Source organism: Eulemur rufifrons, chromosome 15 (assembly GCF_041146395.1).
Source record: "Eulemur rufifrons isolate Redbay chromosome 15, OSU_ERuf_1, whole genome shotgun sequence".
Classification (NCBI taxonomy): Eukaryota; Metazoa; Chordata; class Mammalia; order Primates; family Lemuridae; genus Eulemur; species Eulemur rufifrons.
In genome coordinates, this window is record NC_090997.1 from 16,209,148 (window position 1) to 16,281,236 (window position 72,089).

Here is a 72,089-nt window from a genome sequence, read left to right on the forward strand (position 1 = left end):
AGATTTTTGAACTACTCAGCCTCTATAAACACATGAACCAATTCCCTGTAGTAAATATTTATCTCTCTCGCTCCATATATATAATATATTATATTGTGTATACATATATAATATATATACACACCTGCATACATACACACACATATATAGAATTCAGGGTTCTGTGGAGAATCCTGACTAATATAAACCATTAATTCCTTGTTCCTTCTTTCTTCTTTTATTTTTATGATACCTTCTTATTGCCTTTGTGGCTTATTAACTACAACTCTTTGTTTTGTTAATTTAGTGGTTGCTTTAGGGATTACTATATATATCTTTGACTGAATACAGTCTACCTTCAGGTGATAGACTCTTCACATATGACATGAGGACCTTACAATATTGCACTTCCATTTCTTCACTACAGACCTTTGTGCTCTTTTTTCATTTTACATATATTATATACATCAAATGCATATGCATATGTAAATATATGTATGCTATTCATTCCATACTCTATGTTTATTATTTTTGCTTGAACAATTACATTTCTAAGAGATTTAAATAATAAAAAAAATTTACCTATGTAGTTACATTTCTGTTTCTCTTTTTTCCTTTGTGATTTATGTTTTCATATGTCATCATTTTCTCTCTGCCCTGGAGATTTCCTTTAACATTCTTGCTGTGCAGGTGTGCTGCTAATAAATTCTTTCAGCTATTTTTATATCCTAAAATGTTTTAATTTGCCTTTGCTTTTGAAATACATTTTCTCTGATCATAGAATTCTAGGTAAATGTTTCCCTCTACTCCATTTAGTACTTTAAACATACTGTTTCACTGTTTTTTCCCTTGCATTGTTTCCAATGAAAAATTTCCTGTCATCCTACCTTTGTTCCTCTGTATGTGATGTATCTTTTTTCTCTGTCTAGTTTTAAGATTTTCTCAATCACTGGCTTTAAGCTAATCCATCATAATATACCTTATACTAGGAGTTTATTGAGCTTCTTGGATCTGTGAGTTTAGAGTTTTAACCAGATTTGGAAAATAACTACTTATTATACCTTTGAATATTTTTCTTCCCCTTTAAAGAATTCAGTTACACACAAATTAGACCATTTGAAGTTGCTCCACAGGCCACTGATGCACTTTTCAGTTTTAAAAATTCTGTTTTCTCCATAGGTTTCATGTTTGACAGGGTATATTGCATTTTCTTCACGTTCAGTAGTCCCTTCTAATCTAGTTTGTCTAATCTGCTGTTACTACCACCAAGTGTATTTTTGTAAAATCTTAAACATTGTAGTTTTTATTTTTAGAAGTTTGATTTGGGTCATTTTTATATTTTCCATGTCTCTAGTTAACTTTTGAACATATAAAATTCAGTTATAATAATTGTTTTAATGTCTTAGTATGCTAACTCTGACATCTGTGTCAGATCTGGGTCAGTTTCAATCAGTAGATTTATCTCCTCTAATGCGATGGAAGTTTCCTGCTTCTTGTCTGTTTTGGCCCGTGCTCAGTCAGTGTCTTTAAACTTGATATTTCATATATTTTTCTTATTTTGGGTGGGAGTATAAGTCTGGTTATTTTTATTCCATCTTGGCCAGAAGTAGAATGAGGGACTTTTAGTAATAGAAGGTGACTAGATATTTACAGAATCTGACAAGGTTATTATAAAGGGACAGTAAGAAGGATTTGCTAGAATATGGTTTAAATGCATTGTTTGGAAGGAAAAAAAAGTGTTTTATGGTAATATCCTTGATTAGTTGAGAATTTTCCATAAGCTAGTTGCTAGTTACATCTACTGCATACGTGGTGATGTTAATACAAAGAATTTAATAAATATTCATTGAATAACTAAATGAATAAATAGATATTCATGCTTCTGAATCTCTCAGTCTTTTTCTAATGCTGTTTTGTTCATTACTACCTGAAAAAAACATTGTAGAGTAAAACTTTATTTGGCTATCATAACACTTTTCACTGTCTGACACTATTTTATTGGTTTTTACCTATATATTGTCTATCTCCTCCTCTATCCAATTGAATATTATCCCTGTGAGAGCAGGGTTTTATATATTTTTCTCACTTCCCTATCTCTAGCTACCAGAAAGTGAGTGACATTTAGCAAGTGTTCAAATACTTGTCAAATGGAATAGATGTTACTAATTGTCAATTCAAAGTAATATGGTCCTCTTTCAACAAAGCTTTTTGAGCCCTCAGATTGAAAAGGACATTATTTTAAGTGCTGAGAATTTTTTCTTCCAGATCATATACAATTTATATGAACAAAGGTAACTAACAGTCAGGGATGCAAACTCTGGTATTCTGTAGAGGGAGACTCTATCAATTTGGAAGATGTTAATATCTTCTATGCAATTTAGTAGTGTCCATATTACTATAAGGATAATATTATCTACTTCAATGAAAATAAAATTAATGTGTCCACTATGAGCCAAGAAATCTAGTAGGTGCTGAGGATACAACAGTAAAAAGACTGACAAAATTTGTTCCTGCTCTCATGCAGTTGATGTTCTAATGAAGATGTAAGGTTATTACACAAAATTCATTTAATTACAACCGGAGTAAGAATCTACCCAATAATCACTAGTAGGAAATAAAAATGTCTATAAAATATAATGGCAGAAAATCCCCGTTTTAGAGATGGGTAAACAGGCCAAGGGAAGTGAGAAAATGTGCTTGACAATATCATTGAGGGAGTTAAGAGCATCAACCCAGAAATAGAGTCCTTTTATCAGACCCAGAACCTCATCTCTGCTGGGACCCAACACAAGAACCTGTAAAGTGCACATCTTACACATCCCAGGGTCTCAGCCAAAAGGATCTCAATGCCATCACCATGACAATAATAGTTCTTAGTGTCTGGTTCACCAAATACTGTTCTCTTTATTTTAAATTTTTTAAAAATTAATTAACTTATTTAAGAAATTTAAATTGATAAAAATCATATATATTTATCACGTACATGTTGTTTTGAAATATGTATACATTGTGGAATGGCTAAATCTAGCTAATTGATAGATGTACTACTTCACCATTTTTTAATGGTGAGAACGCTTTAAATCTATTCTGTTAGCAATTTTCGATAACACAATACATTCTTATTAAATATAGTCCCCATGTTGTACAATAGATCTCTTGAACTTATTCCTCCTGTCTAACTGAAATTTTATATTTTTTGACTAACATTTTCCCAATTTCCCTCCCTCTACCCCTATTCCCTGGTAACCAGCATTCTACTCTCTATTTCCATGAGATCAACTTGTTTACATTCCACATGTAAGTGAGATCGTATGTTATTTTGCTTTCCATTTCTGGCATATTTCACTTAACATAATGTCCTCCAGGTTCATCCATGTTATCATAAATGTCAGAATTTCCTTGCTTTTTAAAGCTGGATGGATTCCATTGTGTATATAGACCACATTTTCTGTATTCAATCCTTCATTGATGTATATGTTTCCACATAATCTTGAACTTCTCCTTGCAAAATTTGCAACTGCTGTTTTTTTTTTTTTTTTTTTTTTTTTGTAATGTGTGTCTCTTCTGCCTGACAGAGGATGGTCCCTGACGATGGGACAAAGTCTCCTGTTCACTTCAGGGTCAAGTACTATATCAGAAGCATACTCAGCAGGCCCTCAGTAAGTATTTGTTGAATGAATGAACCAGCATAAAAGCGGAAGGAAGTGAGTTCCATGTTAGCATTAGAACCAACAAAGCAGGGGCTTAAGACTGACATTGTACACAGGTCCTAGACAGTCAAAATTGATGGTGTTGACTCATTAGCTTGTGGAAAAAAAACGTAGAAATTTGTTACTTTTCTTTCTTCTTTCTTGCTTCTAAATTCTTCTGATTGTTAGTCATAGTGCTATTTTTCTGATCTTTCAATACAACTTTTTAGTTATAAGCTCTTTGTTAAGCCTTGGGCTCCAAGTTTTGATAAAGGAGGATTTTCTTGTCTGCTCATTTTTCCTTAATATCCGTTGTCTGTCATTTTGCCTTACCACCAGTGACACTCCAGGAGTTGATTGTAAGTCAATGCTGCTTCCCTGGGCTTTAGCATATAAACTTGGGCATCAGAAAAGATAAAGATGTAAAAATCCATCTAAATGAATTTCCTTCCACACAGGAAGCAAAAATACTATGCATCAACTAAACTGAAATAATCAAACTTGTCACTTGAGCTGCAACTAATAATATATCTATTTTCCCCTGTAATATTAGCTTGTATCTATCACCTTGAGTCCTCATTTTCAAAGGACTGCTTCTATTTTGGCTGAGAACGAAACTGAACTCATCTAAACCGTTTTAAGGTCTGTACAATAATTATTTTGCCAATTATTATGGCTGCCCCAGAACAAATTATTTGATAAATAAATTAGTATAATCTTTAAGTTTTAGCATAGCTAACTATTTTTTTTTAATTTCCTCTATTTTTGTTCCTGTCTCTGCCTGGAAGTTTCATACCCCAAATATCTTAAGGCTTTTCTTCTCACTTCCTTCATACTCTGCTCCAACATCACTTTTATACTGAGTCTTTCCTTGGTCACTTTTTATAAAACAATGACTCTATACCATCATCTAGGCCCCTAGCATTTTCTGTTCTCATTCTGGTGCTCTATTTTTCTCTATCACACTATCACCATTTTGACTTTTCATATATTTATCTGTCCACTTGTTCATTCTCTGAGAAGCATGTTGGGTACCTCGTAAGTGCTACCGTGATTTGAATGTTGACCTCCAGACTCATGTTGAAATTTGGTGGCCATTTTGATGGTATTAAGAGGTGGGGCCTTAAAGAGGTGATTAGTCCATGAGGACTGCACCCTCATGAGTGAATAATGCCATCATCGTGGAAGTGAGTTAGCTATCTTGGAAATTCAGCTCCCTGAATTTTTATTCCCTGTCTTGTGCATTCCTGCCCTCTTTTGCCCTTCCTTGCCATGTGATGCCTTCCACCATGTTATGACACAGCAAGAAGGCCATCTCCAGATGCTACCCCTTGCTCTTGGGCTTCCTAGCTTCCGTAACTGTGAGGCCAAAAAGACTTCTATTGTTCATAAATTACATAGTCTGTGATATTCTTTTGTAGCAGCAGAAAGCCGACTAAGAAAGGTGCTCAATAGATGTTGAATGCATGAATGCATTAATGACTGGTTAACTTGACATACAGTTAATGACATGATTCAGTAATCACTAACATATTGCATAGTATTTAGACATAAATGTTAAGCAGTTGAAGAAAAAGATGAAAATTAGTATTACTTCTAAGTAGATGAACAAAATATCATGGGAGAGAGGTTAATGCGTTGGGGGAGAGGGAAACTGAATTTAGTGAAGCAGCAGTTGGCTTCAAAGACTTTATAAAGACACTTATATCCTTAACAAAGAGGTTTCCTCAATCCCTGTATTTGGGCAGGCAGGGAAAGCACCCAGGACTAGAGTCCTGGGCCTGGGATGACTCAATGTAGGCAGTTTTGCCCAACTGGGTGAGATTTCTTTCCTCTTTAGTATGGGTTGAAAAATGGAGTACCTAGAAGTTAAGGCTCTGCAGAGGAAGCTGATGAGCAAGAGAAATTATGAGAATGACAGATCCCTCCCTCTTAGAAGAGAGATGACTGAAGGCCTTGGTCTGTTTGCCCATCTTTAAGATAGAAGTTTGCTGCCATTACATTTAGAGGACATTTTTATATTCTGTTAGTTGTTATTGGGTAGATACTTATCCTCATTGTAATTAAATGATTTGTCTATAATGACCTTACATCTGCATTAGAGTGTAAACTCTATGAGGACAGGAACACAATTCTTTGTCTTTTTCCTGTTGTAACCTCAGCACCCACTAGATTACCTGGCTCATAGTGGAGACACTGATTTTCTTTTCTTTTAACTAGATAATATCATCCTTATAGTAATATGGACATTTCCAAATTGCATAAAAAATGTCAACATCTTCCAAACCATTAGAGGCTCCCTCCTCAGATTCTATTGTTTTGGCCTCTCCTTGGACACTTAACTCTTGAGTTTGTGTGCTCATTAGTTGTCTTTTCATATAGATTGCAACTGCCCTAAAAGTAAGAATTCCCAGCACGTAGGATGATGTCTTTTTCAAGCTGAGGGCTGAAAAAGGTTTGTTGAGAGAAGGTCATATAACTTGGAACTGACAAATTGGTAACATCCATAAACTCTCTTTTCCCTTCCAACACCCATGCTACCTCAGATCTGCTGAAAACATCCATTTTCAGAACCAGAGATTTTAGAAAAACGTGTTTGGGATGGCCAGAGAGTGATGTTGTCTGGGCTTATGATAGTTTCCTGTTTTGTAGAGAGACTCTGCTCCATGGGGTATGCTCTGGAATGTTGGAGGAGAGAAGTGGAATGGCTGAGTTTTGTAGGGTAGGTCAAGCAGGAAATTGAGGATGTTAGAAATTCTTGGAACTTGTCGAGTGACTGACTAAAGCAATAGACTTTGAGGTTCCAAGACACATAAAAAGGGAAAACAAATTAAAGACAAAAGGAGCTGAATAATTAAGATAAAACAAAGAGATTCAGACATGAGAGTACTTGAGTGTCATGGGAGAAAAGGGCATCGTGGCCAGTGCGTGTGATAATTGGAATGTATTGTTTCACAGGTAGAGCAATTCAAGGTTGTGTGCGAGCCTAGGGCATGGTCGCCATGGTGAGTTGTTGAAATAAAGTTCACTGGAGTTGAACAAGTTAATGACCTTGGGATAAAATTATTCGCTTAGTAAATAGTATAATTAATCCTGGCACTCTGGTCTGTTAAATCCACAGTTAGAGATTTCATTTTGAGGTAAGCATGAATCTATACACAGGTATGGTTTGTTTTGATATTAATAGAGAATCCACATGCAAGTTAAGGAAGGCAATGCTTTTTGTACTATTTCCTCCTGAATCCTAGCCCCTTATTTAAGCATCTATTCATTACTTTTCTCATGCAAGCATCTTTTTTTGGAGAGACAATAATTTTTTTTTTTAAAGAAATCACACATTTGGCCGGGCGCGGTGGCTCACGCCTGTAATCCTAGCACTCTGGGAGGCTGAGGTGGGTGGATCATTTGAGCTCAGGAGTTCGAGACCAGCCTGAGCAAGAGTGAGACCCCATCTCTACTAAAAATAGAAAGAAATTATATGGACAGCTAAAAATATATATAGAAAAAATTAGCCGGGCATGGTGGTGCATGCCTGTAGTCCCAGCTACTCGGGAGGCTGAGACAGGAGGATCCCTTGAGCTCAGGAGTTTGAGGCTGCTGTGAGCTAGGCTGACACCACGGCACTCACTCTAGCCTGGGCAACAGAGAAACTCTGTCTCAAAAAAAAAAAAAAAAAAAGAAATCACACACTTGAAGCTCTGACTTGGGTGGGGTAAAGGCAATATATATAACATTTGTACCCCTGTAATATGCTGAAATAAAAAAAAGAGATCACAAAACCCTCAAGAAAGATAAATCTGTCTTCCAGATTGAGGCTTTTGAAAATAAAAGTATTAAATATCTTATTTCCAGGTGGAGGGTAAGTGTGTGACTGGGAGATGAGTTGAGATGTGATTTATGGTGAGAATCTTTTAAAAAATGTGAGATCATATAACCTGAAAAGCAAAATTCTAGCGTTGGTGCGGTAAGATAGTCAAAATAGAGATTATATTGGAAAATCTGGAAACATTTTTTGGGAGAGATGTTCTGAAATAATATTTTTTAGGAGGCTTTCCTTAAAATGATTGTGTTTATTGACAGATTATATTTTTTTCCTTTAACATAAATATAATCTCTCCCCTGTTCTCCATGGAAAGCATTATTTGAAGCAGTGTTATTTGTTGATTAAAGTTTTGTTCATTGACTTAGTCAACAAACATATAATGAGATACTACTAGGAGTTAGTGTGACCTTGTGCAAGCTACTTAACCTCTCTAAATTTAACAAAAGTGTATGTGCCTTTCTGTTTGACCGTCAACCTCAGCTGATCACTAGTTTTCTTGTTGGCTGTGAACATTCTTATCAACAAAACAATAATAATAACAATAACCAACTTCACAGCATTGGCCGGGCGCGGTGGCTCACGCCTGTAATCCTAGCACTCTGGGAGGCCGAGGCGGGTGGATCGCTCGAGGTCAGGAGTTCGAGACCAGCCTGAGCAAGAGTGAGACCCCGTCTCTACTAAAAATAGAAAGAAATTATATGGACAACTAAAATATATATATATACAAAAAATTAGCCGGGCATGGTGGCGCATGCCTGTAGTCCCAGCTACTCGGGAGGCTGAGGCAGTAGGATCGCTTAAGTCCAGGAGTTTGAGGTTGCTGTGAGCTAGGCTGACGCCACGGCACTCACTCTAGCCCGGGCAACAAAGCGAGACTCTGTCTCAAAAAAAAAAAAAAAAAAAAAAAAAAAACAACTTCACAGCATTATTGTTGTGGAGCTGAAACAAAAGAATGCGTTAAAACACTGAGCACAGTGACAGCCACAGGGAGTGCACCCATTCAAGGCTGGGCATTACAGCTTGTGGTTTTGGCTTAATGTCAAAGAACAAAAACGTCAATTTCAATCCTGACAAATCTTTAGGGTTGTAAAGCAGGCCAGGACAAGCATTAACTTTTATGTTTTAAAAATTACGTGTGAGCTTTCCTTTTTCTATTTTAGTGGTCTTTCTCAAGCAGTTATATTAGGTAATTGAAGACAGTGTGTCTTGATTCAAAAAATAGCCTAAGGAGACAAATAACTACTGAAGGCTTTAGGATTTAATTCTTGACTATTTAAAGATTAATCTGAGACTTTGAAAAGAAAAAATCGAGTATATGGTGTCTTAAAGTACAGTTGGCAGACAGCATTATTCTTGTTTCTGATCAATATAAGGGCCAAATCGCTGCTGTTGGTTTTTTAATGACCAACAAGTTAAGCTTCCAAAAATTGCACCTCTCCTCATAATTCAATAAGATGAGATTGTTTTTTCTGAAGACACGATTGGTCCTTTTAGCAAAGGGGTGGAGAGAGCAGGAAAGTCTAGAAAATGAATACCTTTTACTTGGTAATGTTTAAAATCTGCCGAAGTGCAAAGTAACTAGAGTGTTGGTTTGGAAAGAACCAATAGGAAGACGTGCCAAGACCTGATCAACCCAGCCAGAAGCCCCTGCCCGGGGAAAGAAACTTCTTTTTTGGCAGGCTCTTAAATCGGTGAGTTTTAACAAAGGGATAAAACAACTAAAATACAAGAAATTCTAAGATTTACTGTCTAGAAAATAGGACTTTGAATTGAATGGTCAATTAGCAGGAATTATGGGGAGAGTGTACATGTGATTCATGGGGCAAAGAGACAAGGGTTCTGAATTCACTTTCAGGGGACATTTTTCCTTCTTTTTCTTTGTGGTTGTGAGAACCAGGAGCAAGTGAGAGCCATTCTGTCTGAGCCTTTGTTCTAAACATCACTGTGTAATTGATGAAGTTAATTGGATTTCTTTTTTCCCCTGTTGAGGTTAGGTCTGCATCTATCAACTAACACTTATAAAAGGCATCTCAGAAACAGAATTTCAGATCAGCAATAAAACATGCAAGGCACCCAGAAGTAAAATAATGGGAGACTGGAAAATTGCAGTTTCTGATCTTTTCTGCAGTACTCCGAGTTTCTTGTTAAAATGTTTAGCTTATTTGCTCCTCTTAGTTTTTTTTTTTTTAACTTTGTGTATTTCTTTTTGAGAAGGAATGAACAGATTCTATTGCTGAAAATTCTACCTGTGTTTCGTGTTGACCATTATTATTAATAAGGGCAACTTCATAACCATAAATCATAATTAACATGATCTGTATGAATATTTGAGTTCAGAGCTGGGGTATTGGAATTTAGAAGAAAGGAGATTTCTGGCTCTTTCTTCAAAGTTATTATTATTATTTTTTTGGCTGAGGTTTCTTTTTATATGATTTGAGGGCTGAGGAATAGACAAAATGTCCACAGTGAAAGTGGTATCAAAAGATGTTCCCACCTTGAGAAGGCTTTTCAGGACCAGTGCTCTTTAATGATGCTGATGGGAATTCTGTGGTTCCAGCTTCATCTCTGGGGTTTATAGTTCTGCTTGCTCTCAAGCCACCTTTAGATCAAGCACGGCCTTTATTATTTGCACAGGGTGGGGTGATTTGATAGCTTTTCTGGGAAGGGCTCTTGGATGTATGCAGCGTCTCCTGGGAAAGAAATAGAAGAATGGACACCAGGCCAGAGGTGGGCAACACTGTCTCTTACTTGAATTGTAAGTGCCTCTTGTTCTGTGAATGAAAAGTAGTGAGGGCTGGCAATTAAAATAATAATTTTTAAGTGAAATTTATACCTCATCCTTTTGGCTTGGGAAAACTGGGTTGGAGAGAATGTGAGCGTAAATTAATTTGAAATTTATTATTCAGCAACTTGAGGAGGAGGTGGATGAAATGGTAGTTGTTACACGACAGTTGCTGCTTTTAAAAAATAAATATTAACAATCTGAGAAAATACTAAGACAGATCTTTCTATTGCTTACAATTCTCTCCTTATCTTAGAATTTTCAATTTACTTCAAGCTGAACTGGTTAGGAATAAATTGACATAGAGGTTTTTATTCTCAACCAACAACTTTGCCCCTTTTTTTTTACATGGCTTAGAAAATATTGGATCGAATTGATTGCTCTCTTGCTGGCTTGGTTTTATAGAGCAAAATAGTCTTTCCTTTCTTCTTCCTTCCCTTTCTCCCTTTCTCCCTTCTTTCCCATGTTTCCCGTCACATTTCTTAGTTGTGTAGGTTGAAAAAAATACTACTCTTTTATTTATTTCCTTCTCTAGCATCATATTGAACCACGGAAGAGAAAAACAGAAGAGCATACGTGCATGTCTGTTTCACTGCCAACCTCAGCTAATCACTAGTTTTCTTTGTGGCTGTGAACATTTCTCCTGCAGAGAGGGCAAGGATCTCATTAGCACGAGCTAATATGTAAAGGGTACCCTCTGGAGACCTGGACTGGGCTATTTGAGCCCCCAAACTATTTATTTTGTTTCTTGATTGCTACTTTGCATGTTGAGGTACTCTCAGGGTTTTTTTTTTTCATATATAAGAGACAAATACTATATCCTTATGTATGACCAAATAATCCAAATCTTTTCACTAGAATTTGGATTTGGTCGATGACATATCGGTATTGATATTATTATGGCTTACTGCATATTAAGCACCTATAGCTACTGACACACACAAAAAAATCATTATGAAGAGCATGGCTTAAGCTTACTGCATTTATAGAACACTCAGTAAGCAAGAAGAGATACAATAGCTAGGGAGAAAATCCCAGGTGTTACCTGGGACCCGACCTCTCTGGCTGATGCCATCCGAGACAGTCTTAGCACAGGATTAGGAGCACAGATGTGAGCTGCTTCCCGTGTGGAAAGATTGCAGGGTTGTGAGTATGTCCTTGCAGAAAATTCTTCGACTTCAGCTCTCGTAAGGCATCTGATTAACGGCAAAGCCCCAAGGGAAGTAACACATGGGCTCAGTAGGGGCCTGCACATATTCTGGGGTAAATAAATATTTACATAAAGGAATGAATGGATGGATGGGGGTAACAATTTCACTAATGTTATAAATAATCTGTCACAAACTCTTTATTAAAAATATAGACAATTATAACTGCGAAAGTAATACACCATTGTTAAACAATTAAGAAACACCTGCATTATCAAATACCCTCCCTGACAAATAAAAAGTAAAAAAAAGAATTACTCCTAACATCACTATCCATAATAACTATGCTATCACGATACATAATAAAAATAAATTTTAACCCCTTGGTGTATATACTTCTAGATTGCTTTCTTTATACTTTGCTCTCACTTAAAAAATGTTCTGTAACTCTTCAATAATTCATTTTTTTCCACTAAATGTATAATAAATATCCTACTATCTCAATAAAATCTGTCAACTAATTTTTTTTTTTTTAGAAAAGAATTTGATAGGAGAGTAATGAAACCACTGTGGTGCTCAAATGGAGAAAGCAAAGCTCAAGGTAGAGGAGGGGAGGAGAGAGACTAGAACACTCCACTTGCTGGTCTTTGATAAGGTTGTTCCTGCACACGATCGATTGTGGCCCAGGCTGGCTGACTCACTGGGTCTAGGGTAGAAGGAAGTTTAGTTCTGAGTTGTTGGCTTCTTACCATTAGACATCAGCCTAGGGGCTGGTACAAATTTCTGGAGTTGATATAAAAAGGAATCTGACCACAAACTCTTTCTTCTGTTAAGTTTATTGTGGGCAATCCTTTAAGGTAGTAGTAAAAATGGGCAGTCACCCACTTGATAAAGACCTACGTAAACCAGCTATAGGACTTCTGAATTTTTAAAACTCTTGTGTTTTCTTGTTTGTATTTTATCAGGCTTAACACTAAGCAATGTTTACCCCCAGAGCTTGAATATATCAATCCTTGCTGGTCATTTTGCTTTGACATTCTTTCCCTGGTTCTTAGGCATTTGTTAACCTTCTGGACATTTCAAGTTCTTCCATGCTTTTTCAGAAAGACCCCTGGATTACATTATTTCCAACTCCTTCTTCCTCTGTGCCATTGTCACACGGATTTTCAAGTCTCCTGGCTTCTCCTAGGTATCGAGTAACTAATTTCATAAACGCCTTCATGTTAAAGTTTTCATGGGTGCTGATAGATTCAAATCTTATGTTCTCAGATAATATATCCATGGAAAGAAATTTTGTGGTGATAATGGCTGAAGGCAAAAAAGGGTAAACGTCTTAGAAGCCAGCACAGGCCAGTGGGGAAGACCATTTTGGGCAGGACACTTTGGGATAGTCTACATAAGTGGCTCTCCACAGTGCCCATGCTTTTTGCTATTAATAGTTCCTACCTTGAACCAGAGAAAATTTAGTGGGTTGAGTGAAAATTTTTTGGCTGATATCTTTTGAAGATAGTTTTAAGGCTGGATAAAGTTGAACAGAATTGGACTCCTTTCCTTGATACTAATTTGTGTTTATTTCCTGTTGGGACATGACCCTGTGCCATTCTCTTTGCCATAACTGCTTATGGCCATTTTGTAAGTCCGTCCAATTTGGACATGAAGACTTGGGTCTGGCTATGTCTCAAGCTAGCCCTTAGTTTTTATTGTGGAATCATAGAAGATTTTTTTTTCAGGTTAATTCTAGTAACACAACAGATATTTAAAACTTTTATGGTGATGAGGAATAGGGGGTGGATTCAGCTTTTTCTGTAATAAGCTGTCAAGAGAACATTCTTAGGAAGCTTTATTCACGGTCACAAAGACAATTGATTAGCAGATATGAGAACCGTGGAGTATATTTTATTGCTTAAAGGATTATGCTAGCATGAATAATCACATACAACTTACTCCAAGAAATTTAATTTATTTCTTTGCCCAGAATCATAAATTCGGGGGAGATCTTGAGAAGTCATTTATTTTATTCTCCACTTTTAAACACAATGCTTTCCTCCAACCTTCTCTCACTGTCCCTGAAATATTAGGCTCTTCAAAGGAGCACTTCCAGTGTTGTGCAGTATTTCAACAGCAGCCAAAAGCTTCCTTATTTCAGTTTAAGGTTAAGTTTGTCTAGATGCAATATACTTCTGGAATTCCCAGTCTTGAGTGTGTTATTTTAATTCTTTATTCTTTAGTGCAGTCTTACTACAGCAGTTTTTCCCCACTTAGGTTGCCTCTCTAGGCACTAGCACATGAAATATTGTGCAAGAAAAGAAAGTTTCCATAGTTACAAAATTTGGCAAACTTTGCATACTATCAGATTCTCTTGGAAATGATTTTTTTTTTTTTTTTTTTTGTAGATATCACAGTCTCTGGTAGTTACACCCAGACCGGGCTATCCAAAGAGCAACAGGAACAGAAAAACAACGACAATAACTATATATAACAAGCAAGAATAAGTGATTTGCATGAGCAGCTAGTTGAGAACCACTGGTTTTGATCATAGTATGCCATCCCAGGGAACTGGAGGATGAAGTGACAAGGGACATCATGGATGGGACACCATGGGCAGTAGGCAGTCTTTCAACACAGGAGGGAAAAGGAGGAAGGAAATAACCAGATGACTTTATTTTACTTACACAATAGGGTAACAGGCATATTCGATACTGAACAATGAGTTCTCTAAAACAGGTCTCTGAACAAATACATTCAGGACTATGTGTTGCATTTATTATTTTCAGTAGTGCAGTTAGTGTTGTTCTGAAGAAATACTTATGATAGTTACATTGCCACAGCCTGCTTTTAACAAAATGTCTAATTCTGTACTGGTGATGAAACAATACCTCAGCAAAATAATGATAATGATCCCATAGTCAGTGCTTTCTCCTCTATGCATTGGTACCTCTGACTTCTTTAAGAACTGAAAGTTATTTTATTTTATTTTTTTGAAAGTTATTTTATGCATGTATACGTAAACAAGAGGAAGAAATAAGTAAATTAAGCAGCATTAAGTGCCCCTAGGAGTATTTTAATAGCTAATGAAGGAGTCAAATTTATCTTCTAAAGGGATGTGGATTGTGTTTTTTTAAAATTTTTTTTATTTCAGCATATTACGGTGGTACAAATGTTTAGGTTATGTATATTGCCTTTGTCCTACCCAAGTCAGAGTTTCAAGCGTGTCCATCCCCCAGAGGGTGCGCACCACACCCATTAGGTGTGTACACACCCATCCCCTCCTTCCCCCTCCCATCTGCCCAACACCTGATGAATGTTATTACTGTATGTGCACTTAGGTGTTGATAAGTTAAATACCAATTTGATGGTGAGTGCATGGATGTAGACTGCGGATAGGAACCTGAAGGTCCAGTGAAATTTGGATAGACTGTGAAGAAAGGGAATACACATTACATATAGGGGAAAAATATGTGCAAAGGATGGAGTTGAAAATGATTTTGTAGTATATGAGGAAGAGTGAAAAGTCCCCAAATAGCCAATATATTTAGGGTTCTCTACCTCTTTCTCTCACTCTGTCTCATGAAACTATGTAAGTTGTATTTTTGAAAAGAACTGGAAACACCCTAAAATATTTACTTTCCAAACTTGGACAACAACACTAATGTTGATCAGTGGATCCAGAAGATATAAGCCTATGTATGATACGTCAAAAGCAACTCTTCTGCCAGGAATTCTAGGTTTTCCAGAACAAGGTCTCATGTTACCAAGCCAACCTGCCCGTCATTTCTCACCATCATGGACTCTCTACTCCTACGGAGCCAGTCTTCTTCCATCCTTTCCACACTTTATGTTCACTTTTGCCTTCAAATCTTAGCTCATGTCATTCCCCCACTGAAAATATCCTCTATAGTTTTCACTGCCGATTAAAGCCCTTTAGTGCTCAGATGAAGTTTTACATTGTCATTATCAATATTAACATGAGTCTTAGGCTGTGCAAGGCCCTGCGGACCTCCAGACATAGAAAGGACAATTCTTGGTAACACATAAACACACACACACACACACAGACACACAGTCTTGTTAATTTCTCATAAAATGTAATCATTTCCTTACTTTAAAAATTATTGTCTAAAACCAAATAAAGCAGCATATTATTGTTCTATATTCTTGTATCATTATTTTTCTGACCATTATTTTTACCTTTTCTCTCTCCAAAATGATACTTATCCTCCTTAAGTCTAGGTAACATGGTAAACCTCTCTTGTCCTACCTCATAGTGCTGGGCTTATGGTAGATGTTCAGTAAATACTTGAAATAATACACAAGCATGCCTTTATTCAGCATAGGACCCTGAGGAAATTTGTTAAGGAAAGCTCTATCTAGATTGATGGGCAAGTTTGGGAAAAGTAAGAGTTCTGGCATGTAATAACTCGACAGGACCCCCCATTTAGAATGTGCTTTCAAATCCAATATCCTATTGTTCCCACAATGAGCGTGAGTGACGGGTAAGAACAAGATTGCCCATTTTACAGATGACGTGGTTGTGGTTCAGACAGTTTAAATAATCTGCTCAAGGTCAGAGGGTATGTGTCTAAGCTGGACTCCAACACTTGTCTTAGGATTCTGCATCTAAAGTCAAGGACGTGACCGGAGAGCCGGGGGTCTGGGGAGTCTGTGATGAGGAGAGGAGTGGCAATTGAAGAGGAATCAGGAGTCTGAAAAATAAAGATACTCTTTGGCTTGGGGCAGGTCTTGAGATGGAGTGGGGTTGGCTGCCAGAGGTTTCTCCTGGAGCTTTCGATAGCTCCCAGGGAGGAGTTTTAATGGACCTTAACCATGTGACTGTCCTCAAACTGTGTGTAGAAGTAGACAGTAGTTTCAACCAAATGGCCACTGAGAGGGTCACAAATCCCTTGAAAGTCCTTCCTAACTGTAAGCTGTAATCTGGAAGTTAGGAAGGGGTTAAGTCTGTCTCCTTTGCAAAGTTAAGTTACATCTTTAGATATCTGCGGATCACCGTGTCACCACCTGCGAGACACACAGGACTCTGCATTCCACTTGCAGTCTGATGTATGACGGCCCGAATTGTTTCCTAAAGGGCTGAACAGTGACATCTATTGGTTCCATTTGAAATAAACAAGTTCAAAAGAGATGGAAACGTTCAAAACAAATAGTAATCATTCCAGAGGAGGCTAAGACATCAGCAGCATACTTTATCTCAGGAACAACACACAACTCCAAGTTTCAGTATCAGGGATATTGTATGACTTTTATTTTTGCAGAGAGCCCACCAAAGAATTCTTGTAAACCTTTTTAAAATAAACATTCAATAGAAACAGTACAAAGACCTGTGTGTTTGGGGAGTTCCTTATTGTTCAAGATTTTAGCCCGGTCCATAAATGAGCAAATTGAGAAAATGGATTTGAAGGGGCAATGGTGGGAAATAATGAAGTTGCGTTCTGCTTTAGGAAACTCAAAAACCAAATCTTCTCATAAATGAGCCTTGTGAGTTACAATCAAGCTTGAATTCTTTTCTAAATGACTTCAAATTTCAAGATAACCTTGACAAGCTTCTAGCTCTTAGCTTCATTTGTGAACCGTTTATGTTCTTTTGTATTCAATGCTCGATGTCTTTCCTTAGCAAAACTCTGAAGCTCACTGAACATATTACTGCTGGAGATGCTTTTCTGGGCAATTTGGATAATTAAAAAATACTACAGTCTGACAAATTAAAAAATAGTGTGCACACTCCCTACAATATCTTTCCCTAGCTCAGACCTTTACAAAAATTACTAAGAAACAGTAAAATGAACAGTTTGACCTACAACCTCTTGTCCACCCAAGGGAGGTGTGATCTGGCTTGAAGAGGGTGCCATGAGGAAGAGGAGAAAATGCAGGCTTGGATAATCTGTAAAGTGAATAACAGAGTATTGATATATTTGGATTATTGAAGAAAAATGTTAAAATTTTCAGCAGTTATTAATTAAAGAATCATGCATAACCCTGTGAATTTGCTTTTTTGTTTTAAAACAGGAGCCACAGTTACCAGATGGTTTAAAGTGGCTTGTTCAGGTGTGTTGAGATCTCTACCGATTTGCTTTTCAGACTCCTGGTGGCTTGAGAACAGCATGGCGTTAAACCACACTGCCCTGCCCCAGGATGAGCGCCTGCCACACTACCTTCGAGACGGGGACCCCTTTGCTTCCAAACTTTCCTGGGAAGCGGATTTAGTGGCTGGCTTTTACCTAACAATAATTGGTAAGTTTCCTTAATTCTTCTGTGCAAAGGCTGCGCTTAGAAAATTCATGGGCTGATACGCTGATTTTGCAAAAAGATTCCAATACTTAAGTGGGTATTTTAGTGGAGGTGGAGAGTGGGAGGGAGGCAGAATATGGGGTGGAATTACGGCATTCAATAAATGTTTCTTAGACATGACTTATCTTTATTACTAGACATAAATATTCCACTGATAATCCAAAGAACTCTTACAGGAAAATTATTTATCTTGAGACTGTATTTCACTTTGGTTACTTTGGTAGTAGGTTTATCTTCTGAATACCAAAATTAATGATAATGATATTTAAACAGAGTGCTTTCATTTTTTAAAAATGCTTTTGATATAATCATAAGATTTTAGTCTCAGAGTGGACCTTAGAAATAATCCAGTTCAGCCTCTTCTGAGTTCAGTGAGCGTAGTTTGATGCCGTGGTGATGGTAGACACACGGAGTTTACTTCACCTGGAAGTAAAGTTGCATCACGACAGCATAGCTGACTCATTTGGATGAGAGGTGAAAAAATGTATTGGTGATAAGTGGAAGTCAGTCCAGGTTCAAAATATTTTTGTTCCTAATCCACAAAGGTGTGCATCTGCTTCCAGATGGCACTATCTAATGCAGGTGGCCACATGTGGCTCCTGAACAGGTGAACTGTGACTTTTTCAAACTGAGATGTGCTGTAGTGTGAATACACACCAGATACTGAAGACCTAGTGTAAGAAAAAAATCATATAAAATATCTCACTAATAATTTTGTAAAAATTAAATGAAACATTGAACCCACAGTATTTTGAGTACATTAGGTTAAATAAAATATATTATTAAAAATTAATTTACGTATACATTTTTACCTTGTTTTAAGTTGCTACCAGAACATTTTAAAATACATATGTGACCTGCATTTCTTTTTTACATTATATTTCTTTTGGACAGCATGAATCTAGATAATTAGCATTTAACCACAATACTTTCCTTAAATTTAAAATTGCTGTTTTAGACTTGGGTGACCAGTGTGCAGGTGGGTTATGCCTTTAGGTTCGTCTGCCTTTAATCTTTGCAGATGTTGAGTCAAGCTTGTTCTCTCTCTCTCTCCTCTCTTCATTTCTCTCTCTCTCTTCCTTCCTTCTTTCCTCCATCCCCCCCTTTTCTCTCTATCTCTTCCTCTCTTATCTATTTATTACTGGCTAAGAGTTTCATTTAACCTCCTGAAATTAGCAAAACTCATTAGAAAAGTCTTTATATCCCGCTATGGTCAGTGCTTGAAGCAAAAGGAATCCATGAGTTTGGATCAAATTCTGCTGCAAAGTGATTCCCCGGGTCTTTGTATTTATTGTTAGTTAGTGATTTACTAATTTAAATTCTATTTCTTATGAATGGACCCCTGTGTCCTTTCAACATAAATATATATTTTGCACGCACTCATTGCCACTGCTTTAAATTGCCAGGAATAGAGCAGTGAATAAAAGGGGCACACGCTCTGCCAGAACACAGGCTATCATATAGTGAAAACCACATTGCATTTTTATTAAACTTAAGTACTTTCAATAATCAGAAAAGGCAGAAAAATAAGCGTCTTATAAATGGAATTTAATATACCTCAGTCACAAGGAACATATTCAAAAATAGTATCTTTAACTTGACCAATCTCTCCAAATGACACAAAATAGGGAGGAATATTAGTCCATTCCCAGTCTCAGCATGATGGATTGCTAGGAAAGAGAGGCAACCAGGGTGGGTAGAGGGGACATCAGGAGAATTTCCCACCTGGTGCTGGTGGGATTGGAAAGCAAATTCACAGTCATATTCAAATGGGCTTGCTGAGATGGAGCCAGAAAAACAGGTCCAAAAAGATTCCCCAAACAAGGGGAATGGCAGGTGAATCAGGGTGCTGGGTGGTGAAGCCACAGGTATGTCTCAGAACAGTCACTCAGGGGGAAGAGTGGAGTCAGCTGAGGAGGTTGGGATTGATCCGAGACCCACCAGGTCTAGTTTTTACCCGCCTAGCATAGGCTTGTGTGGATGTGCCCAGATTCCTTTAAGGAGCCAGAGAGTAGGAGGAACAACATTATTGGTGAGCTTTGTGAAATGCTAGACATCTTACAGAAAACTGGAAGTTAGAAATATAAATGTGAGTTTGGAATGCATGAGAAATAAATTAGAGACCAATTTTCCACCTTCTACTCTTTTCCTGTTATTGTAAATACTTAGTTTATTAACAACATGAGATTTTTTTTGTTTTTATAAAAAGATCTAGGACTTTAATAATCTAAAAATGGCCCTGCCTTAGTCTTTATCTTCTTAATCTTGTTTTCCTTGAACTAGAATTAGAAATAAATTTGCTTTCTCTTGGCACTCATCTATAGATAAGATTGCTTGTGGGAATAATTTACGTGCAGCGAATAGAGTTGACTATTTTTTGATAATTCTTTGGGCACTGGATGAAACCCTATGAAGCAGGGTTAGTGAAAAAAATTGAAGGAAATTAAAGTTAAGAAAACAAATATTCTCCGAAGAGATGTAGACAGATAAAGGGTGTTTAAATGAGCTTCATGTATCAAAAACTAAATGCATACTTATTGTTTTTATTGTTTTTGGATGCAAAGTAGGTGGCATTAGTTTAATAATTTTTCAAGCCATGTTTTCACAGTTTACTATCCCATTGGGCCATGCAAATTGGTTTCCTTTAACGAGATGGAAGTTTCACTGTAGTTGGTTTGCTCTAGAACACCATCTCTCTTCTATTTTTCCTCCTCTTCTACTTTAAGAAAGCTAAAGAGGTTTTAATGGACCATTAAGCAGCACTGACTCCAGGGAGTCAGAATTTCTTAAGAGCACAATGTAGTTAGTTCCTGGTGGTTTCATACCATCCGCTGAAACACACATTTCTTTCCTTGGCCCCAAAATGAATTGTGGTGGAGAAGTAGAAATTAAAATAGAAAAATCTGGGTTTCTCCTGTTAATACTCTCCTTATTCCTTACTACTAAAGGCAGCTGTACCAGATTCTCATTTATACACAGCTACACTATGAAGCAAGAATTCCTGAAGAAATCTACTCTACATGTTAAGCTATGGAAGTAGGTGTATTCTTTTCTTAAATAAAGTCAGTAGGGATTGGGTCTTTTTGGATGTAAACTGGGTTTGTCAGAACTTTTGAACAGTTTCAATGTAATGCCAACACCAATTCATCATTAATAAAAGGAGATGAAAAAGTGGGAACACACTTATGTCATTGTTGGTAGGTCTGTTGGGTTGAGGGTCACTTTCTCTCCCCTTGGTGGGAGGGGGAGTGCCCAGGTTATCAATTGTCATCCACTTACCCTTGATACCTAGTTCAGCAGCAGCTGAAGGCTGTCCTATCTGCCAGACACCCAGTGTCCACGTCTCCTTGGCAGGCAGAAGTCCTGGGCTCTGTCTCTGGGAGATGAACCCTTCCTTGCAGGGGGTTAAGGCAGTGTTACTTGGCCCCTGCCTCTCCTGAATGCTGGTGCTCCCTCAGGAGTCCGCAGTGATACTGAAGGCACCTTCTTTGGTTGGCTTCATCTTCACAACTTATCAAGAGCCAAGGGGCTAACCCTACTTATCAGGAGGAGGGAGTTCTATAAAGCCAGTAATCTATAAAAATGGCTGAGGAAAATACTCCACCCTGGGGGCCAGTACAAGAACTGACCCCCTGAGCCTCGCTGGGAAGGTAGCCATTCCTTTTCCTGGGTAAGTTCAGCCTTATAATCCCTGACTCCTGTCCCTTTGGAGGCAACCCATCCCTTGCCTGTCACTCACAACTCATGCTTTTTATTTCATCTTCTTAACTTAGATTTTTATTTAGAGTCCTCTCACGACCCTCTAAATCTATGGTGTCCATTTTTGAAATTGAGAAGTGTTTCATATCCCGGTGAACTTTAAATCCTAGTTTTAATGATGGGAATTTTTATTTTTCCTTGTAGGGATTCTGTCCACATTTGGAAATGGGTATGTCCTTTATATGTCTTCTAGACGAAAGAAGAAGCTGAGACCTGCAGAAATAATGACTATCAATTTAGCAGTCTGTGATCTGGGGATTTCAGGTAACACAACCATGCTGTTCCTTCTTTGTGGGTTTAAACTACTCCCCATCCTAAAGCACTTCCTGGTCAGAGGTCACCCCTACCCACATCTCCTTTTGCTCCTGACTTCACAGATCACCTTTACAGAGGTTGTGGTAAGTCGATGGAGTGTGGTCTGGATAAAGAGATCATTCATTTAACATTTACTGAGTTTTTTTCTGTGCCAGACATGTTAGATGCCAAAGATACAATTTGGAATAATACATGATACCTTAGACACCTCAAAGTGCAGTAGGCAAAATGACTCAGAAATCAGAAATTTCCAGGCAGACTCCAGGTCACTGTTTTGCGCTCCTTTACACCCCTCCAACTGTGCAGAAGTCTGGTTAAAATAAACATCAAGGGAGTGGGGTCTTGAAGGGTAAATGACAGACAGTTGAAGACAGTTGAGAGGGGAATATAGGAAGAGGGAAGAGCTGCCCTGCTAATGACATATTTAGCCATGACTTAGGGACTGATTGCAAGTGTAGAAAGCTTCTGGTTCAAAGGTTCTCAAACTTGGCTGCACACACACACACACACACACACACACTCACCCATAAGCCAGCAAGGAGGAGTTGGAATAAAATTTTTTTAATGATAATTCATTTTTAAAAATATGAATGCTTTGGGGTAAGTCACCTCCCTTTGCCTTTTCCCATAAAATCCCAGGGTTCCTTGGATGTACTGTAATATGTCTTTGGATCCCAACATCTGCTATTTAGCTTACAGGCGTAAGTGAGGACAGTTGGAGAAATTGTGTTTGAACAGTATACATCAGCTCCCCCTACCACTAGAAAGCTTTTAGCAATTCCTACTTTTTAAAAGGGAGAAAGCCTCCTCTTAAATTTGTTTTCTGATATTTGTATCTCTCTTCAGTGGATATTTCTGCCACTGCTGATAACTAAAAACAAGTCCCCATTATAATACTCTATTCAGTCACTATTTGTCACATAGCAGTAGATGTGGTGCCCTGTTACTGAGGGTTTGGATGATTACTTGGGAAGACTTTACTCAGTAGACAGGCTTAATATCATGAACTCTTATGGAAAACGCACACGTACATTAAGAGGAGGCTGACAGGCCAGGTCCCTCTCTGTGAAAATAGGAGGAACTTCACGGAATTTGCAAGGCTGCAAAGTGGCTGCCATTTTGCCTATTGCCACGTGATGGCGGTGTCTCAACATGAATGATAGCTTCCCTGGTCACCCAGCTGGCCACTGAAGGTTCTCTACCTGGTACTGAGCATAAAATGTCTGAATGAAACTTGTCATTTCAGCTAAATCCTTCAGCAATGAATAATACCAGACTCATGCATAAGGCTGAATTAGACACTGAATAAAAATGTCCTTGATTGGTCTGATACATTGAAAGTGCTTCCACCCAAGCAAGTCTGCTCTAGAATTGCACAAACCACCTCATTACTCTGCTTATGCCTTTAGAATAACTCACCAGGAACCATTTCCATCCATGTGACAGCTTTCTCTAACCCAGATCATGTTTTCAACTTCTGAGCATCTATAATACACTTTTCCTTCCAATAAACCTAAAAAAGTGTCTTATTTTTTTTTCTTACTCAGCTACATTCCATTATAAGCACCTGGAAACAGCACTTCCTAGAGGCCAGACCTTTGGCATCTCAACACCTAATTCTTGTTGTTTAAGCTCCAATGACTCCCAGTCACATATACATATTAGAATAACCCGGGGAATTAAAAAAAGTGTACAATGCCTGGGCTTACCCCAGATAAATTAAAACAGAAGATTGAGGTGTTGGAGCCCTGGACATTAACATTTAAAGCAAAGCAAAGCAAAACTAAGCAAAACAAAACAATCCCTCCTGTGCTTCTAATGCGTGGCCAGGTTCAGAAGCATTCTACTAAGTGGAAGAGAGAGAGCCATTCTAGAGGACAATCCAAAGATTCATCCAAAGCTCTGCTTCAGGAGGAAGCTTGAAATACTAGCTTGAAATGATAGCTTTGGCTAATTCCGGTCCCGGGCACAACATACATTAATTTCACTCCATTTGGTCACTTTCACTTATCTTTTTGCTCCCTTCAGCACCCACCTAGCTGACACCCACCTGAAGGCTTTGAGCCTTCTGTCTCCTCTGCCTAGAATCTTTTCCCTCTTGATGTTTGCTTGACTTCTCTCCCACTGATTCAGGTAGCTAGCTAAATGTCACATTCTTAGAGTATTCCCTGGCACCCTTATGTAAAACAATTTCTGACTATCTCCTTTCTCTGCTTTATTTTTCTTCACAGCCCTAATCACCACCCATCCCTCTAGCAGACCATATCTTATATTAAAATTTGTTTTTTTCCCTGCTCTCCCTGTTAGAAAATAAATTTGTCAATCTCAATCTCCGCTTTGTCCCCTAGTGCCCTGCTCTGTGCTTGTTACGTAGTAGGCACTGAATAATTATTAATATTTGTTGAATAAAAAACAGTTCTTTCACACACTGGTTTGCTCACTGACAATAGGGTTAGATTCACTAGGGTTAGGAGGCTCTCACGTGAGGGGTCCCAGACTAGCAAGATTGGAGTGTGGCACTGTCTAGGCAACTAGAGGAGATGTGTGTCTAGCCTACAGAAGGCACTCTGTAAATGTTTGGGAAATCCTACAAGCTTTTACCTGGAAGGGGCACACCTGGGAGGGGTGGGAGCTAGCACCTGCAGGCTGCGAATATCAGTTACTTGGTTTCCCAACAACAGGTTAGGGAAACTTCTTTTGATGTGTAGATCAGATGGAGGGTTTGAAGAGCTTCCTCAGGGTTTTTCTTTCTGGGAGGGTAAAGATTGAATACAATGCCTGAATAAGAGAGGGCTGCAGGGTATGAATTAAACGTAGAAGGGAAAAACAAGCACCACGTGTACTCACCATCAAGTTGGTACTAACTGATTAACACTTAGGTACACACATGGAAGTAATATTCATGGGTGCCAGGCAGGTGGGAGGGGGGTGGAGGGGGTGGGTTAATTCACAGCTAATGGGTACAGAGTGCACTATCTGGGGGATGGGCCCGCTTGTAGCTCTGGCTTGGGTGATGTAAAGGCAATTTAGGTAATCAAAATGTTTGTACCCCCATAATATTCTGAAATTTAAAATAAATAAATGAATGAATACAATAAAAGTAGAAGAATGCTTTCTAGAAATAATGATAATAGAAACCCTAATAGAGGCTCAAGGAATAAATAGCTTAAATCCCAGAAATCTGGCTCTGGTTGTAAACCGATTGAACCTACCATTTACTGAAATAGCTATCCCATATTTGAATAAGATATAACTCAACAGGACAAGAAAAAAAAAAAAAAAGAAAGAAAGAAAACAAACAAAAAACTGAAACAGAAAAAAACATGGAAATCTGGTCTCAACCTTAAAATGAAGAAATTTAATACACGATTCTTAAGCAATTTTTTAAAACAGTGAATTTTTTATTTGAAAAAGAGCTTGACTTAGAAGCTGAATAAATAAAACAAATGAAAAAAGATCCGATTGAAAGAAGGTGAAGGATGGAGACCTAGTTGCTTGATATCTCTTCCCCTACATGACTACCGACTTCTCCTTCAAGACACACTCACACTTACCTACTCATACACACATTCGGAGGAGCAGAAAGTTGCTGCCCTGTATGATCATTCGGGTCACTCTGACTCTAGTATTCTTCTCTCTTCTTCACCTCCCCCCATCCTGTTGCTTCCCTGTGAATGTCCTGGAGTTTCTTAAATACTTTTTATTCATTGATAATAACAATAAGGAAATAGTGAAAGACCAAATATGTTCTATATTTTTTAATAAACAAAGGACTAATTCAAATTTCCAAGAGAGTTATCCACGCTATTCTGAAAACTATGTTTGGAACTCACTCATGCCTTCTTCCTCCAGCGCACTTTATAGTCTTTTTTCTCCAGAGTCCCATTCAACCTCCTCCTCCTCTGAATTCACAGCAATTAGTTCCCACTGCTTCCCTAATTAAGGCTTTCCCTGATACATAACCTCTCTCTTTCCCCTCCCAGCCCCTCTGCAGACATTTGACTCCTAAAGCACAAGGTGTTAGAAACCAAGTTCCCTTTTTCATTACAGGAATCTCATGCCCCACACATTCAGATTCTAAAATGCCCCACTTGAGGGCACAGGATGAGTTGGATTTAAATCACCATCTGTATCTTCTTTTTTTCTTTCTCCTTTTCTTTTTCTTCATTCTCCCCTTCTTCCATCTCCTCCTTTCACTATTGGTTGAGACAATTTCATGAACGTTTTTATTATTAAAAAAGTTGCATTTGTCCCAGGAATGTATGTTTCAACATCATGCATTTATTAATAACCCGCATTAACAAATTCAGTGAGAAAAGAAACTTTTGAAAGCATTCAATAAAACTTAACATCTACTTCTGGTAAAAAAAAATCTTAATAGAAAAGAACTTCCTTGCCCAACAAAAGGGAGCCAAAACGTCATACTCAAGGGTAGAACATTAAAAACATTTTTAAAAATTAGCCACAAAACGTGGATGCCTGTTATGATCACTTTTCTTCAGCAATGTACTAGAAATTCTAGATATTGTAATACAATAAGAAAATATACCAAATGAGTTAAAAACAGTAATTATTAAATCATGTGTCTACAAAGTGGTCTATCAGTCTTTGAATTATCAGACTCAGACAGCTATTCTGGGATGTATACATTGTACACATACAGATAAAAATTCTTTGCATCAGATTACTCCTCAGTTCAGGACTGATGTCTTATTTTAAAGAATGCTTCCTAGTCAAATGAGACCATACTTTGTCATCTGTGCAGCAGCATTTCCTAAAGAATAATTAATGTAATGTCTGTAGGGTTCTATAGCGGAATATATTTGGAAAATGCTATGGCACACAAAGTTAGTTACTTTTCTGACTTTTGGAACTTTTTAGAGCCTTGAATTTTGACTGCCAGGAAGTGTGTATAACAGGTAAACTTGCCCAGTACTATTTGATTATGTAAGTACTTTTGTTTATCTGTTTTTTTTTTTTGGAGACCAGCTCATGGGATCATTGTTTTGCAGAACCTAAGTTTCTAAACCAGGTTGTTGAGGTTGAGTGAATGCTGAAGTGTATTGTACAAAACCTTCTTCCCATGAATACTTTTCACCACTCACACTTGAATGTTTAACTTTGGAGGGAGGAATAATAATGGAGTCTTGGGCACTCTATGGAGGAAATCAGCATGGAAAAGTTGTGCTTGAAGAGAAAATTTTCTCTCAGAGATTCCATTGTGGATACATTGCCCCTTCTTTTTAACTTTCAAATGAATAGCTTTAATAAAACATTAGAAATGACTATATTGTTGTCAATTGCCCACTGAAATCACATCTCCTGAACTCCCTGAAGCTGAGTCACTTTGAGGCAGTTCTTTATAGTATAATTACTTTAAAAAATTTCTTCTTATACCCTTTCAGTATCTTTGGCTATTGTGATGACTGAAAACCTCTCTGGGTAGCTTCAAACTCAGTTTATTCAAAGATAACTGCCAGAATTTTATTAATCTATAAATTCTGTGTAATCAAGGGGGGGGGTGTGTGTGTTCATGTACCCCTACATATGTTTCAGGGGAGGAAGGGTCGGGTGAGTTGAGGTGGGTGTGGAAATTTTACCTGGAGGGAACTTCCCTTGACAACGTGCTTGGTGCTCTAGTTGTAGGTAAGCCCTTCACCATCATCTCTTGTTTCTGCCACCGCTGGGTGTTTGGCTGGATTGGCTGCCGCTGGTATGGATGGGCGGGATTTTTCTTTGGCTGTGGAAGCCTCATCACCATGACTGCCGTCAGCCTGGATCGATACCTGAAAATCTGCTATTTATCTTATGGTAAGTTGGCAGGTTTCTCATTCCCTGATAGTCAAAGCTAGGTGGATTGAGTGTCAGAGCTGTACATATTTTACACAGGTAATAAATAAAGATGATTAATAAACTCAGAGATCAAGAGTATTTCTGTTATAGCCTATCTTGTTCTAATATGTGTTTAAGGATTTGAACCTATGTCAAAGTAGTTTCTTTTAATACTACTTGTAGAGTAATGTCCAGTGTTTGGCTACAATAACTTTTAAAAGTATCATTTTCTTATACATAGTGTGTAAGCTTCCACCATGTTTTGCCGTGCAAAGAAAGAAATAAAATGCATTGAAAGGATGTTAGATTCAAGATGTTTAACTGATTCCCAACATAGTAAGTGTGATTATAAGAAAAGCTGTTTATGATTCTCCTTTAGGACTCAGACTCCCTGTGATTTCAGAGATGAGGAATTCCAAAAAGTTCACCTCCAAATTAGAGAGTCACGTAGCTGTGCCTGCAGGAAAGGACACACATATAGAAACAGCACTCAACATGTTTTTGTGGTAATGGTAGGTGGAAAGATGAGTGACTGAGAGAACTAGTAGGGGTGAGCTGGTAGTAAGTTTTCAGAGCCTAAGAATTTTCTTTTTAAATGATTAGACCATTCTACTAGTTAAAAATAATTTTTAGTACTTTTGCTTCTTGGGGCTCTGGGAATTTATTGAACCTGAAAGACATACATTTGGGCCTTTAAGTTTAATACTGAGAACCAGACACATCCAAGGAATATTAATAGTATTGACTCCACCTAGATAAAGCTGCTTTGATTGTCAATCTGTCAGTTAGAGTGGTTGGGGTCAGAGTATGGCCTGGAGACTGAGGTGGGAAAAATTGAGTCGACCTGACAATCTCTTTTAAAATTTACAGTTTCCAAACACCAAGGAAGCCATGCACGGATGCGGGGGGAGGTCGTGAATCATCCTCTTCATGATCTAGCACTCTCTCTCTCTCTCTCTCTCTTTTTTAAAATTTACATCTCCATTTTTAAACATTTAAGACTTCCAATAGAAATAACTTGAATCAAAATTTTCAATAAGATAAAAAATATACAATTATACATATTCTGGATGACATCAGAGTCTAATTCTTTCATAAGCTTATTTTTGGTCATACCAACTAGACTTTAAATTTAACTATACATTTTATAGCTGGAAAGGCAAAAAGTTAAACTTCCTGGGAGTATTTGAGGAATGCTAAACCTTGATGTCTCTTGTTTTTACATGTTTTCTTGAGTTCAGGCTTTGTGTCTGTTAAGGAGATGATGCTGTCTACTGCCAGAATCATTGCAGGGTGTAACTCCATGTGGGAACTGTATAAATTTTCCAGCTTCTTCTGAGGTTGTATCTCAGTAGTATAGTTTCACCATTTAGTCTGATGCACCATTAAACCCTCCACACAGTGTCCTAGACTGTTGGAATTAGAAGGTTGCTTGGGGACATGTAGACCTTTCTCCCTTGTAATGTGGTAAACTGTTTTAAGGCATACCTGAGAGACGACCACTTGGCCTCTTCTTGAATAATTCCAGGGACCAGTGACGGGGAGCTTACTACTGCACAAGGCAGCCCATTCTCTGATTGGTCTGCTTTCGTTGTTACAATGTTATTCCTTATACTAAGACAAAACTGCCTCCCAGTAACCTCCACCCATTGGTCCTAGTTCTGACTTCTGGAGCAACACAGAACCAATCTACTAATCTACTCCCTCCTGTACTTGACAGCCTTTCACCATACTCGAATGTAAGTATAAAACACCTCACAAGTAACCCTAACCATAAATGCTTATACGTATAACTATGCACATCCCCATAAATAAATGTGATTGCCCGTGCCAATGTTACATCCGTTACAATGGAAAACCAAGAGCTGATATATATTGTGGCTACGTGATTGCTATCCCTATATGGTTGAATTTGAAAAGTTTGCATTTCATGAAACAAAACACCATGTATTTGGAAAAAAAAAAATGGAGACAATAGGGTATAGAAACAATCTCTTGTATTTCTTGTTAGTGCTAAAATAAATGAGATAAACTTACCCAAGAGTAAAATTTCATGTTAATATAGTGCTTCTTAGTTTGCAAAGGAATCCTCTTATGTTATTTTATACACTTACCAAAACCTGCAAGCAATATATTCTTATTTCCTCCATTTTACTGTTAAGAACACTGAATGTCTAGAAAGGTGACATGGACAAGGTCAAATACTAGACACAGAAGAATTAGGCCTTATTGACATCCCGACCTCATACTGCACTAAGGAAAGGCAGGCTCTGAGTCTACGTTGAAGAAATCATTTAGCTTTTATTGATGTTTCTTCTCTGCTAATATAAAAGCAAAGCAGTAAGGATTCCCTTCCTTGGCCCTCTTCGTTGAAGGTAATGAGTGAGGTGTGGAGGTATTAGTAATTTCCCGTGGAGGCTGATGCACTGAATCAGGCCGACCTGTCTTTGGTGGTTGTGTTGAACTTGGGAAAATGATCACTAGTGCTTTACCGCTTTTCTCAGACAACTGCACTATTTCTTCCTCTTGGAACTCTCTTTTGGTTAACAGAAACTAGTGCTGAAAAACGGAGCTCATTTTTTGTCTTCCTGAAAATCTCTTCACCGAATTACTTTTTCAGAACATGACGCAACCTACTTAGCTTCTCTACCTCTCCTGCTATGGCTGTGTGAGGGCGACTGTTGTGTGAATAACCTTTGAAGATTCAAAATCTGCTCCCCAAGTCATCAAGCACAGTCAACCACTTTAACCTCACACCACAGGGTCATGCACATGAGCTTCCAATCCCTGCTCAACAGGCTCTGAGGAAGACAGATGAGATTAGAGACACAAAAGCTTTTAGGAAGACGAGTATTTTAAAGACACAGGCAACGTTTCATGACTTCTCACCGCCCCTGAAGGATTCTCCCTTGGATGAGCCACTAACATATGCCTTTGAGACGTTTTCCCACAATCCTCCATTGTCTTCAGCGTCCTCTCATCTTTTTACTGTCCCCTTTTCCCAGCTTTGGTCACTTCTTGCTCCCAAAGCTCCCAGATGCCCAGAGAAAACATTCCCTGTGAAATCACCTCAAATTTTATTCTCCTAGAGAAAGGCCCAAGCTCTGGAACCCCCCAACCTTTACTCCATTCCCCCTCAGGCTTCAGTTATCTGCCCACGTCTCCCAGAATTCCATGGAATAAATCTTTGGAGGTGGACTTTGACATATCGAGGGGAGGTATTTGGGTGCAGGGCAGATTACATCCGGGTAATGCTTTTCTTCCGCCTCCAGGGGTTTGGCTGAAAAGAAAGCACGCCTACATCTGCCTGGCGCTCATCTGGGCCTATGCTTCCTTCTGGACCACCATGCCTTTGGTAGGTCTGGGGGACTACGCACCTGAGCCCTTCGGAACCTCGTGCACCCTGGACTGGTGGCTCGCCCAGGCCTCGGTAGGGGGCCAGGTTTTCATCCTGAACATCCTCTTCTTCTGCCTCTTGCTCCCAACGGCTGTGATCGTGTTCTCCTACGTAAAGATCATTGCCAAGGTTAAGTCCTCTTCCAAAGAAATAGCTCATTTCGACAGTCGGATCCATAGCAGCCACGTGCTGGAAATGAAACTGACCAAGGTAACTGCACTAATTACTAAATGATGTGTAGGCATACATGTGTATAATTTTGTTATATATGTATGTATATTCTTTTAACTTATATACAAAATGACTCTATAATATTCTTTAATATTTTATGATACATCTGTATTTCATTTATATTATGAAATCTATATTAAAATAGCCTAAATATGAAATGTTTCTAATTATTAATATTTCTGTAAAAAATTTCATCAAAATTCAACCCATGTTGAAAATAAACACAACTATTGGGACATCTTCTATACTAAATCTAAACTATTTTCTATTACTACTAAATTTTGCCCTTGATTTTTCCTACTGAGTAAAAGTAAGTAGAAACAACCTCACACTGGGCCTTTTCATAGTCTTAGAAGCCTTTCCTTCTGTTTACTGCTCAGGTTTGTCAATTTTCTTGTTCTCTTGGTGCTTCTGATTTTCAGAACAGCCTGATCTAAAAGCTTATTACTTAAAGGTTACCTTTCTGAATTCTGGGATCAAAATTACTTAGTTTTCTGTGTACTGTAAGTATTTCTACCTGGGTTATTATTGGAGCCTGCAATCTGTCGGTCTGATTTTGTCAGGCTAGAATCTAGCATTCCATCCACAAACATTTTTCTACTTTGTAGCTTCCATCTAATTAATTGAAAAAAAAAAAAAAAAAGACGGTTTTGCTAGACTTTTGTAGCAGCCTGAAATTTCACAACTACAAAACAGAGATGTGCAATATATATAAAATATATATGATAATCTTTGTATTTCTGTGATCCAACATAATCTCATTTCTATGCCTGCATTTGATTTTGTAACACAATTTCATATTGAATAATCAGGATAAATTCAGTTGAAACAGAAATGTCTCTCCTCTTCCCGGGACTACCTAAAATTTCAGGGAAGATTTCATAATGTCATGGTGCTAAGGGAGGGAGGCTCCTGGTCTGGTGGCTCATTGACATTGCTGAGATATTTAAGGTCCCTTCTGGTCTTAGTTACTGGTTGTTATGGGTTACTTTGCATCTTCATTGTTCCAACTATAGGCTGGTCAGCGCTGCAAGCTATTTCCCCATCTTTCTAAAGCAACCCATCAGGTGGATGTTGGGTGCTTGGCTGGGACCTTGTGAAGTAAGGTGGAAGTTTTCTGCTTTCATATCCCCAAATGTATTGAGGGTTCTGTTGTTCCCCTGCCCCCATCCATGGCTCTTGGTGCTCAGCTCAATGGGGTAGGTTCACTGCACCTTCTCAAGGTCAGTTACTGTCTCCTCTGATGTTCCCCTTTGCCTTTGGGCTGTAGGCCCTTTACCTACTCTGGGGTGGGAAACCTGGCTCATTTTTATGTGCATTCTCTAAATTATTCACATAGTAATCTTAATGCCCCAGGTCCCTTGGGCCTCTGGCTGTGGATGCCTAAAGTCATCTTTTCCATATTCAAAACCCTTTCTTGTAACTATTTTCTCTCCTATTTTTGCATTTCTGTTTTGAAACTCAGAAGCTGAGAAATGAATGTTTTACTTCTTTGGGTATTTTTGCTTGTAAAAATCTTCACACAGTACAGAGAACACTCCTGCTGCTGATTTAATGAGGGGAATGGTGGAGTGACAGGAAGGCAATCCCAGAAGCATGGATTAATTTTTCCAAATATGATTATACCCTGCATGTTGGCGCTTCATCGTCATTAGTTTAACACACTTTGATCACCTGTAATGCTCCAGGCCTCCAGTTAGATCCTGTGGGTATCTGGATTTCTCTTAGTGTCCCTTATTTAGACTAGAAAGCCTTTCTGATCCCCCCTGGTTAGTTCATGTCCCCCTGTTATGGGCCACCAAAGCACTTGGAACATTACCTTTAGTGATACTTGCCATACCTAACTAAGTCATATATATTTTTTTTTAACTCTTTTTTGGAAGACAGTAAGCCAGGTGAGGGCAGTGCTGCAGGTCCTGTTTGCCACTGCACCCTGCAGCCTGGCACCTGCTAGGTGCTTAATCAATATCCCTGGAACAAATACACAATTGGATAAACTAACGTAATGGAATTACCTTGATGAATGTTAAGAGGTTCCCTGACTCCTGGCTTGAGAGCGTCTGTTCCATTTATAGCCCATGGGACATTTTGTTTCACTTTACTCTTTCACACTGATTGTGAAGTCTTTTTAAAACTCTTAAGCATAAAGCTCTGCTTCCCTCAGCTGACTCCTCTCGTTTATTGCTCATCTAATGTTATCACTGGGGGTCAGATTCAGAGGATCCCCGGTATGGATTCTAAGGCAGTTTGTGGGAAAGCTGGACCATGCTGCTTTTTTTTTTTTTATTAAAAAAACCAAATTAATTAATTGCCACTCTTTGTTCTTCTTAGTTTTTTCTTAGCTGAAATGTCACCACCCAGAGAAGCTTTTCCAAAATTGAATTCGATTCTTCCTATATAATGTTTCTTTGAAACCTTTATATTTTCTTCATGGAACTTGTCACAATTTTAATTAATTTAGAATTACATACTTATTTGTGTGATTATTTGTTCAGTATCTATCTTTACCCCTGGTCAGTAAAGCCCAGGGGGCGCAGGGAGTGACAACCGTGTCCTTTGTTCATTTCGTGTCCTGGGACCCAACATAATGCCTCGTACGTGGTCAGTACTTAAAACATATCTGTTGAAGGAAGGAAGACACATTCAGAGAAACATAATACTGAAAAGAATTTCAGACTAGAGATCAATCCCAATTTTGCCACTAGCTCACTGAAAGATCTCACATAGTTGGTGTTTGTTGTTTATTTTGTGGCTGCCAGTTGTTGAACCCCTTCGGTGCCTAAGGAATTTCCAACATTTTGTGCCCAGTTGGGAGTGGGAGGAGGAGCAATGTGTCTCTTAATTTAAAGGATCCTGAAAAGCCCTGACATTCATCTCCCAGGATTGCCCTGCAGCTAGAGCACAGCTGTGGACCCCAGGCGCCGGCTATCAGCCTGTCTCAGGAACTAGTGACACCAGATCAAGGGGCAGGCAGTTCTCTCCTGAGGCCATGGCTACAGCAGCAGTGGTTTCTGCGTCAGAACCGGTTCACCGTCATAGTTTTGGGTATCATTTCTGTCTGCTTGGTCTCAATTCTAAGTGCAGCATTCTGCAGGGATGTGCTGTATTAACCAATATCCTTTAAATAAATTCTCTTTTTGCCTCACTCAGGCAAAGTCAATTTCTGTTGCTTGCAACTCAGAATTTTGATTAATTCACCTAGGGCAAACCTTGTAATCTCTCTGGGCCTTAGTTTTCTCATCTGTGAAAGGAAGTGGAGGAAGGAAATTAAATATCTTTGTTACCTTCTGAAACTCTGAGGGTCTATGAAAATGGCTAGATTGGTTCAGTTATTTAAATGTCTGTGGCAATAGCTCTTATTACTAAAGCCATCTGGCCTTTCCACCTGAGTATTTGTTCCCTTCCAAGCAGCACATCTCCATCTCAAGGGTCTCTATGATGAACAGTGAAGTCTCCCCTGTTTTGTTGAACCAGATACTTGTAAATCATTTTCTCTTCTTTAAGCCAGTTACTGCCTAGTTGGGGGATGTTGTGTTTAATTTTGGACCCAAATCCTAAAACACAGATGCACAGAGTGACACGACCTAATTTGCCTCCTCTCTTTTCAGTTGCAGCTTTTGCTTGTTTACAGAGTAGTGGTATTTTAAGATTTGAGAAAATTGCAACTGGGAAGTGTGGAATTCTTCTTTTTTTAAGTATGAATTCATATCTTTTGCTTGGATCACAACCGGGGCTAACACGGGGTAGGTGTGCCAAAGATCTCAGAAATTTTTTCTTTACGAGTTTATGGATGAGGGTCTTGGATAGTTGGCTTTAATTGTCATTCTGTGGATAAAATAGAAGGAAGGAAGAAATTCAAACTAGACATGCTTAAAGTTGTTGATTGCTTGATTTCTTAAAAGGCAGTGTGAAAGCTAAGTGACACCACCATTACTTTTATATTTACATCTGAGGGATTTGAAGGCCAAAGAAGATAGGTCACAGTTGTCAAGCTCCCTACTTGCCATTGATAGTATCACTTAGTTTCAGGTGATCCCACGTGTAGAAGGTGGTACTCTCATAGCTGGCATTTACTACCTCATCACTATCTTTGAATATAATTTTCCTACTGGCTGGGAGCAAATCCATGTACTTGCTAGGTAGGGCCAAGATAGAAAAACCAAATCGTATCATCCCTTTGCTCCTGTCATTTGCACACTGTCTTGAAGCAGGCAGGACCTTCTTCCTTCCTGTTCACTTGGTGCACGATGTGGTGATCTCTCCCGGTGACCTTATCTCACCCCAGCCACTGAAAAGTCTTCGTTATCTCTAGTCTAAATGGTTCTGAATGTGATTCAGTCTTGTTATGGGTGGGGATTTTATTCTATCTGTTCGGCCCTTATTTTCAGCCTTTGCTTTCACGTCAATTCCATGTCTTCTCATCTATTTCGTTATCCAAGGTAGCATGCAGCTTCAAATCTTAGCTGAAGTCTTATTCGTATCTGGGCAAAGAAGCCTGCTGGGAGGACCTGGGCGCCCCTTCTGAAATGGCTGTTCATAGAAAGTCAGGGACTCTGCCCCACTCACACTGGTCAGTGGAACTGACCATAACCGGTATCATAAAGAGACCCAGAGTGTGTCCATGCCAGTGTCTTTTCCTGCTATCCCACCCTGCTTCAGCACGATGAGAGAGGATAGGAACTCCCTTCTCAGCAACCTCATCTGCCGGAATGGTTCAGATGTTTTGGACCCAAAAGCAGATCCATATATAACTTGCAGAATTTACTTTCAAACACATTATTCTGTTACTGCTTTAATTGGTTAATTCACTGGAATTGAGCAATTAAGGACAACATGGCTTTGGTGACACAATGCCAGCTTGAACCAGAGCTGGGAAGTGCCTATATCCCTTGGTCCTCTGCAGCAAGATGTACTTAAAATGAACTGGGGTGCAGATGTGTGATTCTTTTGTAGAGGCTAAACACACGCTCTGTGAATTTCCTCCCACAAAACCTGTCTAATTTAGGATGTGAAGTTTTACTGCTTTTCCAGTGACCCAAAAGGGAGAGATAAAAGTGAAGTATTTAAAAAATAAACAACCTAGAACAAGTTGACGGGTACAGGTGCCTGTGTTAGAACTGGCTTAAGGATTTATCTGGGGAGAAAATTTTGGAAAATAGAAATGAGGACACACTTAGAATTGAAGAAAGTGAGAAACAGACTGATGAAAAAATTAAACACATTCCAAGCTGAGTAGAAAGTTCTGGAAAAAAACGAGTATAACGTGAAAGTTTTGAAAATGTTTGTTTTGTGTATATCTTAAAATAATTTTAATATTTAAATATCCAATATTTTGTGAAGCATATTTTAAACCAAAAAGTTTATAGCAAATGAATGGGACTTATACTAACTTTATATTCACGTCAAAAACGTAAACACAAATAACATTCTGTAGTACCTTTTAGATTTAGCCTTTTATCTCTCTTTCTACTTTAAACTCCCAGTTTTTACTCTTTCAGTTTAAAGTATTTAGCTTTATTCTAACCTCAGAGAAACCACAATGATTCATTCGCTCTGTGTTTATAAAACCGTGGTATATTTAATTCCCCTATGTTCTTTTAAAACGGATAACATAATGCAAATATTTTAAGTCTTTCCTGTTTCCCAATTGCAAACTTCTATAAAAGTAGAAAATATGTAAAATGTAGAAAATATTATGGACTAAGTGTTAATCTATTTTTTGTCAATGACTTTGGCAGCCACACAGAAAACGGCTCTTGAGATACTGTGAAATCATCATATGACTCACTAAAGAAGCAAGGATGGAGCTATGTTAAGTCCCCAGACATCTGCTAGAGCAAGCTTTATTTATATAGTTCGTGTTTATTTGGAGATTTAGAAAAAGAAAACCCTCACTGTGAGCCTGGATGCATCCATTCCATTTACAAACAAAAGTCACACAGACCAAACCAAATATTAATAAAAATTTCTCCTGGGTAAGCTTCTGTGGAATGATGGAAAAGCACCCCAGTGGCAGAGCTGCATGGGTGCATTAGTCCTTGACAATTTGTAAGCACAGGTGAGAATTTGAGTTCAGGACACTTAAAGCAAAGCTGCAGGACATGCAGATTTGGGCTCACTTGATTCTTCTTTTGGCGATTCAGGTTCTCTACTGGCAAAGTGGAACGAAATGGATATTGTTAAGGTTTTTCTCTGCAGCAGTTAATTTTCAGAGATGAGCCTTGAAATTCTTGGGTGGGTTTTTAGAGCCTGAGACTTTAGGGCAGATTTTCCACATTTCATTGTTACACACCCCACAAAGGTGGGTTCCCAGGGCAAACACACTCTGTTTGTTCCACAGGTCCAGTAGACTGAGGGCTATGGACCATTCCCTGCATACAATAGTGCTGCTCCCACTAAAACACACTGAAATGCACATACACATGCATGACCTCATTATAATAAAAACACATCCAAACTCCTAAAACAAAAAAATTCACTAATATTGTTGTTTTAACAACGGTGTTTAATAAAACATCTTGTGTCTCATTCCTTATCATTGATTCTCAACATAACTTGTCATGACCTTGATGTTGGAATTGTCGTTTTACTTTTTAAATTAGGGGTTGAGAGAAAGAGGAAGTGATGCATGGCCTCAGATAGCTCTGTCCTTACATCTTCCCAGGGTTTTAGGGAACTCAGAGATAAAAGGAAGGTCACTTTTCCTAGAACTCCCTTATAAAATGCCAAAGATGGGTCTGATCAAGATCTTTTGTGTCATGTGCTGGTCCCTGTTCCTATTATGGTAGCCAGAGACATGTCATCCTCTGATTGGTCAGAGTTGGGTCATGTGATACCTATGATGTCAACTCCATAAAACAATCGAGGACACAGAGAGACACGGGGATGCTGAGGTAAAGATTCTGTGAAGATGAAAATAAAGGCAAACAAACAAACAAAACCAAACAGATGTTTACCACACAGAGGGATGATTTGAATACAGTTTCCTTATTTATTTTACAGAAAGAATACTCTAGTAGATAACAGTGTAAGGATACATTTAAGTTAGTGAAGTTAGTCAATTAGGGCCTGAAATAGCTCAAGTTTAAAATAAAAACCAAAGCTTTGATTTCATTTGTCAGTGTTAGTATTCTAATTAAGACCACTCTTGTTTCTTGTTTAGACTGTTGCCTAACCAAATCTGTTAAAAGTAGAAATTCTGTGTAGGCAGAGATGTGTCTAGTTTGGTTATTGCTTTACCCTCCACACAGAACATACAGGAGATGCCCAGTAATACCTGCAGATTGAATGAATAGACAATGATCTTTCTACTTCCTATTTCTTCCTGCTGCATTTTATTCTACAGGTTAATCTTAAGGAGCACTCTCATAGTGTTTCCTGCTCAAAAAATTATTACCATCTCAAAGATAACAGAACTAAATGCAAACTCGGTAATCTGCTACACAAAACCCTGAATATGGAGATGTTATCTTTTTTCTGAGTATTTTATTGTTTTTAATTTCAAAATATTAAGGGGTTACAAATGTTTTAGGTTACAGGGATCATTTTTGTAATGCTTGAGTCCTGGCTACAGGTGTGCCTGTCACCAACATAGAGTTCATAGTACTCGTTAGGTAGGTTTTTGCTCCTCCCCTCCCCCCCCCCATTGATTTCCTCTGAATTTACTTCCCTCTGTGCACGTGGTTCATTGGTTAGTCCCAATTTAATAGTGAGTACATGTGGTGTTTGTTTTTCCATTCTTGAGAAACTTCACTTAAGAGAATGGTCTCCAGGAGTTCCATCCAGCTTATTGCAAAAGATATTAATTCATATTTTTTTGGCTGAGTAGTACTCCATGGTATACATATATCACATTTTATTAATCCTCTCATGAATTGATCGGCACTTGGGTTGATTCCATATCTTTGCAATTATGAATTGTTCTTCAATAAACATTCGAATGCAGGTGTCTTTTTGATGAAAAGTCTTTTTGATTAAAAGTTTTTTTTCTCTTTGTGTAAATATCCAAAAGTGGGATTATTGGATTGAATGGTAGGTCTACTTTGAGCTCTTTGAGGCATCTCCATACTGTTTTCCATAGAGGATGTACTAATTTGCAGTCCCACCAACAGTGTAAAATAAGCATTCCTTTCTGTTTGCATTCATGTCAGCATATATTGTTTTTGGACTTTTTCATAAATGCCATTCTAACGGGGGTAAGGTGATACCTCATTGTGGTTTAGTTTGCATTTCCCTGATGATTAGTGATGTTGAGCAATTTTCATGTTTATTGGCCATTTGTCTTTCTTCTTTTGAGAAGTTTCTGTTCATATCTTTTGCCCATTTTTTAATAGGATTGTTTTTTCTTGCTAATTTGCTTGATTGAGTTCTTTGTAAATTGTGGTTATTAGCCCTTTATCAGATGTGTTGCTTGTGAATATTTTCTCCCATTCTGAAGATTGTCTGTTTGCTCTGTTGATTGTTTCTTTAGCTGTGTAGAAGCTTTTTAGTTTAATCAAATCCCATTTATTATTAATAATTTTGTTGTTGCCATGATTGCCATTGGGGTTTTAGTCATAAATTCTTTGCCTAGGTTGATATCTAGAAGAGTTTTACCTACACTTTCCTCTAAAATTCTTATGGTGTCATGCCTTAGATCTAAGTCTTTTATCCATCTCGAATTAATTTTTGTGAGTGGTGAGAGATAGGGGTTCTGTTTCATTCTTCTGCCTGTGACTATTCAATTTTCCCAGCACCATTATTGAATAGGGCTTCTTTATCCCAATGTATGTTGTGGTCTACTTTGTCAAATATCAGTTGTTCATAGGTAGATGGTTTTATAACTGGGTTCTCTGTTCTGTACCATTGGTCTATGTCTCTATTTATGTGCCAATACCATGCTGTTTTGGTTACTATAGCCTTGCAGTATAGTTTGAAATCTGGTAATGTGATGCCTCCAGATTTGTTCTTTTTCTTTAAGATTGCCTTGGATATTTGGGCTCTTTTCTGGTTCCAAATGAAGTGTAGAATTATTTTTTCTGGATCTGTGAAGTATGACTTTGGTAATATGATGGAGATGGCATTGAATATGTAAAACACTTTGAGTAGAATGGACATTTTAACAATGTTGATTCTACATATCCATGAGTATGCTATATTTTTCCATTTGTTTGTATCCTCTGTGATTTCTTTCCTCAGAGTTTTGTAGTTCTTCTTGTAAAGATCTTTTACCTCCTTGGTTGAGTATATTCCTAGGTATTTTATTTTCTTTATAGCTACAGTGCATGGTATTGAGTCTTTGACTTGACTCTCAGCTTGACTATTATTAATATGTAGAAATGCTACTGATTTATGTGGATGGATTTTGTATCCTGAGACTTTGCTGAATTTATTTATTAATTCCATGAGACTCTTGGTGGAGGCAACAGGGTTTTCTGGATACAAGATTACATCATCAGTGAAGAGCGATAGTTTGTCCTCTTTTTTCCTGATTTGGTTACCCTGAATATTCTTCTCTTGTCTGATTGCTCTAGCTAGGACTTCTAGCACTATGTTGAATAGAAATGGTGACAGTGGGCATCCTCTTCTTGTTCCAGTTCTTAGGCGAATGCTTTCAACTTTGCCCCATTCAGTATGATGTTAGCTGCAGATTTGTCATATATGGCTTTTGTTAATCTGGGATACATTCTTTCTATGTCTAGTTTGTTGAAGGTTTTTATCATGAAAGGGTGCTGGATTTTGTCAAATGCTTTTTCTGCGTCTATTGAGAGAATCATATGGTCTTTGTTTTTGCTTTTGTTTATGTGGTGAATCACATTTATTGATTAATGTATATTGAACCATCCTTGCATCTCTGGCATGAAGCCCACTTGGTCCTGTTGAATTATTTTTTTGATGTGCTGTTGAATTCAGTTTGCTAGTATTTTATTGAGAATTTTGACATCTATATTCAGAAGGGATATTGGTCTGTAGTTTTCTTTTTTTGTTGTGTTCTTTCTTGGCTTTGGTATCAAGGTGATACTGGCTTCATAGAATGACTTGGGGAGTATTCCCTCTCCTTCTTGATATTATAGAATAATTTCTGTAATGTGGGTACCAGGTCTCCTTTGTAGGTCTCATAGAATTCAGCAGTGAATCCATTTGGCCCAGGGCTTTTTTTTGTTGGGAGGATTTTTATTACTGTTTTAATATCACTGTTTGTTATTCATCTGTTCAGGAGTTCTATTTCTTCCTGGTTAAGTCTTACAAGGTTGTGTATTTAGAGGAACTTGTCCGTTTCCTCTATGATCTTTAGTTTATGCATGTAGAGATTTAGATAGTATTCATGGACCATATTTTGTATTTCTGTGGTATCAGTTATAATGTCACCATTTTCAATTTCTGATATTTTGTATTTCTGTGGTATCAGTCGTAATGTCACCATTTTCAATTTCTGATTGAGCATATTTTGATCCTTTCTCTTCTGTTCTTAGTTGAGCAAGAGGTCTATTGATTTTGTTTATCATTTCAAAGAAACAACCTTTTGTTTCATTAATCTTTGTATTGTTTTTTTTCCAATTCATTTAGTTCTGCCTTGACCTTCATTATTACTTTCCTTCTGTTAGTTTGGGTTTGGTTTGTTCTTTTTTTTTCTAGTTCCTTGAGATGTGACAGTAGGTTGTTAATTTGTGATCTTTCTTTTTGATGTAGGCATTTAAGTCTGTGAATTTGCCCCTGAGGAATGCTTTTGCTGTGTCCCAAAGATTTTGATAGCTTGTGTCCCCTTTGTTGTTTAGTTCAAAGAATTTTTTGATTTCCATCTTAATTTCATTCTTGATCCAGTAATCAGTCAGCAGCAGGTTGTTCATTTCCACCACTTTGTGTAAGTTTGAGTGTTTCTCTTGTAATTGATTTCTGGTTTTTTTCCACTGTGGTCTGAGGAGGTACATGGTATGATTTCCATTTTTTGTTTGTTGAGATCTGTTTAATGGCCTAAGACTGTGATCCCCAACCTCCAGGCTTTGCCTGGTACTGGTTCATGGCCTGTTAGAAACTGGACTTCCAAACATCACCACCTGAGTTCTGCCTCCCCCACCCATGCCCCATCCATGGAAAAATTGTCTTCTATAAAACTGGTCCCTGGTGCCAAAAAGGTTGTGGACCACTGGCATGATCAATCTTGGTGAATTTCCCATGTGCTCCTGAGAAGAAAGTATATTCCATAGTTTTGGGGTAGAATGTTATATAAATGTCTGTTAGGTCCAATCGATTTAGAGTTTTGTTTAAGTCCATTGTTTCTTTATTTATTTTTTGCTTTGATGATTTGTCTAACTCTGATAGTTGGGTGTTGAAGTTCCCAGCAATTACGATAGTGCTATTTCTTTCTTTCCTTAGGTCTAGTAAAATTTGCTTTATGTATCTGGGAGCTCCTGTGTTGGGTGCATATATATTTAGGATTATTATATCTTCTTGTTGGGTAGTTCTCTTAACCATTATATAATGACCCTGTTTGTCTTAATTTACCTTTGTTGGCTTCACTTCAATTTTATCTGATATGAGAATAGCTACTCCTGGTCTCTTTTGATTTCCATTTGTGTGGAACGTTTTTTTTTCTATCCTTTCATGTTAAGTCTGTGGGCATCCTTGTGATTTAGGTGTGTTTCTTGGTTATAGTGATACTTGGGTTGTATTTTTTCATCCATTCAGCCAGCCTATGTCTTTTGAGTCTGTTAGTGATATGTGGGATGTTGGTCTGTTCATTTTGTTGGGGTGGTCCCTTATTGCTTTATTTTACCTCTTGTTCTATTGTTTTTATAGGAGTTGTGAGTTTTGGGGTTTTTCTTAGGTTAATTCCCACTGGTGGGTATATGTTGTGCCAATTTGCGTATAGTGCTGTTCTGAGTATTTCATGTAGGGCAGGTCTGGTCATGGCAAATTCCCTCAGTGCTTGCTTGTCTGGAAAAGACTTAATTTCTCCATCAATTGTGAAACCTAGTTTTGCAGGATAGAAAATTTTAGGCTGGCAGTTGTTCTGTTTAAGTCGATTGAAGATGGTGCCCCAATTCCCTCTGGCTTGTAATGTTTCCACTGAGAAGTCTGTAGTTAGTCTGATGGGTTTTCCTTTGTAGGTTATTTGATGCTTTCATCTTGTGGCTTAAAAATTTTCTCTTTCATTTTGACTTTGGCCAAATTGATTACTACATGTCTTGGAAATAACCTATTTGCTATGAATATTCCTGGTGTTTGACATCCATCTTGTATCTGTATGTCTTAATTTCTGGTGATACCAGGGAAGTTTTCCTCAATAATTTCCTTAAATAGGTTTTCCATGCTTCTAGTTCTTTCTTCTTCTCCCTCAGGAATATCTATAATTCATACGTTAGTTCACTTCACATAGTCCCATATCTTTCTCAGTGATTGCTCAGACTTTTTTATACTCTTCTCTGTGTCATTGAATGACTGGGTTATCTCAAGAGCCTTTTCTTCAAGCTCTGAGATTCTTTCTTCTCCTTGATTTAGCCTGTTGTTAAAGCTTTCTGCTGCATTTTGAAATTCCCTAAATGACTCCTTCATTTCTTTAAGTTCTATTATATCCTTTCTTATGTTTTCCAGCTCTCTAGTGACTTTTTCATTTTTTTTTTCATTGATTTCCTGAAATATTATTTGTCCTTTTTTTGTTGGTTTTCAACTTTCTCTTTGGTTCAATTCATCTTATTTGCCATCCATATTCCGAATTTCATTTCTGTTATTTTGGCAATTTCCTTGTGGGCGAGGTCCCTTACTGTAGCTCTGTTTTCTTCCTTTAGGGTGTCAGACTATTTTGTTTTTTTCATGTTGCAAGGATTCTTTTGCTGGTTTCTTCTCATCTGGCTCCGCTTCTCTCAGCTCTGGGTTAACTGGATTGCAGGAGACCTGTTGTCCTTTGCAAACCAAGTCCAGGAGTGATGGCTGCTAGGGCTTGGGAGGCCTGAGCAAAGCGTTGGACCTTTGGGAAGATTCTGCTGGCCCAGCAGTAGTGGTGGGGACTCAGTAGTGGGATCTTGGTTCCAGGCATAATTCTGAAGTCTCTGGGGTGGAGTCACAGGCCTGGTGGGAGCTCTGGAGCCATAGAGGCAGAGCCTTGGACTCAGGCATAGCAAGAGCTTCAGAGCTGTCTCAGGGGATTTCAGGGTCAGAGAGCCTCCCTTTATGGGAGGCTGTTCCACCAGCGTGGGGACTGCTGATGTCCTGTCACACAGTCTCAACAGCCTAGGGTCTGTGTTGGTGGGCCGGCACTGCTGTTCATCCCAGGTTCACCCCGAACACCTAGAACCCACTGATGCAGTTGCCCCATGCTTCCCAAGTTGTACCCATGGCTTCTGGGGCTCCCGCTATGTTTGTCTATGATGCCAGGGAGATGTGCTCAGCACCCTGTCACAGGGCTCTACACAGGGGAGCATTTGTTCCCTCTCTGGTTCAGGGGGAGTGATACAAAAGCTATTGCTGGGAGACAGGGGCCCATGCAGACCTGGCTCCATGTGCCAGAATGATCAGGATGGCATCAGTTGCAGAAACCTGGGATTGTCAGGAACCAGCTCTCTGTTTTATCTGATTTCCAGTGTAATGTCTCTGCACAGACTCTGAGCAGCTCCCTGATCAGCCCTGAGGTCTGCATTGGAGGAGGAGACCCTTCACAGTTCAAGCTGCCTGTAACTTTTGTTTCTCTCCTAAAAAGCAGTGTCCCCTCAGGTTGCTTCTACCCTGCTGTCTTTTCCTCTTCAAAGCAGTGTGAATCATATGGAGATCCCCAGCCTAATCTCCGAAATGGTGGGTGATGCTTGTGAATAAGAATTTTTAGCCACACCCTGTTTAATTGAGTTGATAGATACTGTGATGAGTTATAGTGTTACTCTCCCTGTCAATAGTTGATGCTTGCAGGAGAAAGCCAACTGCAGAGATGTTCTTTTGTGCCTGTGATAAGCTCTAGTCCCTCAGGTAGAGCACTTGAGTGCCCCAGGCTTTGGGAGGAGCCTTATAGCTCCTAGAGGGTTGCTTGATCTCCCCTCAGCAGAGGTGAATGGAGGGATTAGGTTGGTTGTGGTCAGGTTGTGTGAGTCTGGAAGGACTTGCAAAGTTTTGGCAGGACTCTGAGGTCTTATTCCTGTCTGCTAGAGGGAGCTGCTGGGAGAAAGGTCAAGGCTGGCTCTCTAATCCAGAAAGGCTGCTTGTGAGGGAGGGGTCGCTCTTCCCAGACTGCGGGGAATGAGCTCTATGCCTCTTGCATTGCCCCTGCCCTCCGGCCCCGAACACCCTGAACATGCTGCACTTCGTTGCTATGGTGCCATGGGCTGGGATCTTCCCTGTTTAGGACCTGCCCTAGTCTCACAGCAGGGCTTTCCTGTGGGGAGGATGGGCACTTCCCCATTTCAACATGTCTTGGACCCCAACAGTTTTCTCTCATCAGTTCTGCCCACATGGGTTCCCTCACCTCCCAAGTCCAGCTCCTAACCGGCCCCCTGGCCCCCCCCCCCCTCCATGTGCCCCAGCGAACTGCTCAAGTTCTGGGGGGCATGGAATCCAGCCTGCATGTCTGACCTGCTGGAGTTCATCTCCATGAAATGCTGGTGGGGAGGGAGCTCCTAGATTGGGTGCCTCAGGTTCCCTGCAGATTCCCAAGGGGAGAGGCATGGGCCCCAGTCTGTGGAAACTTTAGACTGCAGGACGCTCCAGCTGGGGCCGTGGGCAGGGAGCTGCTTGCCAAATTCTTGGCTCAAACTAGTCTCCTGGTTGCAGTGGGTGGGGGAGGGGTGGGGAGAGATAAGAGTCTGAATGGAAGAAAGCCGTCGCTCTCCTTGGAGGGGAACCCTGTAGGGAGTGTCCAAGCTCTGGGATCAAGCAAGTTCTCCCCACAATTCCATGGTTGCTACAGTGCGTGGGTTTGTGGGGGTGGAAACACTTCCCAGTAACTTGGTAGCGTGCTGATCACTGAAGGCTTGTGAGAGAGAGAAAGGGATCCCCCCTTACTGCTTTGCTGGGCTCTGAGCCTCCCTGGCTTTGGTCCTCACCGATATCTTTTTTTCCTTTATCCTCTTCCTTCTCTGCTTCGCAATTTTCCTCTGTGAGGTCCCCAGCAGTCTCCAGTACTTCTCTCACTGAAATTCACCTGTGCTGTGTCCCCTCTCCCGTCTCCCTTTTCTGAAATCTTCTCTCTGGGACAGTCCGGCAAGTGATGTCTCTAGTCAGCCATCTTGCCGCATTTGGGGGATGTTATCTTTCTTTCCAGCACATCTCCCTTTGTTGCTTTCTCATACCAAAGTGAATGGGTCAGTAGTTTCTGTTCAAATTCCCATATTCCTGTGTGAGCCTTTGCTTAGTCTAGTCTCACTGCTGTTCCTTTATGTCTACTTGCTAAGGTGCAGTTTATATGCCACATCCGCCATAAAACTCTTCTCAATTTGCCCACTAGGATGTAATTTGTCCTCCTCTGAGCTGGCACTTAAATCACATTCAGCCTTGTTGTATAGTTATTTGTATTCTAGAGGGATGCAACTCAGGCACTGAGGTATACCGGTATTCCCCACAATATTACAATATTTGCCATAGTGTCTTGCACAAAGGATTTGCTAAAAAGGGTTTGTAAGTTGAAGTGAGATGATGTATATGTGTCAAGTAGGTGGTTACACAACACTAATTAGGACTACATTATTAAAGGGACTGAATTGCAGATGGTAAGAGACTTGTGAGGTTGTTTAAGACCGTATCTCTAATTATTCTTTGGTCTGAAAGTAAAGAGACCCCTATGGTAATTAGAATTTTGTGAGAGAGAAAAGTGCTTTCTGGAAAATTCTCATTTTATACAACTCATTTTATGCCACATTGGCTGAATCTCGATGACTCTATTTTACTTTATACCTAGTAAATTTCCACTATCTGAGCCCCAAACTTGAGGAAAACTTGAGCCAAAAGAAATAACATTTTTAATGGAAACCTCTGAAGATGCATGTTAGAATTTCAAACCAGGACAGAGTTTCTAAGTTTCCTGAGGCAAATATGGATGCTTTAAAATATCATCAAGGTGAACATATTTTCCATCAAGTTTTTAAGTGAATGTGGGTTGAGAAGTCTGGAAAGCTCAGGAGTACTGATACCTTTTTGTTATGATTTCTTGCCCAATGTAAGCACAATCTGACAGCTATTCTGGAGTTATACTTTGGGCCTTAGGGAACATTCAAATTCTACAGTGGAAAATGGATAAGATGTGGTAAATGGGATAAAGAATTGTAATCACTTTCTCTGATGAACTTCTCAGAAGTCTGTATGAAGTGATTCCTATCCACAAGGTAAATAATAGACTTTTGTAGATGTGAAGAGGTGACCTTCACCCTCATCATTTCAGGCTCTGTCCTTTACCAGTGACAAGGTTTCTTGACACTATTCCCTGTTGTGTTTTCTCCTCAGGTGGCGATGTTGATTTGTGCCGGCTTCCTGATTGCCTGGATTCCTTACGCAGTGGTCTCTGTGTGGTCAGCTTTTGGAAGGCCAGACTCCATCCCCATCCAGCTCTCTGTAGTGCCAACCCTACTTGCAAAATCAGCAGCGATGTACAATCCAATCATCTACCAGGTCATTGATTATAAATTTGCCTGTTGCCGAACTGGTGGTTTGAAAGCAACCAAGAAGAAGTCTTTGGAAGACTTCAGGTAACATTTCAGAAGCCAGAAATGAATTAATGCTCTCTTTGTTTGCAAAATCCTATGGTGTTCAAGCCACTCGGATGTGCTGTCTTCTTAGGGTTAAAGCTCATCACCTAGGGGTAGTGTAAGGAGAACTTTATTTTCTGTTCATCAAAATTCCAGCAATCAAGCAATCAGATATGTAAGGGTTATACGATATGGATATGGATAGATAGTGAGAAAAGTGATTCTGGTTTTGATTCTGGGGCAACTAACATACAGAGCTATGTCTATCTGAGCAACTGCTGTGTATCAATGGCCATTACCTTCCTTACCTGGGCTCAAATCTGTTTTACTGCAAGTGTACTGCTTCACATGGCATTGATCCCAAATTAAGTTCTCACAACAGAATGATACTCTTGTCTGGGACATCACTATCACTAGCTAAGAGCCTAGTAGTTGGGCAGGCAGAGGAAAGGAAGAAGGGATAAAACATCTTTGCTCTGTGCCAGTATCTTCTATTTTATTTTCACGAGAGCCCCATGTTATTCTTTTTCTTTGTCAGATGAGGAAACTGAGATTAAAGTAAGGTTAAGGGTAAGGAAGCTGCCCATGTTTATGCAGCCCAGCCAGAAAGTAGCAGAGTAGGGATTTAAATTCAGATCTATTGGGTTTCAAAACATACATTCTTTCATCTATACTGTTCTTGCTACTCAATGAACAAGAGAGTTTGGGAATCCAGCACCATCTTTCCTAAAGGCCCAAAGTGCTCAGGGTACGTAGACAGTCCAGGATGATTGGTGGTCTTCTGTGTCCACTCAGGGACAGTCTTAGTGGTAAAAAGTGGAACAGGCACCTGAATTCGAGGTCTGAGATGAAGGGTGTCATGAAGGCCCTGGTATGAGCCCTTTTCATTCTTGTTTCCTTGATGTCGAGATATTTTTCAATACTTCTTTGCTTGAGTAAGCAGGGGACTGTCGACAAAAAGGTAGAACTAGCTATGGGAATATGTGGGTTTTGTCTTATTTTTCTCATGGGACTTAAGCAAGTGGCAAACATTTTGAACTTTAGGTTCCTTACCAGGGATCAAATGAAAAATACAATAAAAAGGCACAAATAAAAGGTGATATGGTCATTGTTGCTGTGGAATAGGGGCAGAGACAAACAATTTGGAGATAGAAGGCCAGTGCTCAAGACTCTGCTGTTTACAATAACTCTATAATTTTGGGCAAATTAACTACTCAGAGCCTAGGATTGGAATGAGCTTTTAACAATATCCATCTCCTGAAGTTGTAAGAATTAAGCAAAATGGATGTGTAAAAAGGTGTAGGTGACAGTTGTTAGTCATTTTTTTATATTGTTGGTGGTTAATGCCTTCGCTGTTACATTGCATAGTTAAATCCAAATGCTAAAATGCTTCTATTTTAGAAGTAGTAACACTATGGCCTCATCAGCTGTTGATACTTTATTATGAATGAAGGTAGAGAGGATAGTTTTAATACAGCAGTTGTGGGAGAAAGTGATGGGGCACTTCTTCATTTGAAGGATGTGGATATTTGACAGGAATGGCTGTAAGCAAATCTCACCGACCTCATAATTTTGTCTCAGACTGGCTCTGCGTTCTGCACATTCACTCACGACTGTGAGCAGCCCATAAATATTCAATACTCAACAATGGGAAGAGGGAAATTTATGTGGAAGAAAGTGACTAAGGGCCACAAACCTTTGGGAAAATCAGCCAAGCAAGAGACAGCTCAGTTCACTTGTTCCCATTAGCCGTTTATAGGAAATACCGCAATTGCTTTGCTGGAGGAGACAAGGGCTATTTCCTCGCTCTAGACTGTCAGCTTTTGGTGGAAAAAGCAGGCAGTAATGCTGCAGCAGCCAGGAGCCCTTGTGTTCTAGAGGTTGAAGCATCTTAAGAGAAGGAATGCTGAAGAGGTGTTCAGTTGCAGATTTTAGAAGGGGATATTTCAGAGAAGAGCAGAAGGGTAGAAGGTGGCCACCAGAGATTTCTTTTTATCTTTACAAAAAAAATGTTGTTTATCTTTGTTGTCGCTAAGAAGCTAAGCAGGTGAGTAATATGGAGGCCTGTAGATTGAGATTAAGTGGTACAAAGCCAGTCCACAGTGGTTAACGTACTACCAGAACACTTGCATTGAATTAAACTAGATTAATAAATATCCTTGTTCTTTCTTTTCCTAAGCTCTGAAATGTATTTGCATATAAGAGGGGGACCCTCTTGGAAAACATTTTGAATTCAAATAATAAAGCTAATGTATTGAACATGAGACTGTGGAAATAAATTTTGAATGATTTTAACAAAACATTAAAAGTTTTTTTTTAAACTCTAATTCCATGACAGATGATCATTAACAGTTACATTCATTTTTGCCACCTGAATTCAGTCCCCTGAGATTTTTGGTAGAAGCTGATAAACCAAAGGAAAAATTATGGCCAAGAGTCCTTTTTGAAAAGTTATTATTCCCCACACCTGGCTATCCAAATGTAGTCTCCTGAATTTTGTAAACAGTGCTTCTCCACCCCAGGCTGTGTAGGAGAGACACCTGGAGACTTTGAAAAACTACCCCTGCCTGGGTGCCACCTGCAGAGATTTGACTTTAATTGTTGTGGATTGGGCCTCAGCATCAGTTGTTTGATTGTTTACCTCTCTCAGGTGATTCTCATGAATAGTCATTGTTGCAAGTGGGTGAACCAGAAGCTGAGAAAGGAAAACATTGGTAGTGCAGCTCCTGGAGTCATAGACCTTTGACCCTGTTTAGGCAGAGACCAATGAGGCCACCCATAGTCAGTGACAGGGAAGGAGACTTCAGATGCTGGGCCAATCTTAGTTAGAGAAGAAATGTTCAAAAGACACTGGAGGCATATAGTGAAGGAGTGAAGGATGGAGGCATTTTATATTCCTGGTATTGTAGTAAAGAAGAGGAAGAACAAAGCCCCAAACTCTAGCATTGCTATTGTAAGTGAACCTCCCCTGACTACCTTAGCTTGCAACGCTGTCTTTCCAAAGAATGTTCTCCCAGTGGGTGAATCACAAGGCCCAGTTGAGTGGTAGGTATGTGTGCAATGAACTTTGTCTTAGAAAATAGGAAACTCACTATGGCACAGGCAATATGCCATAAACAAGTGGCTTGCTTTTGGAAAGCCCTGACCCAAGGATTTCTTGACTTTGAATATTCTAAATTGAATTATTATTTTCTCTCTCTAATTCAGGTCTTGTGCACATAATCCTCATGGCAATCAGGTTTGACATGATATACGTATATATGTATTTATATGTGTGTGTGTATGGATATATATATATATATATGTAAAATTGCATTTTTCTTCTCCTATATCCAGGCTGCACACTGTAACCACAGTCAGGAAGTCTTCTGCTGTGCTGGAAATCCATCAAGAGGTATGAAGATGGACACAGCATGGACACATTGATTCACTTGTTTGCCTCTTTACTGCTGTTAACATTTGATTGTGGCCACACTTTTCTCTTTATATTATATTTTTATATTTTGTACACTTTTCCTCAAGCCAGGGTTTGCTGGGAGATTCCAATGGCCAAGTGGAATTAGATTATAGGATATATGGAATTAGATTAGATTTAAGGTATATCATTCGGATGAGCATCCCTGGAACTTTCTTTTCTTGTACTTTAAAACCTATTGTGATGCCAAACATTATTAAGTCTGAGATAGTAAGAAAAATGTTGAAAAGTGTTATGTATTAGGGTGTTATTTAAGTTCATTACATCATTGTCATTATTATTCTTAATGTAGGATCCAGGGGTAGTTTGTGGGGTTCACCTAGGTGGGAGATCACATGTGTGGGGCCATGACTCTTTGGTTGACGTTTCTGGTTCTCACAGTCATTCCCCTTTCATGCTAATGGAGGGTCACACCTGAATGGCAGGGATTCTGCAAGGGAGTCCTCCAGGGAAATCAGTTTTGTCTTAAATCCCTAAATGGAAAACTCTCTTGTTATCTCCGAATTTGAGGACAAAAATAATTCCCAGTGATAATTTTACCCCTGTGGGTTTTTCTCATTAAGTTCTAATTACTAATATAGTGGCTGTAATAGAGCATTACAAGGTGTAATTGCTTAAGAAATGAATTTAGTGAAAATAGCTATCTGTAAGTGTTTGTTTTCTTTGTTCTTTGTTAGCTTTGTTCTTTCATTTGTTCATTCTTTTGTTTTTTCAACAAATACCTTTTGAGGTCTACAGGTAAAGAGAAGCATGTATGGATGGGATGGAATGATTTAAAACACGGATCCTTGCCCTTCAAAAGCTGATGAAAGGGGAATGCATGTAAATACGAGGTCTAAATAGTCCTTCTACTCAGTGTCTATTTGCTCTTCTGTCCTAATCTGATGAGCAGGGCCATCGACATTGGGCTGCTTTTAATTCAAGGCCTACACATGTGTCCTTCATGCTCTCCGTTCCATCTGTCTCCCTTTCCACTATGAACATAAGCTTTGCTCCTCAACCTGACTCTGCCTTTCTGGTCACTGCTAGTGACAACAGTGAAAAGAAGAAGAAAGTGGCCCCTCTCATGCCTCTGACAGTCTCTCCACTCCTTCTCTCCTCTTCTCTCCACTTCTTGTACTTTTCTTGAGAGTTGGGGTAGGGGACGAGGAATGAGTTGATGTGTGTCATCGGTTTTGGATAAACTCTAAGTAGTAAACAGATGGCATGAAACGTGCTGTATGATTAAAGCAAGAAAAGTAACAACCCTGCCCCGGAGCTTGGAAGTACTTATCAAAGTCTGGAGAAAAAAGGCAGAATTGTCATTAGAACAGGGACTTTTAGGCAGATGCGTAATTTAGAGTGGTGTGAAAGAGTGTGGCATCTTGGATGGAGTGGACACAGGGTCAGACTGCCTGGGTTTGCAGCACTGCTCTGTGCCCTTTGGCCAGCCTGTGAAATGGGGATAGTAACAACAGCATCACAGGTCGTTGTGTGGCTTAGGTGAGATAATGTCCACTAAGTCGCTCAGCACCACGCCTGTAACAGAGGAAGAAACCCCTGTGTATTAGCAATTGCTCTTATTATTAGTAAGGTGGGTGGTGATGGTCAGAGGTGAGGTTGGAAGTGATTAGTCCAGCAAGAGCCAGATCATACCCCAAGGGCCTTGATACTTGTGCAATTATATGAATTTTACCCTGAAGGTGACAGGGAGACCATTCAGGATTTTAGGCGGGAGAAGGCGGTGTGGAGGGTGGATTGTCTGGGTGGGAATGAGGATCATGATGAGAGGCTGGCAGACCAGTTAGAGAGCTTTATAAAAAATTACAATTTATGAGGGCCTGAATTAAGGAATAATAATAAAAATGGAGATGAGAATTTAGGTTTAAAATATTTTAAAAAATAAGAGTTCTTGGGAATTGAAGACAGAAGAGTCAAGAGTGACTTGGGGGCATCTGCTTAGGAAACAGCGTGGATAATGGTGTCTATAGAAGGGGAAAATGCAGGAGAGGGAAGGGGATGGGGAGAGAAAATGAATTGTATTTATGACATGTTGAATGCAAAGCGTTTGCAACATAGGTGAAGAGATTTGGAATAAGTAGTTAAAAATAATCTCAAGTCATACTCAATGATATGGGGATTATAGAATTAGTGAGTGAAGCAGTTAGGAAAAGAATGTTAGAGAAAAAAGTGCTGGTTTCAAAAGATTTCTAAAGGAAGTGAAGTCATGGAGTTTTGTGTGTTTTGAGAGGATGATTGTGGAAGTGGATGGTGGAGGTGGAGGTAACAAGAGGAAAAAGAAGATTCAAGTTAGTGTAGATTTGTCTAGAGGGTAGAAGAATTTAACATTGACATGCTATAGAAGTCCCTGAAGGTAGATGATACTCTCTCATTTAACTGTTTAACTATAATGTGCTCTTTAATATAGATTTAAAAAAGCATGTGTAAGAAAAGATTAGCATAGTGAGGAGGGAAAAAAAGAGCTTTGGGGAAGATCTTAGAGTTATTTCTGCTCCCAATTTGAAAAACATTATTTCAATTTTCCATGCTCTGGTTCCACATTTTTTTGTAATACTCTGAGAGCTGGGAGGCACCAGCATTGATACAGAAAAAGAGAGGCGGTTCTTGGGGTAGAATGGAGGAAGAAAAGAATGAGGAGTCATGAGGGTTGGCTTGCGTACACCAGGCTGTCAGTGGAGAATTTCCTGAGTGCGTTTTGCTTCCCCAGGGACTTCCAGTGATTTGAGAAATTCTTTGAAGTCCACAAACACTTCAACAAATTCGATTTTGGCTTATTTTAGCTTACAAAAAGGCTATATTTGCATTGTGTGCAAGAATGACTGCAAAATGCTAGAGCTGGTCCCATGCCTGTTCTCCTTTAGGTTCTCATAACTGGCTCAGTGCCTGACACATGAAAGGCCTCTTGGGAATGTAATGGTTAAAATCAAATAAGTGACTATCACATCATGTTTTGAGGAGGATTTGGAAACACAGGATAGAGTATTAAATCAAGAATGTAAAATTCTAGATCCCTGGACCTCCATTTAAGCATAGCCTATTCTATTAATAAATGAATGAATAAATGAATTTATAAAATAGGGATTGAGGGTAGAAATATCCTACTAATGTGAAAAGTTGAATTTCAAGAATCATAATAAAATCTAAGTGTATTTTGATTTTTTCCAAGTGGAATGAGACAATAGGAATATATTTCATAGTAAAACCCAATTTTTTTTTTTTTTTTGCTTTTAGAGATGCAGTTTTCTCAAGAATCAAATATTATGCTTATTTAGAACTGAAATGGTAACTGAAAAATTTGTCTCATTTAATTTTTCCTTGAAAAACATGGTACTTCCTTCTATGGCCTTTAGCAACATGAACCACAAATCCATGAGTGGAGATACTTCTCTATTAAGTTAGTGCAAATGAGGGAGAAAGGACAAAGGAGACTAGGGAGGAAAAGAGAGTGAACTGATGAGTAGGCAGTTTGTTGAAGGGATCAATGACGTCGGCATAAGGAAATGTCTTAAAGGTCGTCAAAACCTCAGAGGACGTTATATACAGAATGAAGATATGTGTCATTACAGAAAAAAGGTTAGTGAAGGTAGAATTGGCCTTTGGTTTGAAAAGTAATTTTTTGGACAGAGAGCCAGGCCTCATTGTCCAGAATGTCAAAGTGTTGACCATTCTGTGTTCCTCTTGTGAAAATGGGACAAAAGGTAAGAAATGTACGACCCACAGGAAATGTGAGAAGAAACACACTCAAGGGAATGCCCTTAGTCAGTACAGACAGCCCAAAGCCTCAAGCCATTAGTGTATGCTATATAGCAAAACCCCTGAGCACTACTGTGACCTGGAATGTGTTTTTAAAGATTGTACTAACTTTCCACATATTTGTGCATCAGTTTATGGGACTGTTGGGCATATATTCTGAAAATAATTTTATCCAAGAGATCTGAATCAAAACAAGTGTTGCCATTTAAAGTGTTTTCTCAATTACTTTGAACCTACTTTCCTTTGCCATGTCATCAAGAACCTCACGTGCACCGAGAGCTCTAGAATAGACATAGAGTACATAAAATGTTTGAGAGAAAAAAATCATTTCAAATGGTACATGTGCTTTGTTGGTTTTGGTTTATTCTGGTTTTAACATTGGCCAAATCTACATAGGCAAATACTGTGTTTGCTCATTCAGCTTTACATCGAGGAACTTCTAAGTGCCTGCAGTATATACTGTCCTAAATGTTTTGAGAGATACAAAAGAGGGGAGAATGTGCTTTCAGTTTTTAGGATTTGGGGGGTTTTGGCAAAGTTTTGACCTCTTTATACATTGTAAATAGTTTTAATTGTAATAGTATTTAGATGAGGACTTGTGGGCACCATCTTAGGATTTACTTAGATAGGATACCTTGAGAAACTACAAAGTGTTGGGACAGGTCCTGGGCACTGATTTATATGTGTGCCTCCCGTCCCCAGATGAGGGGAAAAATGTGAGACTTTAGCATGGTTCTCTAGAGCAGAATCCATTCATTGCCAGGGGCAATGATCTCCTGTTATGTCTGGATGTTTGAATGTATGCTTTGAACATAAGAAAATTTTGTGAATTAGTTTTCTTTTCCAGGATACAATAAAATGGAGCTGGCCAGGTGATTTGGAGCAGTGCAGATTATACCTTTTTCTCTAAACAATGACTAGAGCATTGAAGACACAGCATAGAAGTTCAGAGTACAGTTTCAGAATTAGCCAGACTTGATCTCCAACTCAGGTTCTGTCAGTTACCAGCTATGTGGGCAAATTGCTTTATCTCTCAGTGTCTTCAGTTGTCTTGGCTGTGAAATAGAGACAGTCTTACCTTATTAGGTGTGTTATAATTCACGTAAAGTCTGTAAGATTCTTAGGACAGTTCTGGTGCACTGAAAGTATAAAATAAATGGAAGCTATTGTTATCATCATTACTAGAAGAACCATTTAATTATTCCAAGGGGTTTTGTAGTGATAGCTGTGAATTCTTTTCTAAAGGTGGTAGGAGAATATTTCTCAAGACGTCTGGTCACCATAGATCTGGAATATGTTCAAACTGTTTGAGAAGGTGAGAAACACACCAACATTCTGTGGGAATAGCCACTGGTAGCTTTGCCACAGGAAACCACTAGTGTTAGGGATTGATACCATAAGAAGGTGCTTGCCCATTTGAGCCATGGGTGCAGGTGGTGGGTGGTGCATCGGAGCAAGGAGAAGAGGGCTTTGCTCCATTCTAGTGGAATCATCCTGGAAGGAGAAGGGAGTCAGAGCACCTTCTCTGTTTAGCTCTGTCGGAAGGATCAAGACAAACAGCCTTCCGGTAGACACTTCACTGAGGTGAGAACACAATTTCCTACTATAGATCTTTTTTGGGAATAGAGGTAGAGTCAGAAACTTTCTTTGGGGTTCATGCCAGTTACAGACATTCTCAGTTACCTGGACCTCTGGTTCCTAGCTGGAGAGTCTATTTAAAACAGAGGAGATTCCATTCTGAAGACTTATCTAGAATTTTTAACTTGCTAATGTCTAGGTATGATATTGTTGCATATAGGATGTACCCAAAATGTAGTCTGCAGACCCAGAGCTTGGATGTCTCCTGAGAGTTGGTTAGAAATGCAGAACTTGGAACCCACCCCTGACCTACTGAATCAGAATCTGTGATTTCACAAGGTGATTTGCATGCCTGTTAAAGTTGGTTAAGTCAATGGTCCTGTTAAGATTGTTGTGGTTAAAAGTGTTTTCCCATTGGATGTGGTATCAGTCAGAACTTGCCTGAGCAGTAGCACCCTTGCCAATGGACAGCTGTGCCCAAGCAGGAACTTGGAGTCTTGAGAGTGTCCCTGGGTACTGAAATGAGCCTTCTGTGAGCAGGATACTCTCTAAGGTATGTTGCACTCTTAGGACAAAGGGACAGTATGGCATCAGGTCTGTTGAGGGGAGAATTCTAAGACCACAGCCTCCTATGGAGCAGTGGGACAACATCCATTCACCTCTCCAAGAAACCAGGGAAGGGAAAATGAATCTGTTAGGTGAAGGAGCATTTCTCCACATAGATATTAGCAGGGATTGCCTACTTAGAGCTAACTTGTTCAGAGAGAAGGATCGTTTGCTTAATGTCAAGAGTTATACTTTTCTAAGTATTTTTTACTTTGAAAGTGACATTTGCTTCTAACACCCACCTGCCCCACATAACGTACATACCCAAATGAACAAAATGAGCAAAGTCTAATTTGTTAGAGGGGAAGAAAAGCATCTGATCCATTTGAAAAGTGAGTCAAATTTGTCAGCAAGCATGTGGGATTTATCCGAACGGTTCAGAATTAGATCTGAATCTGCACATTTTGACATTCCATCCATGCAGAAGCAAAGCCGTGTGTGAGCCCAGGCTGACAAAACGTTTTAAAGGATTGGAAGCAAAGAATAATAGCATGAAAGCAGCAAGTTACTCTTGACACTGCCAGAGAGTGGGGAAGCTGGTACCCATAGGACCAGACCTGAAAATTGTACAAACGCTTCCAACCTAACGTTTTGCAGGAATTCGCTGCCAGTAGGGATTTGGTAAAGCATCCATTCAAAAGATAATCTTATTCTGCAGCTGAGCCTGAATGCGGGGCATAGATGAGGGGCTTAGCTCAGGGGATGAAACCAGGTACTCCACAAAGATGATACCTCTTCAAAGAAGGAGAAGATGCTCTAAGATGAGAGAAGACCCTCCCTACCTCTTTTGAGCTGTTTCCTATATTGTTGGTTGGGGTACCTGGGCAAGCATGGAAATCAACAGTTAGGGCAGCCTGGGAGCCAGGGGACTAGGTAGGGTCCACTGCAAGAAGTGCCTGGCTCAAAGGTGCTCATGACAAGAGTTAAAGCAACTGGAGTGTATTGGGGTTGAGCAGATAGGGAAGAAATGAGAGGGAGAGTGGAGGCACATGGGAGTGTCTGAGAGCCTTACTGAGAATTTTCTGTCTCATTCTGGGTTGCAGCAGTCTGGTTGCTGTGGGTCCAGGCCCTGCAGATGAAGACAGGCCTTCGGAGGCTCTAATAAGCTGGGGACTGTGTGGACAGAGGAGAGCAGCAACTTCTAGACAAATCCTGCAAAAAACATTTTTGCTTGTAAAAGTTGATACAAAAAGGAAGCAGGTGTGGCTTCTTTGAGTTCATTAAAAATATGTATATTTAGCTCCTGGAGCAAATATCAGAAGCAGTTAAGTCATTGTACCTATAATGTGCAAACACCACAACTAGGATCTCTAGCTGTTTGTCTCACCCTCAGGCCAAGCGTAAATTTCCTGAGTAGTGGCATTGATGCCATGACTTGCTTGTCAGAAATCTCTAAATATTTCTGAAAGTTGGGAATATTTTTTTGTACTACAGTGTAAGTAGAAATTTGATGTTGGAAGGAAGAAAGGGAGTGATTTATTCCATATTCAGCAGGTTAGTGCTGTGGTTTCATTGAGTGTTGTCTGGATTTAATTTAACACAATTATTAATTAATGGTTCATTGTTCAATAGAAATGATTTCAAATGAACAAAATCATTCACATCAGTCAGGCTGCTGCTATCGGTGCATTTGCCATTATCATGTCTTACTGGTTTTTCAAATTAAGTTTTGTACTTCAGAATGGTCAAAATTACAGGGGAAGCTATATTATCTCAGACAGTACCCTGCTGGTTTTATTTCTGATGACAAACATAAATGAGGAATGGCGAGGAATCTTCTGAGGTGGTGAGTCTCAGATGGCAGCTCATTTTGTGTTGATTCCAATTAATACAAATAGGCAAGATGTGTTCTCATTACAGTGGGAACATGACTAAAGGTTGCATAAAAGGTTGCAACTTGAGTTATTCACCAGGAAGCAAATTTTTCCAAGGAAAATAATAACAGCTACAATATTATTAAGTTTCATGTGTGCTAAGCATTGGTCATCTGCTAGGGTCAGCAAACTACAGCCCTCTGGACAGATCCGGCCCACTGCCTGTTTTTCTAAATAAAGTTTTATTGGAATGCAACCATGCCCATTTGTTTACATATTATCTATAGCTGCTTTTCCTTTTGAGTAGTTCAGAGAGACTGTCTTGCAAGTCCTAAAATATGTACTTTCTGGCACTTTACAGAAAATCTTTGCCAATATCTGCTCTACTGTTTTACATGTTTTAACAACCCTAGGGGATATTCTTTGTCCCCTATTAGGTAACTGAGGCACAGAGAGTTTATTCAGCCTGCTCAAAATTACACAGCCTGTGGATGGAAGAGCTGAGATTCCAGCGTTCTCAGTCTGTCTCTAAAGCCTGTGCCTCTAAAAAGCTATATGGTTGCACAGAGATTTATTCTGTATTTAGATTTTCGATTTTCTTCATTCCTCTTGCTTGCTTAAAATCCTACTCTAGGTCTTTTACAATAATTTTATTTCCTTGCTTCATTTACAAATGGGATGGGGAATTAAGAACTGATTTCTATTCCTTTTAAGGGAGTCAGGAGGTCCCGGGACTAGGTTTGTTAAATTCTAACTTGGTTTATGGCAATAAAGGCACCAGTTGTATGGGGTGTGATAGCATCTGAGAATAAATTTAAGTACACATTATTTATTGAGTACTTCCTATATAGGAAGTCAGGCAAAAACTAATGCATACTGCTTACATGAAAAGAGGTTGTGGTGTGGTAGAAAAACAGATGAGTAAGTACAGTTGATTCTCCAACAATGTGGGAGTTAGGGGGACTGACCCCCCCGCAACATAGTTGAAAATCTGCCTATAACTTTTGACTCCCCAAACACTTAACTACTGATAGCATATTGTTGAACAAAAGCCTCATCAATAATATAAACAGTGGATTAACACATATTTTGTATGCTATATGTATTGTATGCTGTATTCTTACAATAAAGTAAGCTAGAGAAAAGAAAATGCTATTAATAAAATCCTAAGGAAAACAAAATATATTTACTATTTATTAAGTGGAATTGGATCATCATAAAGGTCTTCATCCTTGTCATCATGTTGAATAGGCTGCACTTAAATAAGTGTACTAGGTAATTCTTATACATCCCACAGTTTGAGAAGCACTGAATGATGGTTTTAAAAAGAAATAGGGGGAAAATTAATCCAGGTGAGAGCTGATGAGGGTCTAAATATTGGTACCTGGGCTGCAGGGAAAGGACCATTAGATTTTAGAAGTATTTTGGAAATAAAAATTGACCAGAGTTGGTGATTATGTGAGTGTGGGTGGCGGGTAGCAAAGGAAAAGGAAATACACTTCCTTATTGAAAAAAATTCTGACTCAGGTTATTCATGTGAGATAGAGAATATTTTTTTCCCACCCAAACTACACCTCTTCCTGTTTTTTTCCTAGGTTAATTAAGATTCTTGTTCAATAACTTCCCTGTTTTTCACTGGGAAATGAAACATGCCCAACAGTTTGGAAATAAGTAACCAATTTAGTTCCCCAGAAACTTGAAACTATGTCCAGAGTAGTTTGTTGGAAGGTATATTTATTGAAATGAAGAGCCTGATATGTAAAATGGTATTTTTGAAAGTTTCTTGCCAAATGTGGTAGGGAGCCTGGTCCTCAGACTTCAGAACTCCACAAGCTAATCTGTCACAGACAATCCAAAGGTGGGATGAGAGGTCCCACCCATGTGTTAGAAGGACACATGGTCGAGAATACAGTTTGCCTTGGCTGTGAATAGCACAAGAGAACAGCTTGGAACCCTGTTGTGATTCTAGCAAAGCCCCAAGCCACATGCTTATTGAAAAGAATATCGCTAAAGGAGTCATCAACTGGGTTATGCCTCTGGTTAGTTATGTAACCTTGGCCCAGACGTGACTGGGTGGTAATGTTGAGTAAGACATGAATTTAACCCTCAAGGAGTTTGTTCTCTAACAGAAAAGACAGAGTTGGGTTTGAAAGACAGTTGGCTTCAAGGAGAAAGTGTTATCTGAACAAAATTTTAAAGGATACATTAGGTTTTCAGGTATGGAAGGAGGTGGAAGGGCTGGCCTCAGCAGAGGCATGATGGGAAGACAGAGACCAGCTTATATTGAAGGAGACATAGGAGAAAATTAGGTGGTACAGGTGAGTAGAGAGCAGATCCTAGAGGGCCTTATAGGTTTGTCATTGGAGGCTGCATTTCACACTGGGCAATGCTTAGGAATAACAGACAAGGAAAAGTGATGGGCGACTTTGGGGGTGGTACAGAAAGAAAGGGGCCTGAACTAGAGTTGTGGCCACTAGAATGTCCAGGAAGGGAACGAGATGAAATGCACCTGGACACTGGAATCTGTAGGACTAATTGTATTTGGGAAAAGAGAGACGGGAGTTCTGGGAGAAGCTGTCCTTGATGACGACATTCATCCCAATCCCTGTCCTTTGGGTGTGTATGTGGTATGTTTAGGCTCTGAATTTAGTTTTGGAATCTCTCCACTTACTGGCTGTGTGCCTCTCCCTGAAACTCATTTTTTTCTTCTCTACAGTGGAAATAGCAAACGTGCTGGTTGGGAACAGCACATTTAAAGTGCTTATCCAGCGTCTGGCACATGCAGAGAAGTTAGCTTGCAAATGTTAATTCTCTGACTTTCCATTCCTACCCCATCTACCCTGTCTGGGCAAAATAATTCACAAGGAATAGCAAAGCAGCGATGCACCCTGGGAATATCCAAGTACCCTAGCTGAATTCTCCCACTCTAGTATAGTGGTAGGGTTACCAAGAAAAGAGTGCTAGAAACGCATGCTTTCAATATCCTGCAATGCACAACTCAGTCTAATGAGTAAGGTCCTCACTTCCTACTGAGCTGGGGCTTGGGAAAGCTGGCCTGCAAAGCCTGACTGAAGGAGATCAGGCTGTGTCTCCATCTGGGGCAGCTGCACTCCACGTCTGTAATTTGATTCGTTCTATTGCAGATGATGTTTGGGGCAGAGGTGAGTGTGCATTGGTGAAAATATATTTTTTATGACTAGCAAAGCAGTGCAAAGGGGTCTTCTGATAGGAAGAAGTGTCACGAGGTAGGGTTTGTCCCTGATGTCTTTACTGCAGTATCTGAGCCCCTCTTAAATCTTTCCAGGCCAGCTCCAACTTCAGTGAGGATGGTGTGGGCTTTCTGTGCCCCAAATATTCTTGCTCATTACATACAGCCAATGTGTAGATTATTGCTCGTCCCAGCTTCAGGTTCCCAGATGTGGGTTCCTTCTAGGTAAAAACTGTCTTATTCTTGCAATTGACTGACTTCCTCTTATTTTCTTCCTGCTTAAGGCTCCTGGGAATGCCTCCTCTTAGAAGTCCTTGGAGAATAAGAAGTTAAACTAGGATAACTTGAATCTATTTTTTTATAAAGGGGAGATTAGAGAGCTGTTATCCCCATAACTCAATAGAATAGCTTCTTTTCTTTATTTTTTCTTTGTTTGGAACTATACAATAGAAACAAAATAAGAAGAGTCTACCTTAATTTTAAAGGTATCTCTTATGTAAAGAAGAAAGTCATTATGGCCGGAGGAAGAGTGGAAATAGGAACTTTAGAGGAGGGAAACAAACTTAAGCACCTTGTAAACTTTGAGTGAATTGTCAACACATAATCGATGAATGAAAAGAGCTATTTAGGAGACTGAAATGGTCCAGTTGCAAAATGACTAATGCATACATACAAATCTTGGTGACAGGTAGGTTAGCTATCCGTGAACTTTCTAAAGGTTAAATGAATAATAATATCTTGTTAATGTGACAAAGTGTGTTTAAACCATGAAATACATGATGCAAATATGCAAGTATCTTTAATTGGGCATAATTAAAAATAATGAGGTATGTGTACAACAATAACATTTAGAACAAGAGAGCAGTTAGGGAGAATTTTTCTAAAAAGCCAAAAAGTGATAGTTGCCTGGTGATTTAATTGTAATACTGAAAGATAATTCTCTTAATATAATAAATTAGGCACTTTGCTAGGTGAACTGTGTTCTAGGCCCATTGCAAGTCTCTTAGGATTCCTTGGAAGCTAGGAACCTCGGCACTCCCACAAGACAGCTTCAGTGAAAATGAAAGAGGAACACGAGTCTTCACGTCAAGTTTACTGTTGTGCCAGGTACATTGAATGTTTGATGATTCAATTTGCTGTTATTCAGGAGCTGATTCTGTTTCTCCTCCTGTCAAACCTTTGGTTGATTTTGACTGTACTAGCACATCTGGCAGGCATATGAAAACAAATTAAGTTAAAAAAATACAATTTAGATTCCATTATTGTTTCTGCAAATGGCTTTATGGGGAAGAAAGTTGAGGTTATGACTGAAGATGGTACTTGTCTCTGGGTGTCCCAGCTGGTTTATTCTTGACTGCTGTCACTACAGGTGACCTTTTCTGATTATGACGTATGAGAAGAGCTTTATTGCCAAGGTAGTGAAAGAAGCAGGTAATTCACTTTTGCTTGAGAGGGTCTGTAAACTTTAGGAGATTAGCCATTTCTTTTAGACTTTGGTGTATGGCCTAAGATACACCATGTATGTATGTACACATAATACATATATTATATATGTGTATATATATCTTTGGCTTGCTTAATATCTTTTCAAAAACTTTTATGGAATTTTTCAAATGTGTAAGAGAGAAAGAATAGTATAATAACTCCCGTGTCTCCATCACCTAGCTTCAACAATGACCAACACATAGCCTGTCTTGCTTCAGGTACACTCATCTGCTTCTTTCCTTTTCCCTCTCCCTCCATTTTTATTATTAAAAATGTGAAGTCATTATTATTTTGTAGCAAATAACATCCTGGGATTTCATCACAATATTATTAATATGAATGTTTGATTTTTGAGAACAAGGTTTCCCGAAGCACGATCCCCAGAAACCCAGTCCTGCAAAGCTAATGCAAAAATAAAGGGTTCTAATCTCCAAATACTCCGGGCAAATGTTAGACACCATCTCTCCTTTTTGAAGCATTGTCCCATACATGAGAATGTTAATGCTTCTGAGAAGTCTGCACCTACAAACTCATTTAAAACAGTATCTTCCAAACTTAATTGAGTCTGGAACTTTTTATTTTCAGGAGTCTATTTATATCATGTAAAAGAAATGTTAAGACACAGTATGTAAATTATTTACCATACACTCCCTATATGCCTGCTTTTCTGTGAAATATTTTTTATGTGTATTTCCTCGTTAAATCCTTATAATAATTCTATGAGGTTGGATTTATAGATGAATATATTATTCCATTTTCAGATGAAGAAATTAAAGTTCAGAAATATAAAATAACTTGACAAAGGCCACACATCAGGTGAACAGGGGCAGGATTTAGCCCCAGTTCTATGTGATCCCTGAATCTGAGTTCTCAACCACCGTGCTAGGCATTTGGGGAAGGAGTGTCAACATTATCAGAAGACATGATCACCTTCTGGTGGCTATGGTATACTCTTATTTTCTTATAGTTACATGGGAAACAAAGGTACAACAAAACACACTAAGAATTTTCTTTAATAATATTTTCTATTTCCATAGAAAACAATTGTTTTGTATTTTTTAGATTATTCTCACCTCTGTTGTCTTTGATAAACTTCCCAATGCCTTTGGATAAGCATTTTTCTGATTCAGGCATAGATTCTGATAAGTCATAGAGAAGGTGCATATTTGCACAAGGCCACATGTTCTTTACAGAGCTGGAATTAGAGCCTAGATATTTGTGTCCAGGACAATTTTTCTTTGACTGCACCATGAATATTGCTTTGACAAAAAGGATTTGCCTCCAATTCCTAGCTTGTTCTGGTTGATGTAAACTGGGGAGGCAGAGGAATGGGAGGTGGAGGAGACTGCCTTAATCCAGAATTACTTGATAGTGGAGCATCTACTAGAGTAATACTCTTCAAAATATTTTAGAGTCAAGGTCTGGTGCTTCCCTTAGCATTTATGTTGTGTTTTGCATGTTTTTGGGTAGGAAAGGAAAAATCTAAAGCTTTAGGTTTTTTTTTTAGAAAAACCTGTGAACTGCCATCATAGTCCTTTGTTCCTTTAGACAGTAGAAAACTCCACAAATGCTCATGGTGATATCCACCCACCCCAACCTGTTTTGGAAGCTCTGGCCGTGTGCCAGCTGTGAAGGGAGAGGCTCTGTGAAACCACTAATGGGTTCCTTAGTGGAGGTGTCCAGGATATAGCTGAGAAGAGCACCAAATGGAGAGTCATAAGAGTGGCTATTTACTATCCATCTCACTTTTCTTGTCAAGGTCAGAGTATTGTCTTCTTGATGATGTGTTTGGTATATTATTCCCTGAGTACAAAATTATGCAAAACATTTTAAGAAAATTATGCAGTTATTTTCAAATGTATCATGGGAAGCAGGACAGTTGTGTAATAGCTATAGAGAATTAAGCACCAGCATTATTAGAGCTTTAGGAAGGCAAACTAAACACATTTGATTAACCAGACATTTATTCCAGCTGAGACAAACTTGCATGGAGATAGGGAACATTTGGATGTACTACTGTGAATAATGAGCATTATCGCTTCATTAAAGTAGGTCAAGGTAAGCAAATGTGATAGTTTCTTTTCCATATGCTATAATTACCAAGGGCAATTCAGTAGGCTTTAGGCCTGTATATATCTAGACCATAAAATTATATAATAAGCAGTCATTCCTTTCAGGTGATTAAAAATAAATGTCTCCAGACAGATTAAAAGAGGAGAGACCCAGAGTAAAGCACCATGATCCCACTATTTATTATATCCCCTCTCATAATTAAGGAAGGTATAAATTTAAAACCTATTATTAAAAATATGGAGGCACCATAATATTGTAAAAAGAGCATTGGTCTTGGAATTAGACAACCAGGGTTAAGTAATCACTTCTTAGGCTTTTGACAGTGTGGCCTCAGGAAAACAATTTAATCTCTTGGAGCCTTAGTGCGCTTATTTGAAAATGAAAGATAACAATAAACCCTGAAAATATTTTTTGGTGATCAAATAATATAATATATGGACCTGCAAAGTTAACAAATGATTATTATTCACAATGGTTTTAAAAAGGGGAGCAATAAAGCCAGAGCAGAAAGGCAGCACCGAATGACAGAGCCCCTGTACGAGGTGACATGTCTGAGTGTGCCAACGTGAAACCTGCTCCTCTGAGAGGAAGGTCGGCCAGTCTAAGAGGAACAAGCCAGGGAAAAACAGAAGAGCCAATCACACACTAAGCATCAACCTAAGAGACTCCATAAGTATTGACTTTGGGATCTGTGGCACTAGGAAGAAAGGTGGTTTTTTTTTTTTTTTTTTTTCTGTCCTGCCCACCTGGTTTCTTATTCCAAGTATGGGTATTGGTAGTCAATGGTCATTGTCATGTAAGAGTGTAAATCATGTATTTTTGTTGTTGTTGTTGGTTTAATTAGTTTGTGATAATCCAGAATGAATTCTGTGCTCCCAGGGAACTCTTGCTAACACCAAACTTTGAAATCAATTAATGTTCAATGTACTCACTTGCCATAGGAAGTCAATCAGCCTGTCCATGTTTCACTCCTACAGGTGTTAGGACATAGAGCTTACCCCAAAGACTCCCTAGTTAGCACAGAAAGTTATAAACAGTAACAGAGCCGGAGATGACTGCATGACTTGGGGCTTTTCCACCTGCTTTATCTACTGGAAGTTAATTGGATGTTTTGCAAAATATCCCAAACATGGCTCCACACAAATAATAGTATCAAGGAAAAAGTATTAAGGAAAAAGGAGATTTTAGAGGGTGGCAAGGGTAGATAGATGTCTGGAAATGCTGAGGGTACATTTCAGGGATTTGTGGCAATCTAGTAAAAGATGTGAGAAAGTCGGCATTAATCACTTTCTAAATAAGAAGACAGGGTATATAATCTTCCCAAATTAAAGAAGATGCCTAACTGGAAGTCCCAGGGGTACATGAAACTTCACAGCATGATGTGTGTCATTCCACATAACTCCTTATTCATACATATAAACAAATTTTAAAAGAGGCAAAATCTTAGATAAAACCAGAGAATCTCAAAGTGCTTGAGACTTTTCAGCAGAATCATGAAAAACCAAAACTACCTTCTTTGGGTTAAATCTTAATATAGAAGAATTTAGGCTGGGCTTCCAGTTAGGCATCTTTTTAAATTTATATATATATATTATATATATAAAGATTATTAACCCTATTTTCTTATTGAGAGTCTGTTGGAGGTAAAAAAAAAAAATGGTGTCAAAAGAAGCATATCTAGAAGAATTTGCTTCTAGAAAATTAGCTCTGCACAGAATCCTAGAGGTTACACAATCAGAACTCTTCCTTCAACCCTCATCCCTCATTTTTTTTCACAGAGAGAGGTACACGGTGACGTGTCAGTCAATGACTGTCATGTATCCTCAGGTCAGCGCCTATCACCAAAGTATATTTAATATATATCTTTGTGGGGATAGTTGTATAATGCAAAGGTTAAGAAATCAAGCTGAAGAGACATGGCCCTAACTTTCAGAGAAATCAAGAGCCCAGAAGCAAATGAACAAGTAAAATAAATAACAGAATGAACTAAGGGCTTTAAGACATATGAGATGTGTGTGGTTTGCATTCTGTGGGATGATGAAGGAGGAGTGTCTGGAGCAGGTGCACGTTTGGACAACATGGGCCTGGGAAGAAATAGCTGCCTCACTTCTAGACATGCTGCTACCTCTGTCTAGTGCATATAACAGGGAGGGCTGGAATGAAATGTAATTTTCTCATGCAGAGCTGAAACTTCAGTAGAAGTCCAGTGAAGCATAATCCCACTATGCCAGGATTACTTTTAAAAAATCATTTTTGGGGCTATCCGAATTATAAGATAACAAATGCCATTATAGCTACCTAATGTATTTGTCCACTCCATGGGAGAATTTGAGGAAAAAACTCTTTCTTCCTTTTCTTTTATATTCTTTTCTTTCCTTTTTCTTTTTCCCTCCTTCCTTCTTTCCTTCCTTCCTTCTTTCGTTCCTTCCTTTCTTTCTCTTTCTTTTTTTGTTCCTTTCTATCTTTCTTTTCTTCTTTCTTCTTTCTCTTTTCATCCATTCATTCATCTATTTATATACCATATGTATGTATGTATATCTTTATATACACATGTATATACCTGGATACAATAGGTCTGTCTCTCAACCAAACATTTCTTAAAGACCTGGTGAATAATAATTGCATTATTTTTGGAGTTCTCTCAAATGGGAAAATTGATATTTCTTACTCTTGTGATAATTAATTTTAGTTACAGAAATGTCAGCAGTAGACTGCCTTTACACATTTCCTAGTGGGGCACAATAAAATAGGCCATTCTGGTTATTAGTTTTACTGGGTTCAGCCACTACTCTTGAAGCTCTCTCCTTCCCATTGGGCTTTCAACTTTAGGGTCTATCTGAAGTTTCCTAAAGCAAGCATTAAACTTTCTGCTCTGTAAAATATCAAACAACCCCCCTATCTTCACCCCAGTGTTCATAGGTAAACAGTGTCCATAAATAAATAATGTAAATAAATAGATAAATGAGTCTGGCCTCAGAGGGTATAGTTCAGAGATTGTAGAATGTTCACATTGTTCTGCCCTCTGTGAATAGGTATAAAAAGGTGTGAATGAATAGATTCTGGATCTATCCAATCAGTGGATATGTTGCACCTCAAAAATGTTGTTCTTTTACAAAGAGCAGGTACAGATTTACTAGTACCTGTGCTATGGATGAAGAGTCATAGTAATGATGGTGACTGTGGCAGTAAATAGAAACCTATATTCTGAGGCCAAGAAATCCTGTACCTGGTCACCAGGCTTTCAGAAATAAAAGGCAAGCTCCAATACATCTTTTGAAATGCTGAAAAACATTTAGTATATTATTTGTATTTATTTTTGAAGCTTGAGAAAAATACATGGCTAATGCCAACTGAAGTGTTGTGACTGAAGATGAATTATGAATATGTAACATAGGTCAAGTACTCACTCTCCAGTCTTCACAGATGATTAAAAAACAGTGATGCAAGACAGAAAGGACAACCTGAGCAATGGGAAGGCAAAGAGTCACCTGAGCTTTTCATTCATTGTGATAGCAATTGAGCTTCTTGACATATTTATTATTGTAAAAGTATCCTTGAAACTACCAAATATTTCTTCCTGTAGATGGTTAGAATTTTGAATATTATCTGGGAAACTTCTAGAAGCATAATCTGTCAAGTCCACTTGTACACAACATTTGTAAGTACTCTCTATGAGAACATTCAGATGATGTCTCTGTTTCTGACTTATTCTGTCTAGCCCAGTTGTGTGTTGAATTGAAGGACACATTTGACTACTGTGCTGGGAAAAATGGATTAGTTCTTTTTATCTCTGTCAGTTTCTCTTTATTCACACATTTAAAATAATTTCTCTCTCTTTTCCTCTTAATCCACAGCTGTGTTATTCTAGTACATTTTTTCAATAAAGAAAATACACTGCACTGACATTCTGAATCATTTTGGTTTTGTTGGTATTGTTTATTTTAAATCTAAAGATTCAGCCACACAAGGACAATAAATGAGAGGCTTTGACAGGACTAAAATAAAGGTACCTTACATTAAATGGACCAGCCAAATTGCACAATTCAGTAATTCTCCATTTGCCCATAATGGTGATTTGTGTGGATTTTTCTAAAACCACAAGGTTTAGGTAAAAATGCTCACTGGTTGGGAACATTTCTAAACATTTGGCAGTACTGGGAATTGTCCAATAAACTCAGAATATCTAAGCAAGGTGTGTCACTTATTTCTTTGTCTAAACAAAAGCAAATCTCCCAAGGTCACCCTCTAAAATTTGCAACCACCAATGAATATTCTGTTGTAACCTATATGCCTTCACCTTATCAGGGAACATTTTCTAGTTAAAAGAGCTGGTTTTCCCACCGACTGTAAGAATTTAGAGCAGTCATTGAATACCACAACAAGAGCCCCATGAATTTAGAGGGACATGCTTACCAAATAAACCCAACACCACAGCAAACATCTCAATCCTATATTATGGCCATTTAAGAAAGGAACAAAAAACATGCCGGAGAGTAACTTGAGAATTACTCTTGAGAGTGTCACTTCACTCTTATGAAGTGACAGCCACATTTTAAAATCTTTTAACATATTGCTATTGACGGGTAGCACTATTTTACAAAGCCGTGTAAAATAAAGGCTATGCTGTGCTGTAGCAAAACCACCAAGCAACCCACTCAAAACTTTCAAACCAAAAAATCCCTACTGTGAATTGTTTAACACAACAGAATTTTATTGCTTGCTGTGTCACAATCCAGTGCCACTGGACAGAGGGGCTCTGCCCACACAGTCCTCCAGGGTGAGGCTCATTCCATTTTGTGACAGCTCCATCTTCTTCAAGGTAGCTGCAAAAGGGAGAAGTGAGAATGGAGACCCAAGTGGTGAGATTTTATAAGTTATGCCAGGACGTTTTATCTGTCACTTTCACTCACTCTCCATTGGCCAGAGCTACCATATGGCCCAACCCAGTTGCGACAAGGTGCATAAAAATGAGTCTTCCTGTGCTCCCAAGAAGAAAATGAAACACATGAACATGTGTGTTGAACACATAACATAAGTGGTTGTTGTTTTTGTGTTTTTTATTGGCACCAGCAAAGATGTCAGCTCTTAATACTAGTTTGAGTCTTTTTAACCTTCTTAAAATATAGCTGGAGGGATAAACAATATTATCCAATAGTTATTAAGTTCTTAAGACATGCTGGAAACTCTACAATGCTTACTTAGTTCAGTTCATACTGACCTTATGTGTATGAAGTAGATACTGTTATTATCACTCATTTTACAGATGAGAAAAATAAGGTTTAATAAAGAACTTATTTGGTAAGCGACAGAGCTGGGTTTGGATGCAGCCATTTGCTGCCAGAGCCTGGGCTCTTACTCAGTGAGCCATATTGCTTCATCAAACAAACATTTAACCCCATATATATTTGTTTGGGTTGACTATTTGTCTTGATTCAGAAACAGGTGCTTCCCCCTTCTGTGTCTGATCTTGGTGATCTACAAAAGAGGGGCAGACATACCCGCCTCCTACTTCCTTGGCATTTCAAGCCAAACGGGGTAATAGCTGTGAAGTGTATTAAATTTCCTCCAATAAAACTTCACAGTATCCTTATAATTTAAATGTGATTTATTTTTTGAATAGGTAATACATTCACATGGTTCAAGTTTCAAAAAGTACAACAGGATCCAAAATGAAAATTCTCCCAACCATTCTGTCACTTCTCCACCCATTTTCCCAATACAAAGACAATCAATATTACTGGATTAATTTGTATACTTGTACATTGCATTATTTATATAATTTGTATATCCTTCAAGAGATAGACTGTATTTCTAAAACAATCCTTGCATTTTTGCAATTAACATTTTAGTTCACTGATCAGTCTATATTCATACATAGAATTTCCTCATTCTTTTTATCTGCTGTATAGTTATCAATTATAGGAATATATTCTGATTTAACCAATTTGCTATTGATGGACATTTAAGTTGTTTATAATCTTTTTGCAGTGTTTCACATGTGTGAATTTGTGAGTTTCACATGTGACTATATTTTTAGGGCAAATTCTTAGCAGTGATGCCATAAGAAATTAAAGATAATATTTAAATTAATATCTTTGCATTTAATGATTGAATTTGATATTAGTACTAATAGTGTAAAACCATGAATATCATGGTAAAGATCAAGGCATATAATATCCTCTTGACTATCTCAGAATGAAGC

General features: G+C 38.7%; 1 protein-coding gene across 1 annotated transcript; it reads left to right on the forward strand.

The window, feature by feature from the left end:
* The first annotated feature begins 17,537 nt into the window (after positions 1 to 17,537).
* OPN5 (opsin 5) lies at positions 17,538 to 51,295 on the forward strand. The gene is made up of 6 exons (XM_069488814.1): positions 17,538 to 17,667; positions 21,628 to 21,747; positions 27,439 to 27,609; positions 30,903 to 31,237; positions 47,654 to 47,895; positions 51,232 to 51,295. The coding sequence occupies exons 1-6, from the start codon at positions 17,538 to 17,540 to the stop codon at positions 51,293 to 51,295; spliced, it is 1,062 nt and encodes a 353-aa protein (XP_069344915.1).
* The last annotated feature ends 20,794 nt before the right edge of the window (positions 51,296 to 72,089 follow it).

Bases quoted from the DNA above. Each gene is read 5' to 3' on its own strand.
- OPN5 (XM_069488814.1), top strand. From the start codon at position 17,538: ATGGCGTTAAACCACACTGCCCTGCCCCAGGATGAGCGCCTGCCACAC. The intron at 17,668-21,627 runs GTAAGTTTCCTT...TTTTCCTTGTAG, and splicing joins CTTTTACCTAACAATAATTG to GGATTCTGTCCACATTTGGA. The intron at 27,610-30,902 runs GTAAGTTGGCAG...TTCCGCCTCCAG, and splicing joins AATCTGCTATTTATCTTATG to GGGTTTGGCTGAAAAGAAAG.